The sequence below is a fragment of the Euleptes europaea genome, chromosome 7 (assembly GCF_029931775.1).
Source record: "Euleptes europaea isolate rEulEur1 chromosome 7, rEulEur1.hap1, whole genome shotgun sequence".
NCBI lineage: Eukaryota > Metazoa > Chordata > Lepidosauria > Squamata > Sphaerodactylidae > Euleptes > Euleptes europaea.
This window is the reverse complement of record NC_079318.1, coordinates 20,647,980-20,720,068: the sequence shown is the minus strand read 5'-3', so window position 1 is coordinate 20,720,068 and position 72,089 is coordinate 20,647,980. Positions and strand designations below refer to the sequence as shown.

Genomic DNA, 72,089 nt, shown 5'->3' with positions numbered 1-72,089 from the left:
CGGCGTTTGCCCGAACTCGCCGAATTCGGCGCGTCCTTTTTCTGCCTTTTTTGAGTTCGGTTCCATCCGAACCGGAAACTGCCGAATCGGGGGAAATTCGGCGGTTTTTCAGTTCGGGTCGAACCAAATCGACAGCCCTGATAGAGCACTTTTCAGGAGAGAAATTAGTCACGAAGCACTAATTTTTACCTAGCACCTATTTACTAAACCAAATGACAGTATTTTTCTTTCCAATCTCTTCACGGAGCACTAGATGTTTTCTGGAGCACCAAGTGCTCCATGGAGCACAACTTGGGAACCGCTTGCTCTACAGTAAATTACTATGTGGAAAAAACAGATACACATGAGTTATTTTAATGAATTTTAAGTTGAAAAATAATCAGTTTCTTCTACTTTTTATGAAGTTTCAGTGGTATTATAGCGCAATCCTAAATCGTTATACCCTTCTAAGCCCACTGACTCAAGTATCAAGCCATAATTAACCTCACCCTAATTAAAATGTGATGATGGCCTACCAATCTGAGAGTTACTAGACTGAAAAGTCTCAAGAAGGGTCATCATATAAACACCAAAAGCATTGTGGAAGCCAGTGACCAACATGGTGTGAACAAATGCTGCCATCACCACAACCCAGCCCCAGCCACCATCTGGAGGGGGATATAGAAAAGAAACGTCTGTGCTGATGTCGTCAATAGTGAGCCTCCGCTGCAACCTGCGTTTTGCCAAGCGCAGCATTGTTCGGACTCGTTTTATTTTAAACATGACAAAGAATGGAGACCTGTAAAGAAATGAGCAACTATTAGTCTCTACAACAAAAGAAAAAAGATTTAAAGTATCTATCCCTCAGTTAAAAACTGATAGAAGCAGAAATCACATCCACAAAAAGAAAACTGAAATGATCACATGAATAGTAGGTATCTAAAAATACAGCACACGAACAATTTGGTGGCATCGTTCTTATTTTCTCACAATAAAGAAAGAACAGAGCACAAGTAACCCTATTAAGTGATAAATTTTAATGGATCTTTCAGAAATACAGCAGCAGTACTGCCTCCTAAGGAGGTTTCGGCCCTGCCGAATCCTTCGCCTGGTGCCAAAAATCCCTATGCCGGTTGCACAGGAGATACGCCACTTTTTAGGTGGCGTATCTCAACAAAAAAAAGGTGGGTGTTCCCAAGCTGTAACAGCTTAGGAGGCCGCCTAACGGCAGCCCCACCCCCAGGCCGGCGCTGTGACACCCAGGGAATACCTCCTGGGACGCCACCACAGCCTTTGCCGGCGTCCGAACACCGGCAGAACGCTCTGTCGGTGTCCCAGCCCGGCGCTGCCAGCAACCAGGCCTTCATGCCAGTGTTGGGGCCACAAACGCAGGTGTATGCTGCCTGGACACAGGCTCTGTGGGCCCTTGCGCCGGCGCAGCACCAGCTTTCAGAGGGCTTTCATCCTGGCTCAGGAATGCGCAGTAACTGACCAGCTCTATTTACCCAAAAGGACAATGTCCCTGAATGTAAGGTGATTGCCCTAAAAAAAAGTTATACACAAAAAGATTTTTTGTTCTTACTGTATATAATTGCAAATTGCATGCAAATTTAAGAAAAAAAAACTAGTCTTCCTGTCAGGTAAACAGTCTTCCTTTCAGGTAAACTTCAACCTGTTTGGTGGCCTTTGACATTTTTCTACTACAGTCCTCTGTACTCACTTAGAACAAGCCCCATGGAATTCTGAGACTTGATTTTGACTAAGCATATGTAGGACAGGATGTAAGCCACCAGCCTCTATCATTCCACTCTGCTCAGCGAAGTTAAAAGCCTTCCTCTAGTCTAAGAAGCCTTCTTCCAACTTAAATTAGAGGAAGACTCCTTAGGCTGGAGGGAAGCTTTAAACTTAGTTGAGCAGACTAGAAGGATACAGGTGACCACTAAATTCTAATTGAGCAATCTTCTAATTAAAGCTATTTATTATCCACAATCAAAAGAACGGGAACTATAAAACAACTTTTGTTAAAACAGTGAATATAATTATTAAAGTTATCTAATCCATAGATGCTTTAAAAATTTCCCCAGGATACTCTTCATAGTCTAATCATCATTAGATCTGTACACATAATGGCATGTACAGATGTGATCAAGAGGTTAGATGCAGATATTACGCTAAGATATCAAGCCACTTACCTAGTATAACATGCCTGAAGAAAACTTTTACTCTGGTTATGTAGGCAATAGTGTTAAGTGGAAAGAAACAGATACACGAAATAATTCCATAGAGCTTTTTTTGTGAAATAATAAATTGATTTTTTTTTAACCTGGAAGAGAGTGAAATAACATCAAGATTAACTAGGAAGTAGCATTAGAATCTAGAGTTTTGAAAGTCATTACTTTTCTAGAATCCAGAGTTTTGAAAGTCATTACTTTTCTAGAAAGCCCTATGACTTATACACTACGGTGTAAAGGGTTTGTTGTTTCAAGTTCAGAACAGCATTTTATTGCTTAAAATAACCATTTATCAAGAGCAAGATAAAAAAAAGTTTCACTAAAGGCAAAAAAACCCCTTATTGCTATGTCATAGTCTTCTAAAAGAGTAATTCTAAGCAGTTCTAGTTAGAATAAAAGCCCTGTGGCTCAGAGTGGTAAGCTGCAGTACTACAGTCCAAGCTCTGCTCAAGACCTGAGTTCGATCCCAAGGGAAGTTGGTTTCAGGTAGCCGGCTCAAGGTTGACTCAGCCTTCCATCCTTCCCAGGTCGGTAAAATGAGTACCCAGCTTGCTGGGGGTAAAGGGAAGATGACTGGGGAAGGCACTGGCAAACCACCCCGCAAACAAGGTCTGCCTAGTGAACGTCGGGATGTGACGTCACCCCATGGGTCAGGAATGACCTGGTGCTTGCACAGGGGACCTTTATCTTTACCTAGTCAGAATCTGACTCAGATCTATTCAATGGGGCTTACTTCCAAAATAGTGTTTTTAGGATTGCACAGAGCATCTTCTGAGAGACACTGTCCTTCAGTGTTACTCCTCTGAAGATGCCTGCCACAGCTGCTGGCGAAACGTCAGGAAAGAAAATACCAAGACCATGGTCACACAGCCCGGATAACCTACAAGAACCAATTCTGGAGGAGACTTTTCCTTCTTTCTGCCCTTCCAGACCCATTATAACCCAAAGCTGCCACCTTTGCCCTCTGTGTATCAGATCATGTTTCCCCTTGAAATGTCCCTTTAACTGAAGATCTTTTTTACCATCCACTGTATCTTGACAATGCCTGAAGTGTTATGCACACTTTGAAATAAGATAAACTGAACAAAGTGGTGGAAATAGGCTTGGACTGCATGGCTGTATCCCCCAAAGCTCAACTCCCTTGTTTCTCAATCCTTTTGTTTCTTCATGCACCGTTCTTTCTTATCAAGCATGATATTGTGGTTTATGGTATACAAGCTACATAAAGCATATAAGGATTGTCCATATTGCTTACACTATAATAAATAACAAGACTTTTCCATCTTTTATAAAATATTCAGCCAATCACCCACCGCTTGTACACAGTGATAATTATAGAAAGGCAGTGCAAAGTGAAAAAAAATGAGATCCCCCCATTACAGAGTTACTCCCACCTTTTTGGGGGGGATTATTTAAAATGGGCACATGGAAACCAATAGTATCTTTAAAGCAATGTATTAAACACTAAAGCATAAAGCTATTTGAGGAATTATCAATCTCTTCAATCATAATTCTGTAAGGGTACATAGTCTCCTGACTGAAGAGAAGTCATAGGTTTATTTATTACAGGACTTAGTGAAAACCTCGTATCTCAGCCAACAATCACTCAATGTTGTCTCTGAAGAACTTCAAGAATCACTCTAGTTATTGGTTCTTGTAGGTTATCCGGGCTGTGTAACCGTGGTCTTGGAATTTTCTTTCCTGACGTTTCGCCAGCAACTGTGGCAGGCATCTTCAGAGTAGTAACACTGAAGGACAGTGTCTCTCAGTGTCAAGGGTGTAGGAAGAGTAACATATAGTCAGAAAGGGGTTGGGTTTGAGCTGAGTATTGTCCTGCAAAAGTATTGTCCTGTAAGTATCAAGATAATGTGCTAATGAGGGTATGGTATGTTAATATGGAACCATTGTATCCTGAAGTGATCTGTTAATGTGTGTAATCCAAAACTAATCTGTATGGCTATTGTTGAATGTTGTCTTTGTCTGGAGGTTTTTCAGGGCAGGAAGCCAAGCCTTATTCATTCTTAAACTCTCCTCTTTTCTGTTAAAGTTGTGCTGATGTTTATGAATTTCAATGGCTTCTCTGTGCAATCTGACAAAATAGTTGGTAGAATTGTCCAGTCTTTCAGTGTCTTGGAATAAGACCCTGTGTCCTGTTTGTGTCAGTCCATGTTCAGCCACTGCTGATTTCTCAGGTTGGCCAAGTCTGCAGTATCTTTCATGTTCTTTTATCCTTGTTTGTATGCTGCGTTTTGTGGTCCCGATGTAAACTTCTCCACAGCTGCAAGGTATACGATATACTCCTGCAGAGGTGAGGGGGTCTCTTTTGTCTTTTGCTGATCGTAGCATTTGTTGTATTTTCTTGGTGGGTTTAAACACTGTTTGTAGGTTATGTTTTTTCAAATGTTTCTCCATCCTATCAGTGACTCCTTTAATAAATGGCAAGAATACCTTTCCTATGGGAGACTGTTTTTCTTGAGTTTTCTGATTTTTGTTTGGTACAATGGCCCTTCTGATTTCATTCTTGGAGTAGCCGTTTGCTAGCAGTGCGTGATTTAGATGGTTAGTTTCTTCCTTGAGAAACTGTGGTTCACAGATCCGTCTTGCACGGTCCATTAATGTTTTGATTATTCCTCTTTTCTGTCGGGGGTGGTGGTTGGAGTTTTTGTGTAAGTAGCGATCTGTGTGAGTTGGTTTCCGGTAGACCTTGTGACCTAACTGAAGGTTTGATTTACGGATGACAAGGGTATCAAGAAATGGGAGTTTACCCTCAATTTCCTTTTCCATGGTAAACTGAATGTTTGGATGGATATTATTAAGATGGTTTAGAAAGTCCATCTAAATCACGCACTGCTAGCATACAATGGTTCCATATTAACATACCATACCCTCATTAGCACATTATCTTGATACTTACAGGACAATACTTTTGCAGGACAATACTCAGCTCAAACCCAACCCCTTTCTGACTATATGTTACTCTTCCTACACCCTTGACACTGAGAGACACTGTCCTTCAGTGTTACTACTCTGAAGATGCCTGCCACAGTTGCTGGCGAAACGTCAGGAAAGAAAATTCCAAGACCACGGTTACACAGCCCGGATAACCTACAAGAACCAATGAACTCTGACCGTGAAAGCCTCCGACAACACTCTAGTTATCTTTGAACAAATTAAATAAACAAGAATCACAACTGTACAGAAAACACTAGAATATGTAAATGAGATTATAAATAAAAATATATATGTTGTCCCTTCTCCTACCTAGCCTGTAATGAAAACTGAAATGCAATTTCTAAAATTTTTACCAAGTCTTTTCAAAAAAGATAGGAGTCTCATCACAATCCAGATCTGAGAGGTTCTGTAGTTTAGGGTGTGGCTATCTTACATAGTCATAATTACATGAGCCTCAGATTACTTTATTCAACCATCAAAAACCCTATCTCTAAAGAAGTGAACACCTCTGAGCATCCGAAGAATAACTGTTTAAAACTCTGTTCCATTTGTTCTAGGATTCTGGGCATTAAGCCACTGATTCATGTTATTATTCTCAAGGCTGAAAACTTTAGGTTAGCTAAAACAGGAAAAATGCGTGGTCACACATCTACACAAAAGCCTAAAAGCAAACTCTCACCTCTACTGCGTCAAAACAATGGTTTAAAGTTAAAACCTGCAATACTCCCTGAAATATTTCACTATCTACAATTGGCGAACAAGTATGTGTATATAAAACGAGATGGATGAAGACTGCTTTCAACAACTTAACCATTTTTAACATGTCTGAACAATGAGAATAAAAATAAAAGATGGAAAAGATGGACATGACAGAACTTGTGATCTGAAATGTTTGCTTACATTTGGCTATTGCAAAGCAGTCCCTTTGCAATATTGGCATCATGCAAAATTAGTTACTAGCTCAGCTTACACGGACCTCTAAAACCATAGTTGGGAAATCAAGAATATGCCCCTGCCTCCTCCCTTCCTTAGTTTGCTATAACCATGGTTACCACAAAATCCAAAGTGATCAGAGTATGATTAACAGTTATTAGGAATGCCTTCATATCACTACTTGAAACCATGGTTTGAAGTGGGGTTGCAAAGCATGGTTTAGAGACAATTCCTGGTTAGCAGTAATCATAGTGGGCCTCATTCACTACAAACTATGCTTATAGCAAACCAGGGAAGGAAAGTGGGAATTGATGCACAAAAATAGAGGAGGAAGGAAGAGCCTGTGAATCTCTGAGAAGCACTGCGTCTCCAGACAATGGTTTGGAATCTGCAAACTGAGCCAGTTGAGTAGTTCAGACATATAATTTGTTGCTGGGGACAAGCCTTGTGCTTGTGCACTCCTTTATTACCCTCTCTCAGACAGGGAGTCAAATAAGGACTTCCACTTTAGCACAGTTCATAATCCAGTTTTATATCTAAAACATGGTATGCTCTCCAAATCCAGACTGTAACCCATGAACAACCATTCTTTGCAATTCTGGTTTGGAAGGGAAATACAAAACATAATTTGAACATACGAAGCTGCCTTAAGCTAAGTCTGCTCAGCTCAGCATCATCTACTCAATCAGCAGCTCTCCAAGGTCTCATGTAGAGAAAGATTTTTCCAGACACTTGCTAATAGTAGGAAGTGCAGAGACCATTGTCCCAGCACCGTCAATTCCATCAGTCAGTGACCATCCAAAGTCTTTCTCAGTCTCACCACCAAAAGTCCTTTTAGCTGGAGGTGCTAAGGATTAAATTTAGTCGTTTCTGCATACAACTTATGTGCTATGAACCTGAGCTATGGTCCCTTCCCTAATAATGCAATGTACATTTGGTGTATGGCTTGTCCTAAATTGGAACTGAGGAGTGGAGGGAAGTGTTCAGGGGCAGACTGGGGAGGCCGAAATGGTCCTGGAAAAGAGCCCTGCCCCCTCCCAACGCACCAGATGAAAGTCCAAAGAGAAGGTGGAGGCAAAGGTAGTGCCACTGTGCTCCTCCTCAGCTGGCACAGGGCAAAGCTTGGTGGCATCGTGCCTGTGCTCCTGCCAGTCCAACAGAGAGAGAAAATGGGTAAGAACTGGGTTACTTACATGAGCTATTTGACAGAAGGCTTGTTACTTCCACGGTTTTTTTTGGGGGGGGGGTGATTTTTAATGATACTGTAGGGTTTTTTTTTAACTTTAGTGTATTATGCATAATTATGATCTCCTTTGAACTTCTAATTACTGGTTGAAAGAGTTTGAATGAGAAAGAAGTGCTGGCCAGTAGGCAGAGATACAAGGGTACAGGTGGCAATAGGGAGATGAAACCTGATTTGAGCTACCTCTTATAACCGGTAGTTGCCATGTTGGTCCTCAAGATGACACTCATTTGACCTTGGTACCATTTAGATCAAAAGCACTATATTTCATTATCAAAATTTCACACCAGCCTAAGTCTTGTGTGTGTGTGTATAAAGTGTCGTAAAGTCACAGTTGACTTATGGCAATCCCTTATGAGGTTTTCAAGGCAAGAGACTTAACAGAGGTGGTTTGCCATTGCCATAGCAACCCTGGTATTCCTTAGTGGTCTCCCATTCAAATATTAACTAGGGCTGACCCTGCCTAGCTTCTGAGATCTGACAATATCAGGCTAGCCTGGACCATCCAGGCCAGGGCAGCCTAAGCCTTACTTGCTATTAAAAAGCAATACATTTGAGAACATGGTGATAGGGTTAACTGTTAAAAACAACACAGTAATTATTCAGCTATGGGTGTGCCACAGCATGATTGCGCAACCTGTACTGGGAGTGGCTGTGGTTCAGTGGTAGAGCCACTGCACTGCTTGTCATGCAGAAGGTCCCAGGTTACCGGTATTTAGGGTGGTTAAAACAAAATCGGACTGTGAAGAGCTCCAGAAGGATCTCTGCATACTGGAATGGTCATTAAAATGGCAAATGAGATTCAGTGTGAGTAAGTGTAAAGTGATGCATATTGGAACAAAAAATCCCAACTTCACATATACACTTATGGGATCTGTGCTGGCAGCAACAGACCAAGAAAGGGATCTTGGGGTGGTAGTGGATAGCTCAATGAAGATGTCAACCCAGTGTGCGGCTGCTGTAAAAAAGGCAAATTCCATGCTGGCCATAATTAGACAAGGAATAAAACTCTCTCAAAGGAGAATAAAAGGAGAATAAAACTCTCTCAAAGGAGAATAAAACTGCTGATATCATATTGCCCTTGTACAAATCTATGGTGAGACCACACTTGGAATACTGTGTACAGTTCTGGTCACCACACCTAAAAAAGGATATTACAGAGCTTGAGAAGGTGCAGAAAAGAGCAACCAAAATGATTAGGGGACTAGAGCAACTGTCCTATGGGGAGCGGTTAAGTCGCTTAAGGCTGTTTAGCTTGGAAAGAAGGTGGCTGAGGGGAGACATGATAGAGGTCTATAAAATTATGCACGGTTTGGAGAGTGGACAGGGAGAGGTTTTTCTCCCTATCCCATAATACAAGAACACGGGGTCATCTGCTAAAGCTGGAGGGTGAAAGATTCAAAACAGATAAAAGGAAGTATTTTTTCACACAACGCATAGTTAAATTGTGGAACTCCCTGCCCCAGGATGTGGTGATGGCTGCCAGCTTGGAGGGCTTTAAGAGGGGAGTGGACATATTCATGGAGGAAAGGGGTATTCATGGCTGTTAGTTAGAATGGATACTAGTCATGCTGCATACCTATTCTCTCTAGTATCAGAGGAGCATGCCTATTATTTTGCGTGCAGTGGAGCACAGGCAGGATGGTGCTGCTGCACTCGTTTTGTTAGTGACTTCCTAGAGGCACCAGGTTGGCCACTGTGTGAACAGACTGCTGGACTTGATGGGCCTTGGTCTGATCCAGCAGGGCCTTTCTTATGTTCTTATGTTCAATTCCCGGCATCTCCAGTTAAAGGGACTAGGCAAGTAGATGATGTGAAAGACCTTCGCCTGAGACCCTGGAGAGCTGCTGCCAGTCTGAGTAGACAATACTGACTTTGATGGACTGAGGGTCTGATTCAGTATAAAGCAGCTTACTCTGGACAAGAGGCTACTGTTAGGACAGAATACGGAGAAACAGAATGGTTTCCAATTGGCAAAGGTATTAGACCAGGGGTGTCGAACTCAATTGTTATGAGGGCCGGATATGACATAAATGTCACTTGGTTGGGCTGGGCCATGCCTTGCCAACCCAGAGCCTTGGCTGGCTTGTGGGCCAGATAAGAGCTCTCAAGGGGCCAGATCCGGCACTTGGGCCTTATGTTTGACATCCCTGTATTAGACAATTGTTAGCACTTAACACATACTGGTACATACACACACATAGGCACCAAGTATTTAAAAAGGCATTCACAAAGAAAGCTGTTTGTTTTAAAATACCTTACTTTAAATCAACTGCAGTTATTAATACTGGGCTCACGAGCAGAAAAACCATACTCTACCGCAGTGTAAAGCCCAGCACAAGGCAGCTAGAAGAGCACTGGGTTTGAGTATGTAGAACTCTAGTTCAAATCCCTGCTTAAGCCATAGGGTTATGTAAAAAATACTCACAATACTGATAACAAGAAGCTGGAGAAAAAATCAGTACAACTCACTATATTCAAAAATTCATTAACACTGTGCTAACAATAAGACAACCACAATAAAGTGCAAAGATTACAAAAATTACACACAAAATATATACAAATATAGTTATTTACAGGATAGTTATCACAAGCATAATAGCAATCTCCAATTAACTACGCAACAGTCTACATCCAAGAAAAAAAAAAAAAGAATTCTTCAATTCCAACTGTGGGTGACAACGTCAAATCAAATGGCACAAAGTCCAAAAGAAGTCCAACAAGGAGGAAGCGCTATTCCGGATATTCTGTAGCGCTTTCACCAAAGCACAGCTTCATCCGCCTCAATTGGGTTAGAAGTCTACGAATAGGGAGGTTTATAAGCCTTTTTATACAAAATCAATTCCAGCAAGTAGTTTTTTCTTTATTATTTTAATTTTTTGCCAATTTTTTTCTATTTTTTGCAGAAGTTGTTTTAGGCTCCCATAAAAACTGGCCTGCTAATCTCTCTGTATCATGGGGTTGCCAGGTCCCTCTTTGCCACCAGCAGGTTTGGGGGCGGAGCCTGAGGGGGGCGGGGCTTCGACGCCCCAGAGTCCCATTGCCAAAGCGGCCATTTTCTCCAGCGGGTGGAGATCAGTCGCCATAGCAGATCTCCAGCTCGTGCCTGGAGGTTGGCAACCCTGTCAAGCCACGAGGCCCACCCGGATACCGTTGTCACGAGGGCAAAGCCGCAGTTAGAAGGCCCAACTCCCCCCCCCAGGCGTGTCGTCATAGGAAAAGGGGCGGAACGCATAGAGAACCAACGACATTATATTGGGGGGCTGATCGTGTCAACAATTAAGACTCCCCGTTTGCCCGGAATAAACGGCAGCGGCCCAAAACGAGCTCTCTGTTGCGCCCTAACGGCTTAAGGGACGGTTCCTCAAACGGTTTTCCTCACACGGATCGCAGCCTCCCGCCGGGCGGAGAATCCGACCAACCGCCCCGCCGGCCTTGACCTGACTTGAATTTCGGCGCGGGTGAAGGAGCCGCCCTCTGGGCAAAGCCCCCTCCGGGTCTGCCCGACGCGCTGCCTGCTTTCTGTTCGCTGAACGCGCCGAAGCGCGTTCAGCGAACAGAAAGCAGGCAGCGCGTCGGGCAGACCCGGAGGGGGCCTCGCGCCAGAGGACGGCTCCTGGGTCCAGAACGCTACCGGCCCCTGCTCTCTTTCCTCCCCCCTCCCCTTTTTGGAGCGCGGCAGGCGCCGAGGCAGGGCGCAGGCGCGACGCCGGCTTGTCGAGGGGAGTCAGGCTTCCATGCGCCGAGCGTGGCGCCGAGCGCGAGGCAGTGCGCAGGCGCGACGCCGGCTTGTCGAGGGGAGTCAGGCTTCCATGTGCCGAGCGTGGCGCCGAGCGCGAGGCAGTGCGCAGGCGCGACGCCGGCTTGTCGGGGGGAGTCAGGCTTCCATGCTGGCCACGGCGGAAGAGCGGGTGGGAGGGGTCGCATAAGCAGCTGCCGTTATTATTATTATTATTATTAATATATATTATCATTCTGCTAACAAAATATTTTAACAAAAATATATATATTTATTATTTTCTTCATTTAATATATCAACATATACATCAACATCTAGTGCTAAAAAGTTAATAAAAGTAGTAAAAAGCAAAGAATAATAGTAATTTAAACTTAAAATGACTTCCCCCTCACTCTTTTCCATCTAAAAATAAATTGTATATTCTTCTGCTAACAAAATATTTTAACAAAAATATATTTTTTTATTATTTTCTTCATTTAATATATCAACATATACTTCAACATCTAGTGCTAAAAAGTTAATAAAAGTAGGAAAATGCAAAGAATAATAGTAATTTAAACTTAAAATGACTTCCTCCTCACTCTTTTCCATCTAAAAATAAATTGTATATACTTCTAACAAAATATTGTAACAAAAATATAATTTTTTTATTATTTTCTTCATTTAATATATCAACATATATCAACATCTAGTGCTAAAAAGTGAATAACAATAGTAAAAGCAAAGAATAATAGTAATTTAAACGTAAAATGACTTCCCCCCTCACTCTTTATACAAATAAATTGTATATACTTTTGCTAACAAAATTAATCCACAAATACTTTTGCTAACAAAATTAATCCAAAATTAAAAATAAATTGTATATACTTTTGTTAACAAAATCAATTAATATATACTTATCTTGTTAAAATTTGTTAATTCAGTACCTTGATGTCACCATAATACAAAATATATAAGAGGGATTAAATCAAAGAATATCCTTTAAACGGTCCCATTAAAAATTGATTTTCACAGTAAATTCTCCACGCCTCCCATTCCCCCCAAAATTGTACATTATCATTCTGATTTATCAAAGCTGTATGTTTGCCATCTCTGTCAATTCCAGCATCTTATTTATCCAGTCATTTTTAGTCGGTATCTCGCCAGACTTCCATTTAGCTGCATATATCACACGTGCAGCAGTGGTGGCATATATCAAGAAAGTTCGATGAGTAAAAATAGTATCTGGTATCATACTTAATAGCATCATTTCAGGTGTTTTAGATATATTTTGTTGTAAAATCTTCCTTATCTCATTGTATATCATCTCCCAAAATTTCTCATAAGCAGCTGCCGTTATGAAGACTTAGGCAATTTATGCAGGGTCAGTTTTGATGCTCGCTCAAAGCTTTTTTTTTTTAAATGCGACCTTTAAAATGACTATTCGCCGTCCCGATGCAAAAGGAGAAATTACACACACACACGACTGCGCCTTTGTTCCTTCCATTAGCAACCTCCGTTTGCATCGCTAACGCGCGGGTGTCGTTTTGCATGGTTCCTTCAGGGGGTTCTTCGCGGCGGGGGCGGAGCGAACGCTAAAGGTTGTGTTAAAGGGGCTCTTAAGAAATGCGAAGCAGGTATGGACTTCCTGAATGACGGTTCAGCCTGCAAAAATAAAAAAATAAAAAGCGGCGGGGCACTTCAGCCTGGAACGCGCTGCTAATTACCAAGTTTAAATAGCCTTATAGTCTAATCCCAGGGAGAGTTACTCCAGTGAAGCCCATTCACTTCAATGGGTTTAGACTGGAGTAACAGTCATGCTTGGAAAAGTTGAGGGCAGCACGAAAAGAGGAAGACACAACAAGAGATGGATTGACTCAATAAAGGAAGCCACAGCCCTCAATTTGCAAGATCTGAGCAAGGCTGTCAAAGATAGGACATTTTGGAGGACTTTCATTCATAGGGTCGCCAGGAGTCGGAAGCGACTTGACAGCACTTGAGACACACACACAACTCTCTTTAGGAATGCACTGTTAGTTCTTTAGCAGCACCAGCCAAAAAACCACCAAGTACTCTAACAAATAACGGCTCCTTTGGTAGTAGGGTTTCCAGGTGTAATGCCCAGATATAAGGGCTGGTTTAGAACACTATGTATTCATACGCACACGCATGGAAGCTTTGGGAACGTTGGCATCCACAACTATGCCAACAGATTACATTGCTTGCCTGGTACGGCCTTTCACCAGTAGAGAAAACAGTGTCTTTGAATTACCTTCATCTTTAGGAATGTGGTTTCTAGTTACTAAGATCACAAGACCTAGCACTTGCTTAGACACACCTTCGGGCAATATCTATAGGCTATGCTAATTAGAGTGGAGTAGACACCTAATGTGTGTTGGTGCTTTTGTGTATCAATCTGCATGTCAGCAGCCATGGGCCTGCCCCATGCGAATACATAAATTATACTAAGCTTCCTTTGTTTCTCGGGTGAGTAACTCTGCATCTTATTTGTGGGTTATTTCACCCCAGGTCTGTGTTTAGCTAAATAAAGAACTGTTTTGCTTTTAACCTCCTCCTAGTTGTCTTTATTGGACTCTATGAGACAACCAGGCACTTCACACCTCTTCGCCACTGGTGGGAGGCTTTTGGGGTGGAGCCTGAGGAGGTGGGGTTTGGGGAGGAGAGGGACTTCAATACCATAGAGTCCAATTGCCAAAGCGGCCATTTTCTTCTGGGGAACTGATCTCTATTGGCTGGATATAAGTTGTAATAGCTGGAGATCTCCAGCTAGTACCTGGACGTTGGCAACCCTATTTAGAAGCAAAGACAGAATGGTGGCCTCTTTTAGCAACAGAATGGTTCTAACAGCAAACACAAAGAAATTAGGAACCACTTAACAGTTTGTGATGGATTAGCAGCAATTTTGGAGACTCGGCATAAGTTAAAATAGAGAGCTAAGGCAGGGGTGTATTGGCCATTTAATATACTGGGTAAAATCCCAGTGGACTAGACGGTTGCCTCTGCAAGAGCCTGTCTCTGAGGGGAAGGGTGGTTAAGAGGACCAGATCAGTGCCCAGCTTTGCCCACTTGCCTAGAGCAGCCAGTGAGGAGGGGCAGTGCCCAGGCTGGCAAGGTGAAATGGCACTGCTATCCAGTGCCCTCCTCAACTGGACTGCACCTGGGCTGGCACAGGGCAAAGCTGTGCCAACTTATTTCTCCTTGTCAAAACCCAAGCTGGGCACTTGTGGGCTTGGTGTCTGGACCAGTAGAGGGAAAATCCGGGCATGACACCACCATGCTACTCATCAGCCACTCTGTGCCCAGGCTGGCTGGGCAAAGCGAAATGCCATGCCCAGATGTTATTCCCATCCTCTCCAGCTACCTGTGCTAGTGGGCCCAAGATGGCCCGGTACAGTCAGTTTCTTCTCCTCCCTGGCTGCACTACACCTGGAATAACACAGGGAGGAGTCTGGGCATTTCTGTGCTCTTTCTTGCTTGACTGTAATGTCCTCACGCTGGTGGGCCAAAGCTGAGTGCTGCTGTGTGTGTTGCCCTTGGCGGCACCACACTAGAATAAGCACAGGGTGCAGAGCCTCTGCGCTCACCAGCCACGCTGTGCCCGTACTGTCACTGGATGAAGCCAGGTACCACCATGCCTGGGCTCCTCCTCAGCTGCTGTGCTCTTCCTTGCCAATCACACTGTGCCCAGCCAGGCAAAGCAAAGCTGGCATTAGTGTGTGTGTGTGTTCCTCCTCCCTGGCTGCACCATACCCAGATCAGCCCAGCATGAATCTGGGAATGGTCATGCTCCTCCTGATGGGCCACACCACCCAGCCTGGCAGAGTGAAGCTGGGTTCCACCAGGCCCGTTCTCCCCAGTTGCACTGTGCCTGCACAGGCTGGTGGAACCAAGTCGATTATTGCAGTGTGTGAGCAGGCTACCTGAAACCCCCTTCTGTCAGGATCAAACGTAGGTCATGAGCACAGTTTTGCACTCTGCACCACGGAGCTCTTCTCATTCCTGTTACTACTCTTCTCATTCCCTGTAGTGAAAGACAGATTGCCTCACTCCTTTAAAGAGCACATACCAATCTCACACAGCTCCCTCCTCTCCGTACCTTTTTCCATGCCCTCTTTGACCACCCTGTAATGCCTGCTAAGCAGGGTTACCAACCTTAGAGTGGGTCCCTGAAGTTCTCTCAGACTACTGAGATCAGTTCCCCTGGAGGAAAAGGCAGTTTCGGAAAGTGGACTCTGTGGCATCACATCCCTACAGAGTTCCCTCCCCAAAGTCCATCCTCTCCTGGCATTGCCCCCCCCCCAAATCTCCAGGAATTTCCCAAGCTGAAATTGGCAACCCATTCCTTCTCCTCCCCCACCTCCACAAATTTATCTGTAGCTGAATTCCTGAACATTCCTTTATTACAAGGCATGGAGGCTTTACACCTTGATTTGTGAATGCGCCAAGGTGGGTGAAGTGATAACTAGTATTTACTAATTTATCTTGGGCATACACTGTGAGTATCTGAGCTCTTGGATGTTTTTCATCTGTTGAGGTCTTGATTCCCCCCTCCCCCAGGTTTTAAAACATTTTATTTACATATTTTAAAAATCGTGCATTCCAGTTGAGGTCTTGATTTCGGGAGTAACTTTGTTATGGATGTCGGAACCATTGTGAAGCTGTTGTGTTCTTTAGGATGTCACATCTCTCAGCTTCCTTATTTCTATTCTAGAGTAACATCATCAGAGAACTAGTTTAAACACCCAAGTGTGTACTGAAGCACCACACTATTTGAAACAGCCTTTTATTCTAATTCAGGAAGACATATTTTTAATGCTCTAATGTCATTACATTGCCCTCTTAGTATTAATAAGGTGGCATTTCCCAAAAAGCGCATGCATGCACTTGTATTAGAACAACACCGAGAATGGTCTTTGGAATTTTCATGGTAATTAAGAAGCAACCCAGAGATTTCACTGGTATTTCTCTATAAGAGAGCCAGTGTGGTGTAGTGGTTAAGAGCGGTGGACTCTAATCTGGTGAACCAGGTTGGTTTCCCCACTCCTACACATGAAGCCTGCTGGATGACCTTGGGCTAGTCACAGTTTTCTCAGAACTCTCTCAGCTCCACCTACCTCACAAGGTGTCTGTTGTGGGGAGGGGAGGGCAGGCGACTAAGCCGGTTTGATTCTCCTTAAAAGCTACAGAAAATCGGCGTATAAAAACCAACTTTTTTTTTCTTTTAATACATTCCCATGCAGAGATTGCAGATGATTACTTGCTAATGCTACAATGTTTGATTCTTGGGCCTATTTATTAACTGTTCTAGATAGCTTGCTCTTTTTCCAAAGAGGTTTTACATCTGGTTCCTAGAGTATTCCTCATTCAGTCAGTTGACAAGGCCAGACTTCTTTAGCTTCAGCAATAGATTTGCATCACATGACTTTGGCCCATATTTTGTACGAAAATATATAGCAAAGTCTGTACTAGGAGTACTGAAAACGCAGACAGAAGCCCAGAAACTTGAATTAATATGGTTTTTATTGGAGTTCCCAAAAGAACAACCATTTCCATATATACAAAAATCATCACTTGAAAATAGCACAATCTGCTTGTTCAAGTGAATTTAGAATTAGTCTGGCAGTCGAGAATGTAGGTGGCCAGTTCATGAGGGCTTATGATCTCAGCAGCAGAAGCAGCACATGTACTGGCTTAATTTAAGCAGAAGGTTCTCTAACCCGACTTACCCCATTCACAATGAAAGTTTATAAACATATGAAGCAAAAATCAGAAACAGAGAGGCAGAGTCCGTTCCCCTCACCCTGAAGTAATTATAAGTTGCTCATTATCTCTTGTGCCTTCAGTTTTCTGTTTGCTGCCCCAGCTCTGCAAGAAATATTATGTTTGTGGAACATAACAAAATTACATAAAGGGAAAAACCATAATAGAAGTGATTATAAAATGCCCTTTATAATTGCAAAGTTGCAATATTAAGCTCAGCATTTTTAATTCTGCGCTTCATCTTTCATTCAGCCAAATGCCGTTGTGATCAATCGGAGAAGGTCCGCTGAAGTTGTTTTGCATTATACATTACAGAATTTCATAGAGGGTCAATGGGATGTTATTAGCCTGATGAGGCTAATTACCTCAACGCCATGAAAAGCTTTGGCTGCCCATTTCCACACATTACCCCTATAGTAAAGGGACAGGATATTTTCTTCAGGTCTGTTGGCAACCATAGCTATGTCAATGAGCCTGAGGAATCTTCAGGTTCACACACGTCCTTCCTCTTGCACATGGCCAGCTTCCCCATTCATAGGAACTGTATTTCGCCATTTCTTTAAAACCAGCTACCGTATTTGGTTTGGAGCTTTCCCTGAAACCCAGGATTCCAATCACTGTTTTGTTCCCAGTTTGGAATCCTGATATGCAAGAAAACCATAAACTAGAGTGCTAGTTCGTACATAATTCGACAAAGGAGGAAATAATAAGTTTCTAAATTGATATAAACACATAAGGGAGATGAGGGAATGCGAGCCCAAGGTTCCCTGGAGGGCTCGTTCCCATAGTAGCTAAATGGCGCCATGGAGAGGAATGCAAAGCAGGCTTGAGAACTCCCAATATAATCAGTTGAAGTTGACTTATCATAGGGCATAAATACTTTACTTTAATGTTACTGTTCATATGGCCAATTTGGCCCTGAACAATGTTACACTGGGATCAAAGTAAAGGGGGGGGGGGAGAACTATCTAAATAGATTGGGCATAAATACTGGCACCTGCATTTGTACAACATGATAATCTTTTACGCTTTTGGAACATTAAGGGTGAAAACGCACGGTCGCTTTAGCCTCCTTTATTCTCTGTTCCAACCAGGATTTAGCCAGGATCGAACGCATGTTCGGCGAAACGCATGCATTCGATCCTGGCTGAAACGGAATAAAGGAGGCTAAAGCGACCATGCATCTTCACCCTAAGAGGAGCAATGTCGGTGCAAACATGTGGGGGACACACATCTGGGAGTCTGGTTCCACTGTAATAACAGGGATTTGTGTCTCTTTTTTTTAAGTGTGAAGCATTCTGAAGAGTGATATGCTACTTTCACAATTAACAGGTTTATTGTGGCAGAAGCGTATATAGACAAGTGTATACTAGGTGTATAAGAGTACGGTCCAAATCTCTACTCATAGTATGATAATCTCTGGTTATGTTGAACATACAGTAGCTCTAGTGAATCATTCATAAATTTCACTTGTTTGTCTAGAATAGCCATTATCAGAACTGCCTCTTGAACCATGGGTGGTTCCATGCTTCTTCCCACAGCACGACCTTGTCATTATTTTCAGAAAATAATTTCTAAATTTCACCCCAATAAATGCATAGAGCACAGGGTTCATACAGCAATGCAAGAAGGCCAGAGTTTCGGTTAAATGTTTTGCGTAAACCATTTTCTTTTCGCGTTGACAATCTTTATCCAGATTACTCATTGATGATGCATTCAGAATAAGAACCACATTGTAAGGAAGCTGACATATCAGAAAAACAATCACAATTAAGACCACAACACGTATGGCTTGGTTTCGTTTGGAATTCTGAGTCTTCACTAAGGTTTTAACAATGAAGGTATAGCAAAAAATCATGACTAGAAGAGGGATGAAAAATGCAAATAAAAGCTGGGTATATAGTATAAGCAATTTGAATGCGACTTTGGTCTCTGGGCTGGATTTGTGCTCACAAATGTTTTTTGATGCGTTGGGTGAAAATGTGTAACTTTGACTGAATATGAAAGTGGGACTGGAGATTAAAACTGATGATCCCCACATGGCCAAACAGATCACCTTACTGTATGCTAGAGTCCTCGCCCGAAGCTTAAATGACTTCGTGGCCTGCACAATGGCAATGTATCGGTCCACGCTGATACAGACCAAGAGTAGCATGCCACAGTTGAAATTAATTGCGTATATACCTCTGGTGAGCTTGCATATGAAATCACCAAAGATCCAGCCATCCAGAGCATAGTCCAGCGCCCTGAAAGGGAGAGTGAGAACAAAGAGAATGTCTGCAATGGCAATATTGCAGAGACATATGTCAGTCAAGGATTCAGATCTCTTATATAAAGAAAATGTCATCACCACAAACATATTACCCACAAGGCCCAAGACGCATATCAGCGAGTATGCAAAAGGAAAGAAGAGCTTTGCAAAGTTTCTGACTTCGTTCTTGTCACAGGGTGGCATAATGATATAATCGTCATAGGCATATTCTGTGGTGTTTGGTTCTTCCTGAAAGGGTAATGGAGTCAGTTAACATTTCACATTTCAGCAGGTTTATATAGGGAAACTGTACATGCGGAGCAGACCTTAGATTGGCATTATTACAAAGCCAGTCCTACTGGAAACAACAGGTCTTTGTTTATTTCAGATTATGTGTTTAAAATTGGAAGTTTAAGAATTTTGGCCTTCTCTGTGAAACACTTCCAAATGCAGAGCGCTGTAGTGAAGACAGCTAGGAAGGATATTTCCATTGTAGTTCTGGTTATGAATAACTAGAAGACTCATTTTAAGGAAGTGGCTGAAAAATTAAACAGGCCCTCATTTATGAGGGCCTGCCATAACAAAGACGTCAAATCTCCTGACAAAAACAACTAGAGGCATTTGTATGTGAATGAGTTCTGTTCCTAGAGGAAGAAACAAAATGGGTCCAGCAATTATGGGCAGCTCTACATGATCTACTGCATCGATGTCTGTGCAGATAATATTGCTTCTTCCTCCACTATCTACCAATAAGTAAGTCCAATCATTCAAGAGCCTACCTGACTCATTTTGGTGTTGTGTCTTCCTTCTGATCACAGAACACGATCCCAATGGCAGTGATAAGTTGGAATGGTTTACAGAGAATCTCCCAGGAAAGAAAGTGAGCTGTGATAACAAAATAGGACAAAAGGCAGCCTTTGAGAGAAATTAATCAAAGTCTAATTAATTATAACCCCCATGAACTTCAAAAATAATATTGTTTGCTGTTTTGTTGTCTCTGATTATGTAGACCAGGGATGTCAAACATAAGGCCCGAGGGCCGGATCCGGCCCCTTGAGAGCTCTTATCCGGCCCACGAGCCACCCCCACTCTCAATCTGGGCTGGCGAGGCATGGCCCGGTCCGATCAAGTGACATTTATGTCATATACGGCCCTCATAACAATTGAGTTCAACACCCCTGATGTAGACCGTACATTGGTCTCGTCTCAGAATATCAGTACACACTTCTTTTACTTCTATGTAATAAATGTGGATTACTCAGTATAAAATACAGATACCTACCTCTATTGCACAAAGAATAATTTTAACTCCAACCCAGCAAGACTGATCTGCATGTATGAAATGGCTGGATGTACCTTTTGATGCATATGGGGCACTTTGTCATGTAGAAATAATTGCTCATGACTTGAGTTGGATCACAAAAATAAGAATTTACACAGATTTGATGCCAATACATACAGACGTTAGATTTTTAGTTTACTGATTTTAAAATATTGCACGAACAAAGTACAAATGTATGTTCAAAACGCAGATTGAACTGAAAGAAAATCTAGAATACACCAAAAGATAAAAGTGCAATGTAAAATACTCAGTGGGAAAAGGTTTCTCTTTGTAAAAGATATATAGAAAAGCTAAATAGAGTGACTTTAAAATGGTATTTGAACAATTGAAGTTAAAGCCAAAAAAAATCTGCACGTAATAAATGATATTTAGCTGTGACTAACGCAAAATGGAATACAGAGAAGATTCTTTCTACCGAGCTGTGATTTTGCATAGCTGGCAAATTGGGCAGAAGTAGGTCCCACTAACAGAGGAAGTGAGAGTAACTAAGAAGAATAAGGCAACTATGATGCCCAGCAAGTTATAGGAATCTGTGGCCAGGACCCAAAGAATCAAGCAACTAGCTCCATGTGCTTTTTGAATCCCAGCAGCTACATCTCTCTCAGTACCTGAGAAGTGCCATGGTTTCCATTTAGTGAACAATAAAGAGACACACACACACCCCAAAAAATAGGAAATTATTATTTGGGTTGTAAGGTCCTTGTCTAGTTATGCAAAATTGTAAAGCACAAATGGAAACATTTTTAATTTCAGTTGAAGACAAGGTTGCAGTCAAAGCATAATCAAAGATTCCTAAACAAGGCTGTTTAACAACATGCTTAACCATTCTAATCGCGCCTATTGTTCTACAATTTACCTGGGGCAAAAATTAGGCTGAAAGTCCCTGGATCTTTTTTTTCCAAACAAGTTTACAGTACCCATTCCAAATATCCTAGTAAGGATGCCAATTCAGTAAACATTTCCCGCAGCAAAGGCAGTTGAAATAGACTTTGTGTGCAGTACCATCCTAAACAGGCCTGCTGAAAATTCTACTCAGCTCTATTCCATGGGGCTTACTCAAAGCAAAGAGTTCTTAGGATTTCACTGTTAAGTCTTACCATAATTTTCCAGTGCTCTGCAAGTACTCTGTTTGCATCTCTAGGATCTAGAAACCACACCTTCCTTTGATGTATTTTAAAAAAATTATTCAGAGTTTGTAGAAAGAGCAAGTATTAGTGACAGTTGTTAAATGTGATTATTTGTCATCTGGTGTATAGTAGTGTATCGATTAAATGTTATTCAGTTATATAATTAGAAGAGTTTTAATTTCCACCAAGCCTGTCATAATTAGCCAAACTTACCTGTTCAGTATGATGCCTTGGATCTTAGTTATGAAAATTAAAATCCGCAGAGATATTTTCCAAGTTTTGAAAATACATGTGGTATCTTCTAAAGCCCTACAAAATGTGCAAATTCAGCTTGTGTGTTGTTCTTGTATCTTTAGGAAGGAACATCTACTTAGCTAATGTGGTTAGAGTGGCTTTTCACATCTCACCATGTGTGAGCTCATTGCTACCACAAACCGAAGCAAATTAACACAAAGAGTTAGAAACTGGTGCGCCTCTAGCGAAAAAAATTCTGTGATCTGAAGGAGGCTTTCTAAAATTTCAGCAGTTGCACCCAATCTTTCTTGTTCCCTGCTTTGAATGTGCATCACTAGGGGTGTGCATTTGGATATGCTAAACCGAAAAAGTGGCACCATTTTAATAGAGCCGAACAAGCAAAGCTGAAAAAAAAAAACATTTTTCCCAGATTTGTTTTGGCTTTTTCAGGTCTGTTATTTTTGCAGGTCTCGGGGGGTGGTGGCGGTTTTTTGAGGTGGAGCCACCAAATTTGCAGCATAGCTGCAGGTGACTCTCCTTACCAGAACCCCCAAGTTTGGTGAAGATTGGGTCAGGGGGTCCAATTTTATGAGCCTGCAAAGAGGGTGCCCCATCTATCCTGTATTGGAAACAATGGAGGAAAATTTGGGGCCCCATAAAATTGTACTGACTCAATCTTCACCAAACTCGGGACTCTGGAGCTCTGTCTCCCTGTTTCTCAGCTGGCTTTTGTGCCTCTGGTTGAGAGTCTGTAGCCTTCAAGGCATTTCCCCACAGAGCTGCCTTTAAATGCACAGCCCTCTCATTCCGGGCTTTTGGCACCAGTGATTTACAGGCACTACATGCTCCCGTGTTATGTGCCTCCCCCAAGCAAAACAGGCATGAGGCATGACCATCGTTCTGCACCATCTTCGTACTGCTTTCGGTACATTTTTTAAACAAAGCCATGTTTACCAGACACACCAAAAAAACTTCGACACCTGAGATAAAAAAGCAGGAAAGCTTCAGAAGATGTTCCTCTCCTCCTGGCAGTGAAGAGAGGACTGAGGGATGTGTGGCCTCCCTGCCCACCTCATGGGCCCCTTTGGGCAGGAACCACCAGTGTGAGATGTAGGGGAGGGGGGGCATTCCTTGTTCAATTAATCTTCTAGAAAGCTTTGGAAAGTTCTCCGGGGCAGGCCATGGAAGCTTGCTGAGTGACCTTGGGCCAGTCACACACACTCAGCCCTGACCCTGGTTAGTACTTGGATGGGACACCAAGGAATACCAGGGTCATGATGCAGAGGCAAGCAATGGCGAACCACCTCTGAACGTTTCTCGCCTTGAAAACCCTATAAATCATGTGACTTGATGGCATATATTACTAACTACAAAGCCATGGTTTTCCCGCATACTTAGGGCGTCCACTGAATATATAGAAACTCCTATCTTGTCTATGGGTAACCTAATCTTGCTGCTTTTGTGATTTGCATGAGCCACCCATTTCAATATTTGATAATATTAGGATTGCCAGATTTGGGTGGGGAAACTCCTGGAGATTTTAGGGTAGAGCATGGGGAAGACAGAGAGGAGAGGGACCTCGGTGGGGTATAATGCAATACAGTCCACACTCAAAATCAACCATTTTCTCAAGGGGAACGGGTTGCTGTCATCTGGAGATAAGTTATAATTCAGCGAGATTTCCAGGCCCCAATCCTATTTCATATAGTAGAAGTTGGAGACTTGCAAGAAGTTTTGTACATATCTTATGTGGGGTGGGGGGAGAACAAATGATTGGAAAATTGCCTTCCAAATCAAATCTCTCTTTAGGCAAAATGAGCAGGCAAATTTCCCCTCCTCTCTGTTTCTTTTTACTTCTGCTTTAACTGGTGTCAACATTCTGTGCCTCCATAAAGCCCAGGCACATGTTAACTCCTCTTCTGCAGTGCCATCCTAAGCAGAGTTAAGCCCACTGACTTTTGCATACTGGTGAGTTCCCTTAGTAAAGCAGTACTAGGCACTCTGTCACTAAGTTGATAGCTAGAGGAAAAAAAACAAGGTATGTGGAAACCCACAACAAAATGTTGCAGATTTACACCTTTGAGATACAATAACCGGAGTGCAGCAGCACCTTAAAAAACTAACAAAGCTTCCAACAAGCTTTTGTTTACTAGAGCCCAGTTCTGCCTCTTCATGTCCCAAACCTCAGAAGTGCAGCCCTGTAGAGAAATTTCCCTATACTGCAAATTGGGATTGGATACAAAATGTTGTGGGTTATTTTGAGTTAACCTTTTGGGGACCACTCATCCCAACCTATAGTGACATGTACCCACATGGCTTAAGTTGCCAGTTTCAGGGCTTAAGTTTAAGAGTCAGTACACAGTGATTGGACCCTTTAAACCCCAAAGCGGGGAAATAGTGCAATCCTGTGCATGGTTACTGCAGTAAATCCATTGAGTTCAATGGGCTTAAATGGGAATAACTCTGTGTAAGATTGCACTGGAAGCCTCATTTGAAATTTACCTGTAATTCTGGGAGTGAAGGGGTTCATAAGAAGCTTGCTCTTGTTCCACCCCTCACCTCAGCACTTTATAACAGTTTTCCTGACCTATTAGGAAGTAGACTCCATGGATGGAAGGCAGCAAGCTGCTTACTTCCATTCGGAGGAGAGCAAGTACAAGCATCTTTATTGGCATAATGCACTTTATAAAAGTACAGTAGACTGAGATTAAAAAACAGAAATATAAGTTAAATTTAATTCATTCCTTGATGTTGTGGTCCTTTTTGAGACTGAGTTCCCATTGGTTGACTACCTTCATCAGGAATCTTGCCATGTTTTCTGTAGTCTCTGGATCCCAATCAATTAGTAGTTTGAGAAGCGTTGTCCTGTTAGTTGGAGAAAAATTCAGGACTAGAGGTTTAATAAGATTTTCTCTTGGATTGTTGTGTAGGTAGCAATCTAGGAGTATATGAGACAGGGAGTCAGGACATCCTGCACCACATCTGCAGACCCTTTCTGCGTAGGGTATTTTCAGGAATCTCCCCCGAAGAGTCGCTGAGGGCAATGTGTTCGTCCTGGCTTGCATGAAGACCTTCCTTAGCTTGGGGTTGTCCAAACGTTCCAGATATTTTAAGCAGGGATTTGGTGAAATTCTAAAATATTAGGGTGAGCAGTTAGGAGGAATTAGTGGAAATTTGTTCTGGAATTCATGATCAGATAGTCTTTGTTTTACTAAATTTTGAATATAGCTCTCACTAGATAAGGAGCCCCGTGGCGCAGAGTATTAAGCTGCAGTACTGCAGTCAAAAGCTCTGCTCACGACCTGAGTTCGATCCCGACGGAAGTCGGTTTCAGGTAGCCGGCTCAAGGTTGACTCAGCCTTCCATCCTTCCGAGGTCGGTGAAATGAGTACCCAGCTTGCTGGGGGTAAAGGGAAGATGACTGGGGAAGGCACTGGCAAACCACCCCACAAACAAAGTCTGCCTTGGAAACATCGGGATGTGATGTCACCCCATGGGTCAGGAATGATCCGGTGCTTGCACAGGGGACCTTTACTTACGTTAGATAAGAGTAGGGAATCCAGCTCGATGCCTACCTGGGCAATTTTCTTTTTTATCTTTGTTGTCCATTGGGAGCGATTGAAACTAGGATCTTCTAATAAATGTTTTAAGGGGGTTAATTCTCCTGCATGATAATGAATTCGAAGTCAAAATTTTATGGTAGAGAACCAAGCTCTGGTTTTTACTAGTTTTTGGTTTGTTTCGGTGCATATGGTAAGATAAGAGACACGGAGAGCAAGGAGTTGTTGCCGCCGCTCTCTGTCCGCATGCCGAGTTCCATAGAAACACAAAAGAATGATGCATGGACAAGGTTAAAAAGGTTAAAAACCTTCCAAAACAGCCAGTCCCCATACTGGCTGTTTTGGAAGGTTTTTAACCTTTTCAGAGTTGAACAGGGCAGATCATGTTTGCATGGTTGGGGGGGTTCCCCACCAGGTATTCAGAAATGTTTCCTCTTTTATGTAGGTGGCCTAGTTTTGTTGCTTTGGTGATCAGCCTCAGCTAGTGAGCTTGCTACTATAATGATGATAATAAAAGCCGCTTCTCAAAAGTAGTTTATTTGCCCAGCATCACCAACTTTAAACCTTTGTTTGGGAGGCCGTGCAGTTAGGATTGCCTGCTCTGGGTTGGGTAATACCTGGAGATTTTTTTGGGGGGGGGGAGCCTGGGGAAGAGGGGTTTGGGGAGGGGGGACCTCAGCGTGCTATAATTCCATAGAGTCCACCTTCCAGAATGGCCTTTTTCTCCAGGGGAAATTATCTGTCACCCGGAGATCACTTGTAATCCCAGGAGATCTCCAGCCACCACCTGGAGGTTCTGAAGTGAAGTAGACACAGAATGGCAAAAGTGTGTATGTTACTTACAAATCACTTTACCAAAAAGCAAATTAATATGCTGCATTTAATAAACTATAGACAAAATACTTTCAATGTAATATCAGAGAGTCCATATAATGCTCCAAAAACGGTATCACATAAGAGTCTTTATTTTTCTTGCTTGCTTTAATCTCTTGTAGGAGAGCACGTCACCCTGGAAAACGATGACTGTTTTCAAGAATTCTTAGTTTTGAATTACACACTTCTTCCTCAGTCGAGTTCCTATTTTGCACACAGAGGTGTCGAGTTTCTCTAACTAACCACCTGGAGGTTGGCAGCCCAAAGTGCAGAGTAGCGGTTGTCACACTAAGACCTGGAAGATCCAGCTTTAAATCCCCATACAGCTATGAGTGGCCTGAGGCCAGTCATACTGTCAGCCTCACCTACCTCATAAGGTTGCTGTGAGCATAAAACGGAGATGAGAACTGCTGATGAGAGAGGAACAATTTCACCTCTTTTCCCCATCCTCAGTACAGCTTTGTAAGCTGCGTGACTATTTTTCCACCCACGTTTCATTCCTAAAAATGATCCTTCCAGGGAAGGGGGTCAAAAAAACCTTAGTTGTTTGCTGATGGGGTTTCCTGCTCTTTCCCAGGTTGGTTCTGCCTCGCCAGCCATGCTTTACAGAGAAATGCAACATTATCCCCCCCCCCCGCCGCAAGATGTACAAGTATTTAGCATAGTACTTTGCATTCACACTAAAGTAAGAGGGGCATGAGAAAACCTCACATTGGTCCCTACGCTTGCTTTAGCTTCAAACTAGAGGGGCCTAACTACATGTTAAATCAGAGGGGCCTAACTATATAGTGTCCTGACCTAGATAGCCCAGGCTAACCTGATCTCATCAGATCTCAAAAGCTTAAACAGGGTCAGGCCTGGTTAGTACTTGGAAGAGATCACCAAGGAAGTACAAGGCTGCTGCGCAGAGGCAGGCAATGGCAAACAACCTCTGAACATCTCTTTGCCTTGAAAGCCCTAAGGGGTTACCCTGTCAACTGTAATTTGACGGCAATTTTTTAAAAAAGCTATGTAGCACATGGATTAATGTAAAAAAATTCAAAAGTTGGGTTTTATTTGAATAAAGAACAACTTCAGGAGGAGGAGATAGTGATGAGGAAGGGTGCTTACCCCTTTCCCCAGTGATTACTTTTCTGCTTCAAATTATTTACCAACTCCATCACCTGACCCAAGGGCTTCAGATGCACATTTAGCTCCTAGAGGCAGGGAATGATTCCATCAGAACTGTTACTGGGGGGGGGGGTACTAATATCTCAGCACAGAAGAAGCTACAAGGACACTTAGTTTATTGCTTGCAGCTCTAGAGACTGATACTCATTTCCCTAGTTTGGTTATTGTGGTTGTGAAACCTTGCCAATCATCAGATTTCAGTAGGTTTTTCACAATCTTCTCATCTTGCAGAGATAGTATATCTGATGTGCAAATAACATGGATGAGAAAATAGGTCACATGCTAATCTACAACTCTGAAAGTATTACAGAAAGAACATTTTTTTCCAATAGTCATTAAGACAAAATGGTATATTTGGGGAATCTATTGTTGTTGTTTTTTGTTGTTTTTAGGAAGCCAAAAACCAGTGGGGAGGGCGGATTCAGATTGGTGTTGCACGTCTGAAGGTTTAACACATTCCTTGAATAGCTTCCTGATTTCAATTGCCCCCTGCCAAATGAATGAAATAGCAGCCCTCAGGGAGAGGGAATTGCATAATGGTAAGTGGTTGCGGCGGCGGGGGGGTGGGGGACGGACCTCTTTGATCCAAATTGCCCTCACTTTAAAAAAAAAAGCTGTGGGAGATATAACCACACATCTCTTGGATCACATCTCATTTCACCATAGTGATTATGGTTGTGTATTATATTTTTATGCCACACTTCCTCCAAAGGCAGATACATAGCTCCCTCTCCCACCCCTTTATTTTCACAACCCTGTGACGTATGCTACATGTATTGATGACTACACATTTCACCAGTGAGGCAAACAGCAGCTCCTCGGGGCTGTGTCAGGTTGGGAAAACAGCCCAGAGGGAATGCCCAAGAACCCTCATCTCATGCACCATGGTGCTGACCCAAACTGGTCCTGGAGGCACCAATTGCAGAACACATCTTTCTAACATGTAACTCAGCTCTTCAGAGATGTTGACTAGAGTAATGTCCCCCAGTAAACCATGTGACTGAGCAAGGAGTTGAACTTTAATCTTTCTAGTCTAAGTCCTTGCATCAATACTGCCTCTCTTAACATTAGCTGTGGAACCCTCAGGAGATAATAGCTATTCCACATTAATTCAGCTGGTGTGAAAAAGTGGTGTCTGCCATTATAAGCCACTTTTAAAAGCATCTTATGTCATTTTGTATTAGTGCAGCCCCTCCTAGTTCAACTAAAGTCAATATACTTACTGAAAGCTCTGCTAGCTTTACAGCCACTTTCTGCTTGGTTTCCTGTTCCATGATGTTTATGTAACTGCCTTATATTTGTGACCTAATTTACCTGGCTGCTTTGTTATAATGCAAAGATACAAAACGTTGACTAAGACTATATAGTAGCTTAGGCAGGGAAACTAATAGGAGGGAGAGAGAGCATTGTGTAAGAAGGGAACATTTGGTTTGTTGGCATCTAACTCTTCCAAAACAAGAGAGATCAACCAGTTCCAAAATATCCAGGGAAATTCCATCCCATTTGGTATCAAACTTCTAGGTGGAATGAACATTCCATTCATAGACAGCCTTTGGGCAGCAGGCGGTAGTTTAGGATCCTTTACTGAGTCTTATTTCCTCTTCATCTTACAATGTGTGAGAAAACCTCCTAATTTCAGAATGTAGGGGCTACTGTGGTTTCGTCTTGTAAGACTCCTGCGCTTTTAACAGCTGCATGATAGTCGGAAATCCAAAAAACATTTCCAGTGTGAAAATGCTGTGATAGGGAAAATTTCAGCGGTTAAATTTAAGTGGTTAAATTTCTGCCTGAAATGCACTGTTAAAAAGTGCAGAAGCTCTGCCAGAAGCAAGGCAGCAATCTGCAAGAGGCCTGTGTTGAAAGTTGAATCCCCACTACATGAAATACCAGGTCTGTGTTTAAATACACATTTTAACATATGCTCTGTCTGGTGACATCAGGGCCCTGCAGGACCTTAAAGAGTTCCACAGGGCCTGCAGGACAGAGCTTTTCCACCAGGCCTGCAGTTGAGGGCAGCCGCAGGTATCATCTTTTGCTGGCCTCCCTACTTCCCCCCTCATTTCCGTGCTATTCGTGTTAAGTGGGGGGTAACCTGCCGCCTATTCCGGTCACTATGGGTTGAATTAGGCGCCATCTGGAGTTTTAAGGCTTTTAATAGGGGTTTCACTGTTTAATTGTAGAAATTATTATTAATGTTATTGTTGATATTTTGCTGTATTTTAAATGATGTTACCCACCCTGAGCCTAGCCATGGCCGGGGAGGATGGGCTATAAATCCCAATAAATAAATAAATAAATAAAGCTAGTATTTGTATTAAAAGGTAAAGGTCCCCTGTGTAAGCACCGGGTCATTCCTGACCCATGGGGTGACGTCATATCCCGACGTTTCCAAGGCAGACTTTGTTTACGGGGTGGTTTGCCAGTGCCTTCCCCAGTCATCTTCCCTTCACCCCCAGCAAGCTGGGTACTCATTTCACCGACCTCGGAAGGATGGAAGGCTGAGTCAACCTTGAGCCGGCTACCTGAAACCAACTTCCCTTGGGATCGAACTCAGGTTGTGAGCAGAGCTTGAACTGCAGTACTGCAGCTTACAACTGTACACCACGGGGCTCTTTCAGTATTTGTATTAGAAATATTAAAATACAAAATGTCAAACCGCTATACCATAGTATTTAACGTCAACCTACGCTATCAACCATCATATCTGAAAACATTTACAGGAAACGATTATTCAGTGTCTAGACGCTGAAGTGACTATTCAACTTAGACTACCAACAGGGAGGCCCTCATCTCCTTCCCCAAGCTGTACACAGAGAATTCCTAACTGGTAATGGAGCTTTTTAAATGAGACTCACATGAGAACTATTGTTTTCCCCTTGCAGGTTTTTTAGGCTGTGTGGGAATGGGAGGCTGAAGCCCCTCCTCCCCTCACACCATGGCCCCAATCTCAATTGGGCCCCTGTGGCACTTCAGAAACTCACAACTTGTGTTATTCTGCAAGTCTCTGTGGCAATCTTGTGTTACATAGAACATGTTGCTCAGGCTGCACTCACAGCAGCCCTCTTCCCAAGTTACACTAATGTACATACATCCTGTTCGTAGGAAAGGGCCAATGCTCATTCATGTTACAGTTCTTCTAGAGATGTGCATTTGGATACGCCGAACCGAAAAAGACACCATTTGACTGGAGCCAGGAAAAGCCAGATCTGAAAAACCTGAAAGTTGAAACCTATGGGGAATATTTGCAAGACTCAGGGTGGTGGTTATTGTTTAAGGTAGAGGCACCAAATTTGCAGCATAGCTGCTGGTGAGTCTCCTTAGAAGAACCCCCAAGTTTGGTAAAGATTGGGTCAAGTGGACCAATTTTATTGGCCCCCAAATTGAAGAAAAAAAGGGTCCCGATCTTTACCAAACTTGGGGGTTCTTCTAAGTAGAGTCTCCAGCAACTATGCTGAAAATTTGGTGCCTCTACATTAAAAAATAGCCCACACACCCCCAGAGCCCCATGATTCCCATAGAATATAATGGAGCTTAAAAAAAAACCTGGGGGAAAAACATACTGGTACGGGGATTTGGCTTTTTTCAGAAATGCAAACATCTACTATACCCAAATCTGAAAAATACTGATTTTATTTTTTTTGTGCACACCCCTAGAGTGGCTTCTTTTATTGAGTCAATCCATCACAAGTTGGAGCTTCTTTTCCTGCTGCCTTCAACTTTTCCTAGCATTATTGTCTTTTCCAGTGACTCTTGCCTTCTCATAACATGACCAAAGTATGATAGCCTCAGTTTAGTCATTTTAGCTTCTGGGGCAGTTCAGGCTTTATTTGCTTTAGAATCCACTTCTTTGTCTTTCTGGTAGACCACAGTATCCGTAAAACTGTTCTCCAACACCACATTTCAAATGAATCAACTTTCTTCCTGTCAGCCTTCTCCCTTGTCCAACTTTCACACCCATATACAGTAATGGGGAATACCATGGGTTTGGTAACCATCAGTTATATATCTTTCCTTCCCTCCCCCTTTTTAAACAGGACCCTGTTAGGGTTCTTACCCCAAAATCTGCTTCAAAAGGCACTAAAATTTTGTTTTTGCCATTGATACTGATTTTAATGAGATATCTCTTCAAAACATGAGCAAAAAGACTTAACGAATGCCCCAGAATTATGGAATTCCCTTCCTCCCCTCTATCATTTGCCTTTCATGTGGCATCCCCTCACTGATCCTCGTTCCTGTGTATGTGTTTTAATTCTGTTTGTATAACCCTAAGCAGGGTAAAAATGCAGCACAGAAATGTTTTAAATAGAAATAAATGGCTTAACTTGTACACTTCTTCTTGGCACAGGATACTACAGGCTCTGTGGTCCAACAGGACATAATGGAGACATGTTTAAAAGCAAAATATTTCCCATTACATGGTTCATCATGTATATACTAAAGATACAATATTAATAAAATAAATCTTCCAATATTATTCAGTTCTATTAAAGAAAGTTATTTTCCTTTTGTTTAAAAAATAGTGGAGGTACACTATATACTGCTGATCTGGGTTACTTGTTCAGCACTGAGAAGCACCAGTCAGATGGTGTGGGGTATGTATAGATGCTAATCTCATTCAGTGGAAATGCATACTAAATAAAAGACACTGCTATTCCAAATGCTACTTAATAGAACAAAATAGATACCGTGCTTTAAGAGGTTTTTTGTTGTTGTTGTTGTTGTTGAGCGATTTTCTGCACTTCCTTTTCACTGCCTGGGTTGGAAAGGACTTCTTGGGATGGGGGAAGGAAGCACGAATAAGGTATCTTGGATCCAACCCCATATCTATAGCAAGACTACTTGTAAGAAAGAGCATTGTATCTAAATGCTTTAACACATTCCTAATAAACAAATCAATGATGTCAGGACAATGACATTTTTTTAAGGTAACTGTTACTCCAAGAAACAAATTGCTAAAACAGAAATTACCTTTTTTACTCCATGTATCCAAAATATTTAAAAGTACTTACAGAATTACATTAGAAATTCAAGTTTTTTTTTTTAAAAGGCCATAATTTAAATGTAGTTAGCACCTAAAATATTGCTAAAGGAACACTGACTTCTGCATTACTGACCTTATTTTCACTTAAAGCAAAAAAATCTTTGATTCCCCGTACACTTATAACAAAGTTCTACCACATTTGGGAAGGATTTGTGATGGAACATGCCACCCTGCCTTCTAATCATTTATTCACTATAATTCCTATGTAAGTCCTTTAAAATAAATGGAGATTTTGTATACAAATGCACAGACGACTGACATTTTTATATAGTGTCCTTAAGTGAACTGAGATATTTGGGTGGTAGGGAAGAGATTTAAATTGATGCAGGTACTATAATTCGTAATTTAAAGTAGTCCAAAAGCAGGCCAAAGATCCATGCTTAAACACACACACACACACGCATGCACACAAATAATTCAAGTGAATAACTCTTAGCCCAGAACGTTCCAAAACTTTAAGCAATGCTTCTGGAACAGTTTTATTCTGTATTAAGCCGTGTTTCAAAAAACCCCATGCTAATAACCATTTAGATATTTCATTAAATTAACAAACAGGCACCTAGCTTAGAGTGACAAATATTTAAATATATAAAAATAGGTTTAGAGTTAAGGCTCATATTCCAATTTGCAGAAGTACCTAGTGATCTTGATGCACAAAAGCTAAGCACCCAAGTTGCAACAAGGTGCTAGCTTACCAGAAACTATGGGTATTCACAGTTCAGACACCAAGATCTTCTAACATGCTTCAGGTTGGGCATCTGAACTAGTTAGTTTTGAAAATCTTGGCTGATATTCAGTGGCTGCTGCAATTATTTCAACAGCTATTACAGAAAATTATTATTGAAACTGACAATTATAATAAGGTCAACAAAAGAGCAAGTTGAATTTTCTTCATTTCTTCAGCCAAAAGCCAGATGTTTACTATACCAACATGCCAGAACTGCCATTGTTCTGCTTTGCAGATATTTTCCGTTATGAATTTGTGTAGAAGAAATCATCTTGGTATATCCGCTGCCTGCAACGGGAAATCCATCACCTTCCATGAAATGTTTAACAGAACTAGAGAGCAATCTTTGAAGCTACACTCCAAAACTAAATATTTGTTCACTTCTTGCAAGTTCAAAAGCTCGCCCCCCATCTCCAGCTTCGTTGTTTATTCCTTTGAAACACAAGGCACAATTTGGGAGGGGGATAATACAGCAGAGTGATTGTCTTATATAGTCTACAAAAATTCTCAATCCAACAGATTAAGATCTCTGTCCTCTAATCATGCAACGTCTTCCAGATAATCCGCATCACCACTTAACTGAGAAATGGTAAAGTCTTGTGTGAGGTCTTCAAGCTAGGAGACAAAAAAAATGAGATGATCAATTATTTGATTTCAGAATCTTTTACAGCTAAATTGTTCTTTATATTCCCACCACCTTTTAAAAAGCCTTATTAAGAAGATTTTTGTTGTTTTTGAATATCATAACCCTAAATTTCCATCAAAATAAGAAAAGAGAACAGAGTAAAAAGTATCCTACCACAACCCAGAGGTCTTTCCTCCAGCCTAATCAGCCTTCCTTCAACTTAAGCAGCATTTCCATTGGAAGACCAACTGTGTAAATTGAAGGAAGGCTCCAAAGTTTGCTTAGTGGAGTGGAAGGATACAGGCCACTACACTAACTGCCTATCTCTGACCTTTCAGTGGCCAGGGACGGCATGGCCAAGGCACTGTGGCGGCTTCTCCAAAGCCGTTTCCTGGTCACAGAAAGACTTTAAAAAGTCTTTTGGCGGCTTTTTATTTTTTAAATGGGGCATTTTGACCCATTGAGAACAGCAAGGCTGCGCCTGCAAAAAAGCAGCTGCAGCAACGCCGTTCTCCTTGCCAGCGAGTCGGCCTGAAAGGGGGCAGGAAGCTGCCTACTGGCAGCTCCGCCCCCGGCATGCCCTGGGAACATGCCCTGGGATGCTGGTGCAGGGCTTTGCACCAATGGGATGCTGGCGGAAGGCCCAGCCAGCATCCCTGGGCAGTGCTGCTGTGGCAGCCCCAGAAGACCATTGTCCGGGCCTCCCCGCCGGCATTGGGTGTAAGTGGCATGGGTACCAGCGCAGGGGGCTGCAACACTGGCGCAGCCTCTTTTTGGCCTGCAAAGGACTTTTGTCCTTGGAGGGCAGAACTGGGCTGTAAAACATTATTTAAACCATCATCTTAGAGTCAGATTACTTAACAGATAAATAGTTGGGGACATCTATTAAGAATCCTATGCAATCAAGCATGTCATGCCAGAAGAGTCTCTGGTACATGTATTCTGCACATGCACACCTCTTTACCACATGGGAAAAGCACGGAGTGTGCTTAGTCACGTAAAGGATTTCCCCAAACCCATGAACTCCATATACAACCTTTAAATTAGTGGATGTATTGCGAAGCCAGGGAGCTCACTTCACATTTTACTTTCTCTGCCCAGTTGGGCTCTTATGGGTTGGTATTTCCCCCAGAAAGAAACAAGCAAACTGAAACAGAGATAATATATCCATAAAGAAAACTACATGCCTATTTGCAACATGGGAGTTGCTGTTTTAGCAAATTTGTTACTATTCAAGTTTAAGAAATTATGAAACAGGTTTAATCACTTTTGCTTCTTCTAAGATTTGATTTTTATTGATAGGCTTATTTATTGATATATTTACAAGGCTTACAATATTTAGCCAAAAATCAATTTTTATAAAGAATTACAGACAAATGGAATAATAATTAGAATTGTTTGGATCAATATAGTTTCTTACAATAATTGTATGCTTGCAAGATGTATATAAGAGAATCAAACCAAACAAAACTGTATAACCAAATGGATATATTATTCTGTATATGGATACAATGGAAAGTCTACCCCTGCATAAGTAAATTCATACTTTATCACTAATATTGAACTCTTCTAACTCCACAGAAATATCTTCTATTTCTTCACCAATACTGGCTTCGCTTTTCTCTGACCGTTGGCTGGCACTAAGGGGGCAAGTTAAAATAATGGAAACAATTAACAGTTAATATGCTACAATATTCAAATTACTTCTTGACTGAACCAATTTAATAGGTCCACATAAAACAAAGTTTGTGAAATGGCATCCCAAATTCTAGGCATCTTTATTGGAAGCACCACTGGTGAATCAGAATCAGACTTTATTTGTAGTCACAGACCATCAAATATCCCCACAAAATTGTAATTAAATATATACATAAATAGTTATGAACTGGTAATACAAAAGATCAAGATGAAGTGGAGATTAAAAAACTGAAATAAAGGGATAAAATTCTTCAAAGTATACATAAAATAGTAGAGATTCTGAAGCACCACTGATTACACAGTATATTTCCATAGTAAATTTACTGAGAACAATTAAGCAACAGTAATCAATGATTTTAAAGTAGGCCAGGTAAATAAAAAAACTGTATCAAACTGCAGCCTAGAACTGCAATAGTAAATTTTACATTGACAAGTGTTACTAAGTTGTGTATATAACGACTATCTGAAGCACAGACTGTCAAGAAATTCATAAAAGAACAAGTAAATCTTTCAAGAGTTCCTTCACTTCAGACATAGAAGTTATTCTACCCATAATGTACCGTATATACTCGCGTATAAGCCGAGTTTTTCAGCCCAAAAAAAGGGCTGAAAAAAGCCAACTCGGCTTATACGCGGGTCAATACGGTAGGCGAGGGGAGGGGGGAGGAGGGGGGAGGGATAGAGGGAGGGGGAACTTACCACCGCTGCCGCCGCCATCCCGCAAGCCTTCTCTGCGGCCTGGGAGAAGCCTGCAGGGCCTGCCTGAGTGCAGGCAGGCCCCGCCGCCCCCCCGCGCCTTCTCTGCGGCCTGGGAGAGGCCTGCAGGGCCTGCCTGAGTGCAGGCAGGCCCCGCCCCCCCCCCGCCGCCCCCCCGCGCCTTCTCTGCGGCCTGGGAGAGGCCTGCAGGGCCTGCCTGAGTGCAGGCAGGCCTGAGTGCAGGCAGGCCCCGCCGCCCCCCCCCCCCCCCCGCGCCTTCTCTGCGGCCTGGGAGAGGCCTGCAGGGCCTGCCTGAGTGCAGGCAGGCCCCGCTGCCCCCCCCCCCCCCGCGCCTTCTCTGCGGCCTGGGAGAGGCCTGCAGGGCCTGCCTGAGTGCAGGCAGGCCCCGCCGCCCCCCCGCGCCTTCTCTGCGGCCTGGGAGAGGCCTGCAGGGCCTGCCTGCGCTCAGGCAGGGCCCCGCTGCCGCCTCCAGCCTGCGTGCCTTCCCTGCCGCCACCTCCAGCTGATCAGCGGGCCTCGTCCTCCCGGTGAGTAAGGGGTTCAGGGGCTCTTCTCCCTCCCCCCTAGGGTGGCGCTGGGGTCAGGGTGGGTGTGGAGGGCCCGGGAGGGGGTGGCACTGGGGTCGGGGTGGGTCTGGAGGGCCCGGGAGGCCAGGCAGGAGGGCGACCTGGGGCAGGGGCATTGTGTAAGCCGACCCTCGGCTTATACACGGGTGCCTAATTTTTCCACATTTTTGGGGTAAAATTAGGCACCTCGGCTTATACGCGGGTCGGCTTATACATGAGTATATACGATAAAGCTGATGAATTGCTTGTCTGGAAATACAACATCCCATGAACTCAACATTCTTCTCTCTTACCTGTTGAAGTCATCAGCGTATTCATCTTCATCCCCTGTTAGTAAATAGAGGATCATTTTATTAAAATACAAATATATACATAGATCGGATACAGAGTATGTAATGATTAATATCTGCTAAATAAAATAGATAGTTGGGCTGTTTTCTAAAGAAAAACAGCAAATTCAAGCATAAGGCTAGGGGTTAAACCAACCTGAGCTCACCTGTTTTTGTGATGAAAGATGATGCAGACGTATTTAATACAAGTTAAGTAACAGAGAAACTTGCAGCGTGGTACAAACGGTTGCATTAAAATGTTGAGGTACCTTATAGCACTTGAGGGCCATGTTTCAATTTTGCAAGTAATTAAAATCTTTTACCCACATAATTACAGAACACTTGGGAATCATATGTCAATCCACAATGGAAAAGATCAGCATGCTGTCCTTCTGAAGAGCTACTTGCCTAGTTCAAGTGATCCAAGTTTAGAATTCACCATCTTTACATCTTTCAAAACTGAGTTTGCATCTGTAAATCAGAAATTAAGATAAAAAGTTTGCTTCTTGCACAGCCCTCTGAACATTTAACTAGATGAGAGAATGAACGTTATGCATCCTAAATTATAGCATTAGGCTCTCTAGTTAATATTCTATTTTGAGCAGTTATGCTAATTTACTTTGTATAGTATTGGAGTACATACAGTTACTTTACTGAACAAAATTAACAGTCATAATTGAAAAGTGGCATTTAAAAATATGTAAATAGAAAGACAGGCTTCTATTTTACTATAACAGACAGACTTTTTAAAATTCAATTCATAATCCATTTTGAATCCATTATATGGGGAAAGGCAGGACAGACATTAAATAAAATTAGTCTTCACGAAAGTTTCTGAAAGTAATGCAAATTATATTTATTTCTATCCAACTTTGTTGACCAGTCAGGACCTTAAAGTAGATAAGGTGAATTCCATAAAGTACACTATTAAATGCACAAGTACAAACAATAAAAACCAAACCAGTTACTGCAAGCTCCAAAATCCTTAAAATTTATCAGAGTCCATTTGACACACTACCCCAAGTAGCCATCCCCACTGTCAACCACAAGCCTTGCACTGAGAGCCTGACATCAGCCATAATCACAAGACTCCCTATCCCTTTTACTCTTCACAGGTATCTCACATTTCTTCCAAAACAGGAACTTAAAGTCTACTACGCCTACTGCACAGTTAACATGCTGGACTCCAGATCATGAACATAAAGTATAGTATTCTAACGCAAGGCTTATAATATTTAATTAATGACAGCACAATTTCTTATTCCTGGGTTCCTCTCCAAATTCAAATGGATGTAAACATTATACTTACTGTCAGGCTCCTTTAACGGAGATGCTCTAATCAAGGAATTAAGACCACTGTTTATGGGTGGTGCGTCAGAAAGAGATGCAATATTTCCTTCTTTGCTAGAGTCATTTTTCCTTTAGTTAAAACAAAAAAGCAGTGAGGCAATAATGTTCTAACCATTTATTTTTCACTAATAAGAGCATCTCACAAAACAGCAAGCAGCCTACACGGTCTCCACACCAAGTCAACAAAAGGGGTGCTAGCAACATCCAGCGAATAATAAATGATGGCTCCTACTTCCAGCTATGTTGGTTGAAGCTCTGCACAGGATTCTTACCTCCCCCATGATTTCTGCCTGCCTTCAGTTACAGACAGATGCTTGGCATCTTCCATAGCATCACTATTCATGTCAGAGGGTTTTTATAAATCCAGTAAGTGAGAGAAGCAGCCAAGAGAAAGAGATTCAGATGCAAATATGAAACTGTATTAACCAATGTATAATTTTGAATTCACTTTTTCCCCCCTCAGCTGAACAAGCAAATCTAAGGGAGGACAAGGTCTAGGAAATATATCACTTGAAACTGTAGAAAATGCTCTCCTGCAACAACCATGTGGGTTGTTTTCAGTCTTTCCATTTCCTAAAGTTGAATATTGGGTATGCATGCACACACAGAGTACCCTCTTGGGTCCCTGGGAATAAGAGCTTGCACATGTGCACTGGAGCTTCTCACTCCCCACAGAAGTTTCTCACTTTGAGCTGGAAACAGTTTATGAAGCACACAAGACTATGTTTAGAAAAAGAGGGCATATGAACTGCTGTTTGCATAGAGTTTACTAGCTAGGGCAATGGTATCTGATGCTGGCAGCCTGTAATTTGAAGCCATTAAGACTTTGCTATGATCAAATTATTTGATCATGTATATTTAAATGCAGAGTATATATTTCTGAATCATAGCATTTCTTCTATGTAGAAAACTGTCAATTTTAGTTTTCAGTGGCCTATGCAAGTGAAGGAACACATTAATGGATAATTGCTGGATTACGAATGAATTCCTGCAATGTATTCCTCTATCCTTTCTATGCAATATAGGCAACTCCTAGACCTATACCAATCTTTTATTCTAAGCTATGAAATAACAGCATACTTCAGCTTAAAATTCCTGACAAATCCATTACGTACATTTAACTTACCAGCCATATGTTTGCTCTGGTTTTGGTATGGGATCATCAAAGAAAGGGTCTTCTTCTGCATCATCTTCCTCTTCTGCTAGGCTATTCTTTTCTTTGGTATCCAGGTCTCTGGTTGGTTGAGTAACTAATTTTGCTTCATTAGGTAGGAAATGAATGATGCCTTCACTCTGTGTTTCTCCAGATGAGGAACTTTGACTTTGACTGTTTTCAGTAACCTTAAAGAAAACACACATTCCCTTAAGCAAGTCATAGAGTGTTTCTCTTAAGCAGGTCCCTTGAACTGTAATCCATTTTAAAGTATGGAACCAGAATGAACAATCACAATGCACTTCCAAACAGTTTGTGAAAATTCCAGAATCTTGTGAAGAAAGCAACTTAAGTATTTTTTAAAGCTTCCCATTTATATTTCTCAACTCAAGTTTATATTATTCACACTTGCCCCAAAATCAATTTTACATTTCAAACATGAATACTTGGCAGACTCTATCTATGAATCATCCTTCCACTATGTGAGTATCTGAGTCGATGTACAAATGTTATTTTAAAGTCCCACTATTAAATAGAAGATTACTGTTAATTCAATAGTTTTAATAAAACCTAACAGAATACAACGATCAGTAAAATGCAGAGTATAAATGATGGGTAGAACTATTATTAGTTCTTCTCCTGTTTCATGTAGACAAGGGGATCTTCCTTAGTATCCATTGTTCTACTTCGTACATGTAAAAGAATCTCATTAGAGACAGGAAATAAGTCTTTAAAAGCAGATTTATTTAAACCATTAACATGGGAAGCAATATACTGTTCAATTGCAACATTTTAAAGATGAAAACAACTGTAATGTTCAAAATTGATCTGCTGTTCTTGCAGTTCTTTGTTTCTTCTAATAAAATTGTTTTGTTGTGATTTTCTTCCCCACAGCCCACCTCAATAAAACAACACGCAGAAAAGGATGAATGTTTCTAAACTGAAGCACAGTACACCTTCTCCTTCTAGTACTACAGAATAAACTTACCTGATACAGCACAACCCCCACCCCCCAGCCACTAAAAAGCTGGGCCCAATTAGACATGACAGCAGCAGATCCATGTATCCAAATTGTTGTAGTCACATAGTAAGCTGTTTACTTCCCTGCAACCCCTCTCTAAACAGCTTTTCTTCAAAACAGGCTCAGTTCAACACCAGAGCCCAGATGAAGGAAAGCAGGCAAGGGTGGAAGGAGACTATGAGGAAATAAACTGTATGCAGAGGAGAGGGTTCTGTACTCTTTACTGGCATGTTTCTTTTGCTCTGGAAATGGGACTCTATTATTCCACCCCACTTCCCATGCACTTGTGGCATTAATGGGTTAAACATCCTGATCGGTGGCTCTTATGACTAGTCTGGTCCTAAGATATCTTATACAGAATATAATTCACAGTGGGTAGCCGTGTTAGTCTGTCTGCAGTAGTAGAAAAGGGCAAGAGTCCAGTAGCACCTTAAAGACTAACAAAAATATTTTTTGTAGGATATGAGCTTTCGTGAGCCACAGCTCACTTCAGATACAGCTAGAATGTGAATCCATCTGTCTTTAAGTAGAGGAGAGTGAATTCAGACAAGCATTAGTATGTAAATGTTAACAGTATGTAAATGTGAATAGCAGGCGTGATGGGATTAGGTGTGGTATGCAGAAGAGTCTGTGATGTCCAGGGGAGAGATGGGTGTGGAAAAATCAGCATTGGTAATGAGCCATGAATGCAAGGTCTTTATTCAGCCCAGGTAAATGCATTGATTTTAGTTTGAATATCAACTGTAATTCAGCAGTTTCTCTTTCCAATCTCCCTTTGAAATTCCTTTGTAAGAGAACTGCTACTCTTAAATCTGCAACAGAATGTCCTGGAAGGTTGAAATGTTCTCTTATAAAGCAGTTCTCTTACAAAGGAATTTCGAAGGGAGATTGGAAAGAGAAACTGCTGAATTACAGTCGATATTCAAACTAAAGTCAATGCATTTACCTGGGCTGAATAAAGACCTTGCATTCATGGCTCATTACCAATGCTGATTTCTCCACACCCATCTCTCCCCTGGACATCACAGACTCTTCTGCATACCACACCTAATCCCATCATGCCTGCTATTCACATTTACATACTAATGCTTGTCTGAATTCACTCTCCTCTACTTAAAGACAGATGGATTCACATTCTAGCTGTATCTGAAGAAGTGAGCTGTGGCTCACGAAAGCTCATACCCTACCAGAAAATATTTTTGTTAGTCTCTAAGGTACTACTGGACTCTTGCCCTTTTCTACTTATACAGAATATACAGGCTTAAATTATAGAAAATATCCCAGTGAAAAGAATTCCATATTGTATGTGCTAGCCACACAAATAGTGCAGTCAAAATAACAACCAGGCAAGCTCTGGGTCAGATAAGAGCCTTGGGGTTACACTGACCCCAACGTTACTGCTGGAGAAGCAAGTTAATGCAAATGCAAAAAAAGGCTTTCTCCCAACTCAGCCTAGCCTGTTAAGAGGGCACCTTATCGAGGTACGGCTGAACTGGCAATGACTAGACTAGCATAGTACACTGTACATTGGTCTTCCCTCAAAATCAGTCCAGAAACTCCAGATGGTACAACCACAGCTCAGCTATTATCAGGAGTTAGACGGAATATGCACATTACTCCCATTCTACAGTCATAACCACCAGCTGCCTATCAGTTACCAGGCTTAAAGTATTGGCTATTATATACAGTGTCCTTCATGGCCTTGGACCCATACATTTGCGAGACCACCTCTCCCCTTATGCAGCTCTGCTCACTTGAGCAAGGTCCTCAGCAGGTGTCAATGTGCAAATGGGCAAGATACATAGATAATCTTTATTACGGTCAATGACCAGCACAAGTAACAAATGGGCAAGAACAACTGCCCGTACATGTACCTTCTCCGTTGTGACCTCACCTTATGGAATGTCCCACCTGAGGAGGTCAGGAAGGCTCCCACTCTCCTAGCTTTCCGCAAACTATCCAAATCTGAATTAATCAAGAGGGCTTTTCTATGCAGGTAATAGAGCAGCACTGTACTAAATGATTCACAAAGTTACTTAGATAAGTTATTAGGGCCTATGCTACTGTGTTTATCTTACTGAAACTAGGATCTTACTATGTAATATTTTGTATCATTTAATGTGTCATGCTAAGACTTATGTTTTCTGATTGGCTTTATAACCCTAATCTTATTGTATTGTTTACTGAATACCCCATCCTACTGATTGTACTGACTCACTCTGTGTAATCTGCCTTGGATCCAAGTGAGAAAGGCAGACTATAAATGACGTAGATAAAAGCTTAACAGGGTAACAGCAGTGTACTGGATGTTGGCCATTTCTGAAGCAGATGGGCTTTATAGGTCAAAAACATCACATTGAATTGTGTTCAGCAGACTACACAGAACCTCTATAAATTCTTTCCAGTCACAACGCACTGTGTTCCAAACAATTTTCTTCCAACAAGAAGTCCACCATAGTTTACTCCAGTGCTTCAATGCAGCTATCAAGAACAACCCCATAACAATTTTATACTAATAGTCTCAACGCCTGGATACAAAGACAAATGACGGCTACTAGGTTAGAATTCAAAATAATTAATCTTCGCTTTCTCACCAGAGAGATGAAAAATGTTCTTGACCTATGTTTCACAATCTGAAATAAAAGATGGGGCCCTCAAGTTAGGAGTGCCTGAAGCCCATGCCCTGATTCAACTGGGATGATGCAGAAACATCATAGTAGTGGTGTGGCACAAGCCCTTTTCTCTATCACACAGCCCAATCGTGCAGGGGCTAACTTTGCATAATTTCTTCTCTTATGTAAAGGGTTCACACAAATGCTTACTAAATGGCAGAAACGGGGAGCTTGCTCCATTCCTTCACCTTGCTATTTCAGTAATATCCCAACTGTATTGCGAACTGGGCTGTCATTCTTCATGTTACCTTCCTAATAAGATAACTCAATTATCCACATGTAAGCCCTACTCTGCTTATTTGGGAAATCTGTGCAGGCTCCTTTCCAACAGCACAGAGTATGAAAAGAAACGGCAGCACTTGCCAGAATGGGGTGGTGGTAAAAACCCAAGTGTACAGCCAAATATGTACTGCAAACAAAATCCAAATGCAGGCATAGTTCAAGTTTGCAATCTCTTCAGGATCACAATCACTCCTTACTATCAGTTGTAATTATTCCTCACTGGTGTACTAGGCCTCTCACCCAGTTAAAGAAATCTTACAAAGCAATCCTAAGAGGGGGGCAGAGCCACATAGGAGGTGGTGTGACACCGGCGTTTATGCCATTTGCACCATGCAAAGTGGCATGGATGCTGCAGAGCAGGCCTCGGGCGCCAGTGCTGCCACTTTCCCAGAAGTGACGGCCAGTGCTGGGGTCGGTCCCGGGGTGGACCTGACATTAGTAAGCTCCCAAACCCCTTTGGGCCCAGGAACGCCCCTTCATGCTGCAATGGAGCTATGCCAGCCCTGTGAAACTCTACGGAGGAGTTTCATGGGTATTGTATTTTCAGGTGATTTATTTCTGATTTTACCAGCTGGGAAGCCTCTCAGGAGGCAGTGAGGCTGTGCTGTTCCCGGCACCAAACTCCCCCCTCCACCGCACTGTTATTCATGCCAAGAAGCAAAGAGTAGGCGTTCTCACAATGGAGGAAAGTAAGCACAGGGGTCCCACAAGGATCAGTATTGGGGCTGGTACTATTTAATTTGTTCATAAATGATCTGGAACTAGGGATGAGTAGTGTAGTGGCCAAGTTTGCAGATGACATAAAATTATTCGGGATGGTGAAAACCAAAGATGACTATGAAGAGCTCCAGGAAGATCTCTACAAATTGGGTGAGTGGGTAACAATGTGGCAAATGAAGTTCATTGTCGGTAAGTATAAGGTGATGCACATCTGAATGAAAAATCCCAACTTCAAGTACAAGCTAATGGGGTCTGAACTTGCTGAGATGGGAAAAGATCTTGGGGTCACAGTAAATAGCTCAATGGAAGTCTCAACGGACAATAATATAATGCCTCTGTAGGTCCATTAGCCTCTTAAATATTATAAGTTATACTCTAGGCATTTATTAGATAAATTTGTAATCTGGCTTGAACAAGAAAATCAAATTGCACTAGAGCAAGCAGGTTTTAGAGAGGGAAGATCTACAACAGAGCACTGTCTGACATTACAGATTATGACTGAAAAGTATGCGGCAAAGGGCCCAACTTCTTTATATGCTGCCTCTATTGATTTAAAGGCAGCTTTTAACTCTATCTCAAGGCCTACCCTTTGGCAGAAAATGGAAGCTTCTAATATAGACAGACGACTTTTCTTTTTAATCCAAGCAGTACATGAACAATCATCACTTAGAGATGTAGTCCAAAAGGCCATTTTTCTAAGCCAATAAAAACTTCTAGGGGTGTTAGGCAAGGGTGTCTTCTAGCACCCCTGTTATTCAATTATTACATCAATGACATAATAAAGATTATGAGAGGGGCTAACTTACAGCCACCTAAATTGGCTGACCGACATTTACCAATCCTGTTGTATGCAGATGATGCTGTACTGTTATCTAGAACACCAGTTGGGTTGAGAAGAGCGATGGATAGGTTTGTAACTTTTTGCGAAAATGAACATCTCGTAATTAACTCTGATAAACCCAAAGTAATGATGTTTGGCTCGGACCCAAAAATTAGGAAGTGGGTTATGAAGGGGAGTAGGATAGAGCAAGTTAATAGATATAAATATCTAGGCGTAGTTATCCAGGACACAGGATCAATGTCAGCACATTGCAACTTTTTATCTGAACGTGCCGAAAGGTCAGTACACTCCATTCTAGTTTTTCCATTCTACTGGAGGTTTTTATGTGCCAGCGGCCATGAAGCTGTATCAAATTAAAATCTTGACCCAGTTGCTATATGGTGTCTATCTAAGTTTCTCTATATCTTGTTTAGACTCTCTAGAAAAGATACAGTCTAAATTCCTTTGTGCTATTTTGCAGGTTCTTCCCTGTGTATCTAACACCTTAAGTCGATCGGAAACTGGGGTAATGCAGATTGATGCAAGAGTTCTTCTTCAATCAGCTTATCAGTGGCTTAAGATAAATAAAAATGGAAGAGGACTACTTCAGCTGTTAAGCCAAAAATCTTTTCAGCCTAAATACAGGCAGTTAGAAACCACGTAGGGAGAGTGGCACTTTCTTCAAGTGAGCTTCTGAAGTTAGATTATGAACAAGCAAAAAGCTTAAACAAAGGATTGAGGATGTAGAGCAACAACACGATCTTAACAAGACACCAGGTTTCAGGGCCCCTATGAAATATAAACATATTATGGCCCCAGCCCCTTATCTCTCACAACTTGAAGCCCACAGAATTAGGATAGCCTTTACTCTGGCAAGATGTGAGGCTATGCCCTTGGCATTACTGGATGGCAAATACAAAAAAAAAAAAAAACCCATATCTGGAGAGACTCTGCCCATGTTCCATGGGAGAGGTGGAGACAATGAAGCATGTCTTTTTTCGATGCCCATATTATAGTGGTCTGAGGGTTACGTTTGTCCATCCTATAATAGTTAAATTTGCAGAAAGTCTAGAACAGGTATGGCTGGATAAATTACTAATTGATGAAAACCCCATGATCTCAAAACAAGTGGCAAATGTTTGTGCTGGTGTGATAAAAGCCCAGAGCAAGATAAGGGCTGATGGAAAGGATAAGGAAATTTAATCAGTATAGTAACTCTGCTCCAAGTTTTACACTGCTGACAGTATTTTATCTGTATTTTATTTGTTCTGTTACCAATTTTTTCAATGTAAGGTTTTAGATTTTGGATTTGTAGCATAGCAATCCAATATGATATTTACTGGTCTAGGACTGCAATAAAATTATTATCATTAATGCCGCCGTACAGACCTATGGTGTTTCTTCATCTCTCTACAGCCTTCTTTCTAGCTAGATTAAACGCTAACCCTTCTATGGTTTTGCAAGGTAGAGTTTTGAACCTACCATATTCTAAAAGGACTTGTCCATGCTCTTCAGGTTCCATCGATTCATTAACTCACGTGCTCTTGGAATGTCATTTCTATGAGGATCTTAGATTACAATATATATCTCCTCTTTTAAAAGATAAATCTCCTGGCCAGATGTGTCTCCTAAGGAAATTAAACCGCTCATTGATCGCCTACACACAGACAAAGTCCCAGGTCCTGATCTAATTCCCTACGAACTTTTTAAAGTCAACAGCGAATGGTGGGCCAACATTCTTGCTCCTGTATTTACACAAATTAATGCATCAGGAGCCATTCCAAATCTTGGAGACAGACTATTATCGTCCCAATCTTTAAAAAGGGTCAGCGCTCTGACCCAAGCTATTATCGTCCAATCAGCCTTTTGTCTTGCTTAGGCAAATTGTATTTCTCCTTCTTATTAAAGAGGCTGTTGGACTGGGTTGAGAGTAATGACATCCTTGGCTGGGAACAGATTGGCTTTAGAAGGGGTTGGTCTGTCACGGACCACTGTTTAGTGCTCTCCCATCTAGCCGAGAAATATTCCTCCCCCGGAAATGGCACCCTTTATGCGGGTTTTATGGATCTTAAGGGAGCTTTTGATACCATCCCGAGGGAGAGGCTATGGTTGAAACTATCGAATCCTACTATGGATAGGAGGTTACTATGGCTTATTCAGCAGTTTCATACTGACCTCACAGCTCAGGTTTGCTGTGGCAACCAAGGAGAACTAACCGAGCCTTTTGAACTGGTCAAGGGAGTTAGACAAGGTTACCTCCTTGCTCCTCTCTTGTTTAATCTATACCTGTATAATATGGCAACCAATTTCTCAGAGTTTTGCCACCCCCCAAAGCTTGCAAGTCATCCCACCCCAATTCTACTCTATGCTGATGATGCAGTTCTCCTGTCCTGCACAAGAACTGGTTTGAAAAGGTCTTTGCAAACTTTTTCTGAGTACTGCTCTAGGGAAGGTCTTAAAATAAACCATCATAAATCTAAGATTATGATCTTCACTAAGAGGAGAAAAAGGCCTCTTTTTCGCTGGGTATTAGATGGCTTTGAGGTTGACCAAGTCAAGGAGTTTGTTTACCTTGGCATTCTGTTTTCCCATAACCTAAATTGGAATGCCCATCAAAAAGCAGTGTCCAACAAAATTAAACCTGGGGTTGGGGCTATTGTCAATTTTTTTCACACCAAAGGTGGCAAATATATTCCAGGGGCTATTCAGGTTTTTAACCTGAAAATTACCCCAATTATCCTCTTTGGTGTTGCCATCTGGATAACAATCATCAATGAATCTATAGATCGTCCACTGCTTCAGTTCTTACGAAAACTCCTAAATGCCCCTCGATGTGCTGCTGGCGTTACTCTTCGTTCCGAGTTTGGCTAAATGTCACTTGAAGCTAGGGTGTGCTTGGCCTATTTAGATCTATTGATCTATTTAGAGAAACAAAAGGCTTAGGAAAAACTATAAAGCCATCTAATACAGAATGTATGAAAAGGCCACAAGGGCCAGCTGCACTCTCTCTCTCACATACACACACATAATCTAAGATGGCCATAGCTTTAGTGAGTCTTTCATAATTTTTGTATATTAATTTTTTGATTATCCTGTGGATATTTTAATAGAGGTGCTGTATTATGAAATATCCGTCAATTGTTCACCTGATGCAGTTTAAGTGGAAGTGTTAAATCAATATACCTAATTCTCAACCTGGCCAAATCTGTAGATACTTCAATCCAGCAATTGGAGCCATAAACAGACAAGGCAGGTCTTTCCACAAACCACAAAAATGCCTTAGGTTTGCAGAAAAATCTGAGATCTAAACCCCAAAACAACCTGTAGTAGCACCTGTAGCTTTAAGAAATGTTACTAGGCAACCACAACAGCATTGCCAGCCTTCAAGCCTTGATTTCTGTCAGTAAAAGGCAGGTGGAGGGGGCATGCCTTTTCCAGGGTTGTTTTGGCCTCTGAGGGAGAATTCATTGAGACCAGGACCGCCTGATTCACTTGCTACCACCTGACTTGCATGACTCACCCAGACCCAGCTGCTTGCCACTGTTAAACAGCACACACACACACCCAATGAAAGCCAGCATCGTATCACGGTCAGTTTCAGACTAGGATCTGGGTGATCCAGGTTCGAATCCCTACTTGGCACTGGAAATTCCCTTGGGTGACCTTGGGCCGGTTACACAATCTCAGCCTAACCTACCTCACAGGATTGTTGTGAGGAATGGAGGAGAGGAGAATGATGTAAGCTGCTTTGAGTCCCCACTGTGGAGAAAGGCAGAGTATAAATGAAGTACATACATAAATACAGCTGAAGATAGGGGCAGATAAAAGGTAGATTGGTGGGTGGGTGAGAAAGTGAGAAGGAAGCAGGTAAAGTGAGGATATGCCAAGAGGAGGGAAAGTGAATACTGTGGTGACAGGAATTCAGGGGAAAGTGGTGTGGCCCCCAGAAGTCCTTGCAGATTTGCCACTGCTCAACTGTATTCAGCTCGGCAGCCAGCCCCTCACAACTGAGCCATAATTTTCCCAGGCAGAGGTTGCCAGGGGAGGGAAGGAGGGAAAGCTGAAGACAAAGGGACAGATAAAGGTAGGTTGACTGGTGGGTAGGAGGTGAAGAAGGAAGACATTATAGGGGCTTTCAGGGAAGAGAAGAGAAAATAGTGGGAGAGGGGGAAATGAAATGCCCTCTGCAAGTCCTTGTTTAAGTCTCAACCTGTTTGTCATTACAATACTATTACTAACATTATTCAGTTGACCACTGATGAAGGCTTTGTTGCTGCAAATGTGTCTGTTCCAAGTTTGTGTATTTATTTATTCTATACATAGTCACAGTGTTTGAGATGGTTAAATTTCTGTACATAGATTAAATTATATTTATTTTAACTAGGTTGTTCTGTATATTTGTTTCAGACCAGTTGGCCCTTCTAGACTTTTCATCTCTTTTATATTAGCAAGCTTTATGATTCTTCCTCAACATTTTTTGTTTGGTTACAGGTTTCATTTCCCTTTTTTACAGATTTGAGTTTTTTCAATTAGCCACAGAATTTGAAGAAGTTACATTCTTATTCAAAGCATCCAAATACAAAGACAGTTTGATTACTCTATCACAAAATCTGGGGAAAAGTAGGGCAGGCAAGCAGTGAAACACTCAATAAATATTTGCAAACTTGATTTAATAAGGGTGGGGTTTGGGGGTTTTTTGTTAGTAATGTACACAGAATTGTGAATGTTGTGCCTTGGAATCCATGTTAATTCTATATATGTATGTATGTAATCGGTTTAACAAATTGCATTGAGTCAGTTGCATTGATTTTTAGTGCAAGCTGCTCTTTCTTAAAAGTATAACTAGAAGCACCTGCCAGTTTCTTCTCCTCATGCAGTTTACCTGCTCAGCCGTGTCCAAGCACTGTTTCTTTTTACGATGTCCTTTATACCTTGGTATCTGAGCACAAGAATAAAATAATGGCACAAAAATGAAAACAAATTATACGTGGTTTATATTGCATGAATGTAGACTCTTAAACAAGTTATATAAGGAGACAGTGTAGACATATTGTCGAAGTTTTGACTCTCTCTGCTTGACCAATGGAAGATGTTACAATGTCTTCTTAAATTAAAGGAAATGCCTAGCATTTAAAAGAAATCACTGGCTCAAACATACAGCATATATAAAGAGGTGCTGGAGATATGGAGACAGGTGGACAAAATTTCACAGGAAACCTGATCTACAAAATTCTCTCGCAATTTTTCTGCCATAGGTGTTTGCCACAGCTCGGAATACCAAGAATTATGTTTTTTTCCAACATTTCGTTATTACCCTATGAGCTGCCATCTCTTCAGCTCTTCAGTGCCATTAATGAATTCCTCTCTTATCTGTAATTGCAAAATAAACTGGAAAATGTGTTAAATACTAAGCCCTCTGTCAATAATCTGATTCATCTTTATGTATTTAAAAATGTAATCGAATGTTTAAGCTATAATTAAAGAAAACGCCAGTTGCTCTTTGTGTCAAGTTTATATTCCAATTCCTCACAAGACTGACTGATCCATATCATCAAAAATTATTTCATTTTTGTTCGTAGACTTTTTTTAGAAGTCATGTTCAAACACAATTCATTTTTCACAACAGTACAGTATCTTCTAGCAACTAAATGACGGATTGTGTATCCTTTGTTTTGTAAATCAAACCTCCTTTCAATCTGTCTGCAACAATTTCTTCATAAAATGGTTGTCATTTTATCTTAAAGAAAATATTACTAGCACTTTGGGAAGTTCAATCATTCTTGTGTTCTCAAATGAGTCTCAAGAATAGTAGAAATGACATTTATATTACTAGCCACAAATATTCAGAGCTCTCAAACTAAAACATCAAGGGGGGATTGGGAAACCTTTTATCTGGTCCTTGAACTTTTCAAATGTACTGCCACCTTGCATTCAATATTTTTTCCACAACAAGCAAGTTATTTTTTTTCAAAAAAATTTATGAAGTACTTAAAATCACTAGGTGCTGTTTTTTTGTAATCCTTGCCCTCAGGCTTACAAAGTATTGACAGTATATATTACCAAGATCTTCACGTTCATCTGGATCACATAAGACTGCTCAAGAACAACAAGACCAACTAATTCATAAGTTCCGCTCCTCCACAGATACACAAAGTTTTCAGTGCAATGGTGCTTCAGGTATAATGTACATAATGGAACCACACAATTTTCCTTTCCAAGCTCCCATGACCCACAGGTCCGAAGCAGTTAATAGGGAGGGTTTATTTATTTCTTTAAGGAAAATATGGTGGAGAGATACTTGGCCACCTCCAGTGTTATACTTGGATCTCTATCCACCAGCAAAAAGGGGACGGAACCACACACCATCAATTCCAATAACTGAAATTCACCAAAATAAAATCTAACTGCTATGATTAATATCAGGAGGGTCTCATCAAAAAGTCTTTTGACCATGTCATTCATTTTTAACTTATACACCTTAAAAATGTAATGCATGTACAAACTAAGCATTTTTAACAATGAGTACATGATACAGATCTTTCAGGGAGCTGAGATTAGCCACATCCCCGCAACATACACATGCATGCTGAAAAATGATTGCTACTTGGCAACATATATATATACCGTATTGTCCGGCGTATAAGACGACTGGGCGTATAAGACGACCCCCAACTTTTCCAGTTAAAATATAGAGTTTGGGATATACTCCTCCGCAGCCGAGGCGCGCTCCCCTGCCACCCCCCTTCGCTCGCCTCTTGCACAAGGGCTGGGAGCCGAGCCGGGCCGGGGGGAGGTGGCGCCTGTTCCTGGAAGAGCCCCACCTGGGGAGTTGGTCACATTCTTGGCCGCGCTGCAAGAGCGGAGCCAGATGCACCAACGCGCAGGCGGGGAGGGAGGCGGGGAGGGAGGGAGGCAGGGAGGGCCGAGGAGGAGGAGCGTGCAGCCCGCCCGCCCGCATTCGCTCAGCCCCGAACCACCCTCAGTCTGGGCTGGAGCGCGGTGTGGCTGCAGCCGCGACGCCGGAGCGGGTGGGCAGGAGCCAGGAGGCTGAGAAGGATGCGGGGAGAGTGGCCGCCCCAGCCCCGGCCAGCCAGCCGCCTGCCTGCCTTGCGCCGCCGCCGGAGCGCGGCCGAGCGCTTCCCTCCGTGTGCTCCGGCGCGCCTGGCTCCGACTCCCAGCAGGGCAGTGAGAGCCCTCGCCGGGCTCGCCTCCCCTCCCTCCTCCGGTGGACATGGACAGAGAGGAGGAGGCTCCTCAGGCAGATTCTCCAGTCCGGCTTGGAAGTTTCAGCACCCGCCCTATAAGACGACACCCGGCGTATAAGACGACCCCTGACTTTTGAGAAGATTTTCCTGGGTTAAAAAGTTGTCTTATACGCCGGACAATACGGTAGTCCTTACTTACTTCCAAGAAAGCAGGCATTTCTGTTCCATGCAGCAGGATGTGCTTACATCTTACACGCACAGAGCTCAAACTCTTTGGTGACATAACTGGCAGAAATCTTCTAAGTAGTGCTGTTCCTACATCTAATATCTCCTCTCTTTTCTCTGTCCCATAAATATCTTGTTCCTACTGAAACAAAGGTGCTTTGCTGTCTATCCCTTCTGCAAATAAAAAATAGATTATCTTTTTCCCCCTTCTTTGCCCATATCAGCCTCTTCCCCACCCCACAACAATGCTTCCAAGCATACCTTCCAATGCACGGTAGCTTAGTGTCATGGTCTATAAAATACAGATTCTAGACAAATTGCTAGCATGCTATTCTTACAACATTTCTTCTCAGACTCCCAATGCTCTGGCGATGAAGATTTCTTGCCCAGCAGATCCAAGCAACATGCATCTGGTTGGCCACTGCTGGAACAGAATGCTGGGCTACATAGACCTTCAGTTTGTTCTAGCAGATCCTCCCTTGGTTTCCATTACTTCTACTCTGGGTACTAGCAAAAAAACATACATACCCCAAGCTCTTTGGAATCTAACCCTGTTAGCTAGAACCTTGTATAAACACATAATTTGCTTACTCCATGGAATCAGCATTCTTCAAGTTAGTTTACCTATGACATAAAGTACATTAAAACAACAAAGAATCTGTTAACACACTCTGGCTTGGATCCCATGCTAAATTTCCACTGATGAAAAAGGAGGGCAATTTTTGCCAATTCCTTCCTCGCATTGCAGACTTGCAACTCACCCTTCATGCTGATCCTAGCGACCCCCTGTCCCCTAGGAGGAGCATTTCAGGCTTCAGTACGTAAGGAAGCCCCATTCCAATGGAAATGCCTTCTGCTAGTGGAGATTTATTATGGGATCCAAGCCAACATGTAGCATCCTCACACAGGTCAGCAAAAAGAAAAAAGAAAAAGAAACAAACAAACAAAGGGGTTATAAAAGAAGACACAAAACCACCAAAACATACATACTTATCAACAAATAATTAGTAAAGAAATGCACCCCACCACACACAGTTAAAGAAGAGAGGCATGAGTTGAAATACATCCCTGCAGAAGAGCTTAACAAGTTTTGATTTGGGTAGTAAAACAAGCAAAAATTGTATTTCTCAAAGCCAAATATGACTGTAATCTGATGCTTTGGACAGGCAGGATAAAACCTGTAAATCCGCAAGTCCCACCTCCTACAACATAGAGCTCATTGACCATGTAACTCTCAGTGAAAATGCCAAATTTGCATTAGGCGGAAATGCATAAAACTGAGCACAGCTCATCAAAGGCTTGATACACTAATGAATTTATTTAAAACATTTCTGTACTGCCTTTTCACCCAAACAGGGTCTCCAAAGCAGCCAACATCAAAACATTTCAACATTAAAACAGCATTTAAAACAAACGATATATATTAAACAATTCAATAAAACATATAAATACAAACACATACAACACAACCACGAAAGAGGGTCAACAACACTTGGTGGGGGAACACCAAAACAAAACAGCCTTTACTTGCTGGCAGAAGACAACAACAGATGAATCTCACCACAACCAAGAAGGCCCTTTCTTGGGTTATTGCCTGTCTAGCCTCAGATGGCAGGGTCACCCAGAGCAGGGTCTCCAAAAATGACCGGAGTGAATGGGAAGGTTCAAATTGGAGTAAGTGGTCCTTTAGGTATGCTGGCCCTAAATCATATAGGGCTTCAAAGCTCAATACTAGCATCTTGAATTTGGCCCAGAAGCAAATTGGAAGCCAATGTAAATGGAACAAGACTAGACTGATATGGTCCCTCTGACCCACTCCAGTCAACATTCTGGCCACATCACTCTGTGCCTGCTGTAGCTCCTGGACAGTTTTCAAGGGCAGCCCCACATGCAGCGCACTGCAGCAAACAAACATGTTACCAGGCCTTGCACCAAAATAGTAAGATCTTTCCTCCCCACGAAGGGCCACAGCTGGCTCACCATCTAAAGCTGGTGAAAGGCACTTCTGTTAACTGCTTCCATCTGTTTATCCAACAGGAGGCCCAGGTCCAGCAACACTTCCAAACTATGAATTAGGCTTTGGCTTGGAGGGTCACAAGCACACCCAAAGTAAACAGAAAGTGTAGCTGGTGCATGTTCATTCTTTTGTCTTGGATTTCCAAGTCACCAGACTGCTTTTTGAACACAGAAGTTCAAAGAGCTATGGGGGTTCAGGGGGAACTTCTAAACAAGAAATTATGTAATAATGGATGAAGAAAATATGTCTACACATCCTTCAGGCTGCAGCCTTTGATCTGTAACTTTTAAAAAGTGCTGTACCAGCTAATAGGTCAAACTTTATTACAATAACCCACATACCAGTTAAAATTACCACTCTTGAACCCTGCCCAATATTTACAAGGGTCACAGTTCTTTAAAAAGTGGCACATGAGGAACATGATCATTTTAGCAACCTCCTTAAAGAACTTAATGCTTTTATCTTGAAAGTGTTTTAAAACTGCAATGTCATTCTAATTCAATCCAGCTCACCTGAAATTTCCAATCATGATTTCATTTCATTACTCTATCCCCAAATGCCTTACTTTCCTCTTTAAAAGAGGAACTATGGCCATTCTATGAAATCCTCCTAATTACGCAGCTCAAGATCACCTGTGGAACAAATGCTTTTGTGGATAAAGTTGACACAACATATGTTACAGATTATACCCAGAATGATATGTCACCTGAAATGGCTTTAAAACAACAACACGTTTTTCAAACTCAAATCCACTGTGTGCAAGGGTACACTGAAGCAAGTGTTCAAGTTGCAATAAAAATAGATCAACCTAAGCACACTAAATTCTAACAAAAACTTAGATACAATGCACAGTTCTTCTGACCTCTAGTGTATTGTTTTGTGGCTGCTGCTAAGTCACTAAAGTACATTTTTCCTACAATGTAACAAAACTAAAGCCGCTCTGAGCCCAGCCTTGGCTAGAGAGGGCGGGCTAGAAATTTAATTAATAAATAAATAAAATAAGATCTGACAGTCAAGCACTGAAAGATTCTGATAGTTTCAAACTGGAAAGTTTAAAACAAGTTTTTTTTTTTACAAATTACATTATGTTTATTTTTTCTATAGTTATGACTCACCTTACTTGGCAATGGGGGTAGGTTAAGCCTTCCATCTGATTTTTGAGGGGAGTGTACAGTGCCAGATATTACGGGAACTACCTAAGCCAAAGTTTCAGAAGAAGAAAAGTTTCAGAAAAGAAAAACTGAACTGCTTCATTAGAACACGAAACAATTAGGAGTATATCGCTCCCTTCAAATTTAGAATTAAGCCAATGTTTTACAAATATTATTTAATAAAGTATTTGGCCTTCCAAAGTTTATTTAGGCTTCCAAAGTTTATTTAAAGTACCTACATTAAGATATATAATTTAATTTTAAAAACCTAAATTAAATACTATAAGCAGGGACCCATGGGGTCTCATTCCCCCCTTTGCTTGCTTCCCTGCTACTGCTGGCATTTCTCAAGCATCAGCTGCATCTTGGGATACTGCTCCCACACATGCACTAGCAGCAGCTCCACAGAGACCCATGGAGAAATTCATGTGAGAGAGAAAAACTTATTTGTCCTCCCCTCCACCCACTGCTTGTCCCCAGCCACTCTGTCTGCCTACCTGTTCTCCTCCCCTCCACTCTGCCTTCCACCCACTTCCCTCTGTGCTGCTCTACAGGAAGGGTGGGGGAAAAGTGACCCCCGCTCTTCCATCCCCTCCTCCACCCACCTGAAGTGCCACCTCTGCCTATCTGGTTCATGCAGTGGCAGCTCTCCCTCCCTGTCTTCCACCTATACCAGGCCAACAGAGGAGCATTGTCTGCACTCCTGCAGACAACGTTCATCAGTTTGGGGTGATTAACCCCCACCCCAATTTTTTAACTTTTCAGATTTTCCTGAAAACCTGGGGGCTACCCTAGGGTTGTTGATATAGCTCTACTCTCTACATGGCCTCAATCTGCAGATTTAAATATAACTAATATTTAAATATAGATATATTGGTGCATTTTACAATCCTTACTTCTCCACTATTAGACACTCCTTTCTTCTGCTGACATCTTCTGACTACTTCCAGTAGTAAGGGCCCATCTACTGTACCTTCTGCTTCTATAATTTCTAAATCTCGAGCTAAATTTTCTCGAGCCTCAAGCCCATTTAACTACAAAAAAAGAGAAAGAATTAGAAGCAGCAGCACTCCAAGCCATCACGCGTCACAGACTTCCATTCATTTTTTTTGTAAAAGCTTAGAAACAAATTATCTGCAAAACAATGTGACCAAAGAACACAGGCATGGCATCTCGGAAGTATGAAAAATGTATATTCCCTACCTACATAAATGTAAAATCATGACATATTTCTTCAAATTGCAGTTATTTTAGGCCTTCATATTTTATATTTGGGTCCTTGTCAATGACTACTAAATTATTTTTGAACATTATAAGCACTATTCTAGCAGTTCTCAACCCTTAGCAATTGGCGGAGTCCCATTTTGATTAAATTTTGTTCACAAACCTCCAAGCTCTCCCTTCCCTTATTAGCGCAAATGCACCCTTCCCTCTATGTCCCATAGAGGCCTCTGTCCTCAACACAATACACTAACAACTATATCAGCTACAAAGTGTATTCCATGACTGAATTACGACTCCTCCACAAATATTTAAAGCATTTATTTGGTTTCCACAACAAAAAGTGGTATACAGTACTGCAGTCCTAGAGTCAGAAAAAACTATACTGTATGGTTACTATCTTGCTTTCAAGGGAACTGGACAACAAACATCTGCATAGATGCACTGTGAAAAGCAAAAAGCAGGGTCCCCACTCCTCACACACTTTAAAATTCTCAGTAATAGCTTCCACCACTACAGCACTTGGACATCACAGGTCACTGAAATACTATATATATAAATATACTATGTGTGTGTGTTAAGTGCCGTCAAGTCGCTTCCGACTCATGGCGACCCTATGAATGAAAGTCCTCCAAAATGTCCTAACTTTGACAGCCTTGCTCAGATCCTGCAAATTGAAGGCTGTGGCTTCCTTTATTGAGTCAATCCATCTCTTGTTGGGTCTTCCTCTTTTCCTGCTGCCCTCTACTTTTCCTAGCATGACTGTCTTTTCCAGTGACTCTTGTGGTCTCGTGACGTGACCAAAATATGACAGCCTCAGTTTAGTCATTTTAGCTTCTAGGGTGAGTTCAGGCTTGATTTGATCTATAACCCACTGATTTGTTTTTTTGGCAGTCCACGGAATCCGTAACACTCTCCTCCAACACCACATTTCAAAGGAATCTATTTTCTTCCTATCAGCTTTCTTCACTGTCCAGCTTTCACACCCATACATAGTAATAGGGAATATGATGGCATGAATTAATCTAGTCTTGGTGGCCAGTGACACATCCTTACACTTCAAAATCTTTTCTAGCTCCTTCATGGCTGACCTTCCCAGTCTCAATCTCCTTCTAATTTCTTGGCTGCAGTCTCCCTTTTGGTTGATGGTGGAGCCAAGGAATAGAAAGTCTTGAACAATTTCAATTTCCTCATTGTCAACCTTAAAGTTGTGTAATTCTCCTGTAGTCATTACTTTTGTTTTCTTGATGTTCAGCTGTAGTCCTGCTTTGGCACTTTCTCTTTTAACTTTCAGCAATAGTTGTTTCAAATCCTCACTATAATATACTATATATAATATATACTATATATAAATATACTATATATAATATACTATATAAATATATATATAGTCTTTCTGTGATCTGTGATGTCCAAGTATATATAGCACTGTGTGTATATATATAGCACTGTGGATGTGAATGCAAATGTACCCCAGAGTTTAATTACGCTAAACATATAAGCAAACAGATAGGATAAGCACAAAGCAAATTATTTAGTTGCTACAGGTTCTATTAAACCAATACAACATTTGATTACAATATTCAAAATAAAATGAAGTAGACTTACTGTGCTTGATTCAGGCTGAAAGACAGCCAAGGTAAAATCAAGATTGAAAAACTGAAGGAATTCAGTGACAAGACCAGCCACTAATCGGCCTGAAAAAAAGAATACACAATGTTAAACATCCTTGTATCACATGTTATATACAAAATTTGAATAGCAAAGTTTAGCTAACTAAACAAATTTTCATTAAAAGATCAGTTTATACTACAAGAGAAGACAAAAACAATGTAACAAAATGATAGAGTACCTTTAACTTTCAGGTCCCACAAGTGATATCAAGGCTAATTATATACAGGAGCTTTGTTTCTTTTATATGAAATACATTTTAAGCCTCATTCATGACCTTAATTGAAAATCTACAGATGGGTATATGAAGAAGGGAACTTTGGACTCTTGAAAGTGTATACCTCGAAAATCTTGTTGGTCTCTAAGGTGCTACTGGACTCAAATCTAGCTCTTCTACAGATTGGTGTCAACTACATGCATGTTTAACAGCCAGTGGTTTGAGCAAGCCCCTCTCCCTCAGCCTTTCCCCCCAAACTGCAACCTGGGGATAATAACCAACCATGGAGATTATTGTAAGTATTTCAAGAAAATGTAGTATGTGAGGCATTTTGAACAATCTAAAGTACTATATAAATGTTAAATATCCTTGCTCCTTGGCAAACTTTACCTAACAAAATGACCCTCTACATTAAAGCCTGTAAGATTCAGGGGAAGTAAATAATGTGTTCAGACAGTGGAGTAGAACATTGTAGGAATGGCATACAAGGAATCCAATCCATAAATACACAATTATTTTCCCTGTAGACGGAGGACTCCAAGGGTACCAATGTCACACTTGGAGGCTGGGAAACGGAAAGAAACTGGAATTTAAGTAGAAGAGGCAGGTACAGAAAAACAAGAATGACCTTTACAATGTCCAATGTGTAGTGAAGAGGAATAACTGCCTAGCTTTAAAATATTCCAGATAATGACTGTCCAGGGAAGTGATCCTATAGTGTACTCAGAAATAAGTCCCATTTTAGTTAGCTGAACTTACTCCTAAGGAAGTGTTATTAGGATGGCAGCCAAGGCTGTACAAAATCAAAATAAGGAGGGGAAACTCATAATCTTACTGTCTTCCTTACAACAACCCTGTGAGGTACATTACTACAGTTTTTATTTTACATATGGACAAATCACCCTTTCCCCAAAGAACTCCCTACAGTAAATCTTTGGCAGAGGTGAGACTTGTGCTCTATTTCCCAGGTCCAAGTATAACTTTTTATTCATTAGTTCTCACAAGCTATCAGTCAGTCACACTTCCATAACAATACTATCACAAGTATTTGGGAAACATAACTTCAAAGAACAGGAAAAAGCTTACCATCTTTTGTGTTTAAAAACTTTTTCAAACTTTCATTTACAAGAGGTGTTTTGTTCTGCCAAAAGATAAAAATAATTTAAGATTCCTTTTTGTTGGAAAGCAATACAATTATCTCATATCTAATCCCTGAACAGATTAGCATCTAATTAATATCAATAGTGGTTAACACGTATCTTTGTCCTTAAGCCACCCCTACAACAGACACTACCAGAATGTAGCAAAATTAACAGGAAATTCCAATACTCTTATTTTCTGCCTACTGTACACATCTGCTGTAATAATGGTCCTGAAAGCACATAAAAGCCACACCATCAGTCAATCAAAATCAGTACTGTCTTCTCTGACTGGCAGCAGCTCTCCAGAGTCTCAGGTCTTCCACATCCAGAATTACTTGACCAATTTTTAACTGAATTTGCTGGGGACTGAATCTGGGACCTTCTGTAAACAAAACAGATGCTCTATCACTGAGCCTAGCTCAACTCCTTAGATAGGAAGAAGAGGCCAGCTGTGCAAGTAAAACAAGTTGCTCCATTTTTATCCATAGTACAGTGTTGATGAATGCTCTTCCTACTTTGAGATAATAACAGCTAGGGAAATAATACACTGTTCTTTCTAGAGCTTTTTGCTTTCCTCAGAGCCCTCACATATGCAGAAAAAACAAACTCTTTTCTCCCTTTCAATTTATTTTATCAGCCCCAGACTTGGGATGATACTAAGCACCTCAAGATATGCCATCTACTTTGGGAAGACTTGGACAGTTGGTTAGACCATAGAATAGTCAAACAAATAAGGTCTTGAACTTCTGTTGTAACACACCTGCACCAAGCTCAAAGTAGTAGTTTAATTTAGATTACAAGTGTTAACAGAGGAAGGCAGGAAGCAGCTTCATCATGCCTGGATCCAGCTCCATTTATGAAAAAAATATTTTCTCTTAGCAGCAGTGGAAGGGAGGCGTTGAAGAAGGGAGGAGACTCTGAAACACACCAATTTCTGTGTCTCTCTCTGTGTGCTGGCAATCTGTGGCCTTTTACTGGATTTTGTAAGCTGCTCTGAAGGCAGTGGTAGAAAAGTAGTGTAAAAATATGTGAAATAAAATAACAATGAAAATTTCGTTATTTGAACTTCTTACCTCTACTTTTTCTTGCTCTTCTAATGCTAAAAATACAGCTGCTCGCAATTCCGCCTGTAATTGAGAGACAGTGTTTACACAGGCTTATACTATTCTACAGCAGCAAAAGATACCAAGCAGGAATAGATTGACCATTACGGGCACTGGGAAAAGTCCTGGTGAGCCAATGGCCTAGCTTGTCCAGACCCCCACCCCACCCCGGTCCAGCAAGCCATCAAGGTGAGGCCAGCCTGGCCAAGCGCAAGCTACTGATGGGAAAACAGAGGCAACAGTGCCTGGTTTGGCTATAGCATTGCTGCTGGCCAGGTAGGTAAGATGGCTGTAACTGCCGGGTGAGTCACACAGCAGCTGCCTCACCACATCGTACCACTCCTGCCCAGAACTACAGCTGCCAGTTTGGATGGGTCCACTGTCCATTGGAAGAGCCTCTTCCAGATGGCTTTCCTGTCGGTCACGGATATCAAGGCTAATTATACACAGAAGCTTTCCTTCTTTACCAGTTTGTTCTTTCTGGGGTAGGTTATTGATGTTGTACAGCTATAATTACACAGGGAAGAACCCCAAGTCTGTACTGAGAACCTTACTCTGCCAGCATTATGTTATAACAGACGAGCAGGAGACACTGTTACTAATTTTACATTTTCAATTTTATGTATGTCCATCAAATAATTTATATACCACATCAATGTGGGCAATTCACAGAACATGACTAGGGATAACAAAACTCCTAAAAATTCAGCTGCAGTATAATGGACTATAGGAGCCCTGTGGCGCAGAGTGGTAAGCTGCAGTACTGCAGTCCAAGCTCTGCTCACGACCTGAGTTCGATCCCAGCAGAAGTCGGTTTCAGGTAGCCGGCTCAAGGTTGACTCAGCCTTCCATCCTTCCTAGGTCGGTAAAATGAGTACCCAGCTTGCTGGGAGTAAAGGGAAGATGACTGGGGAAGGCACTGGCAAACCACCCCGTAAACAAAGTCTGCCTAGGAAACGTCTGACGTCACCCCATCGGTCAGGAATGACCCAGTGCTTGCACAGGGGACCTTTACCTTTATCATGGACTATATAGTATCACTTAATGCATCAACTACACTAACAGTGCAATCCTAAGGAAAGTTACTTCAGTCTAAGCCCATTCATTTCAATGTGCTTAAGACTGGAGTAACTCTGCATAGAATTGTGCTGCAAGTAATTTGCTTGCTGTTCAAGCCAGCCTATGGCAAAAATGGTTCCATTTATTTTTGCATTCACCTTCTAGGTTACTCAGACTACAACCTTTTCTAAAAAAGATTTCACTCAATATTCATATTTTCACAGCTGACCAGACAAGTTCCAAAGATGCTAAACTGACCACATGTATGCTCTGTAAGAAGGAACAGTCTGAGAATACATCAGAGCACAGAATTTATACTCCCTTATGCTTGCAAAAAAGAGCCCTGTGGCGCAGAGTGGTAAGCTGCAGTACTACAGTCCAAGCTCTGCTCAAGACCTGAGTTCGTTCCCAACAGAAGTTGGTTTCAGGTAGCCAGCTCAAGATTGACTCAGCCTTCCATCCTTCCCAGGTCGGTAAAATGAGTACCCAGCTTGCTGGGGGTAAAGGGAAGATGACTGGGGAAGGCACTGGCAAACCACCCCGTAAACAAAGTCTGCCTAGTAAACGTTGGGATGTGATGTCGCGCCATGGGTCAGGAATGACCCGGTGCTTGCACAGGGGACCTTTACCTTCATGCTTGCAAAATGGCCAGTTCCGCGCTTTTAGCAATTAAGGCGAAATGCAGATTTGGTCTCCAATGTGAAGCAACGACCCATGAACACCTCTAATGCAGCTCTTGTTGGGCGCTCTGCGTCTGCAATGCCCCCACCCTCACCCAGTTGGCTACGAAAAATGGTGGTCATGCTGTAACGAACTGGCACCGATTCTCCTTCCCAGAGGAGCACCGACTCTCTGACAAGAGCCGTTTATTGCGATGGTTTCGCCCGGCCACAAATCCCAGAGACAAGCGTCTGTAACGAGGCAGCCCTTCCAGAGACGAGGCTCAGGAGATACACTCTAGGGCGAAAATGCAGGGGAGGTTTTGCCTTGGATTTGCCGCTCTCTAGAGGCACATTTCCCCCCATCTGAATTCTCAAAACTCTGCATGGGGGCTGATTTTTTGAGTTTTGAGAATATGGATGGGGGGAAAGTGCATTTAGAGAGCGGGGAATCCAAGGCAAAACCTCTCGTGCGTTTTCGCCCTGGCTAACCTTCTCCAAGAGGCCACAGTTCGAACAGAATATGGAGAAACGGAATGGTTTCCAATTGGCAAAGGTGTCAGACAAGGATGTATTTTATCTCCCTATCTCTTCAATCTATATGCAGAACATATAATTAGGAAAGCTGGATTAGATTTAGATGAAGGTGGAGTGAAAATTGGAGGGAGGAACATTAATAATTTGAGATATGCTTATGACACTACATTATTGGCAGAAAATAGTGAAGACTTGAAACGACTACTGCTGAAAGTTAAAAGAGAAAGTGCCAAAGCAGGACTACAGCTGAACATCAAGAAAACAAAAGTAATGACTACAGGAGAATTACACAACTTTAAGGTTGACAATGAGGAAATTGAAATTGTTCAAGACTTTCTATTCCTTGGCTCCACCATCAACCAAAAGAGAGACTGCAGCCAAGAACTCAGAAGGCGATTGATTGACTGGGAAGGGCAGCCATGAAGGAGCTAAAAAAGATTTTGAAGTGTAAGGATGTGTCACTGGCCACCAAGACTAGATTAATTCATGCCATCGTATTCCCTATTACTATGTATGGGTGTGAAAGTTGGACAGTGAAGAAAGCTGATAGGAAGAAAATAGATTCCTTTGAAATGTGGTGTTGGAGGAGAGTGTTACGGATTCCGTGGACTGCCAAAAAAACAAATTAGCGGGTTATAGATCAAATCAAGCCTGAACTGACCCTGGAAGCTAAAATGATTAAACGGAGGCTGTCGTATTTTGGTCATGTCACGAGACCACAAGAGTCACTGGAAAAGACAGTCATGCTCGGAAAAGTTGAGGGCAGCAGGAAAAGAGGAAGACCCAACAAGAGATGGATTGACTCAATAAAGGAAGCCACAGCCTTCAATTTGCAAGATCTGAGCAAGGCTGTCAAAGATAGGACATTTTGGAGGACTCATTCATAGGGTCGCCTTGAGTCGGAAGCGACTTGACGGCACTTAACACACACACACACACAAGTTCAACCCACACTTCCATAGAGACAAAGTGTATCACAGTGTATCTCCAATAAAGTAAAATGTCAATTTTTATTGAATGATTCAGTACCGGAGATTACTGAGGGTGATGCCAATTTTCTAGTGGATGTGACGAAAGCGCAAAAACTTGCAAGCTCTGATATTTGATTATATTGTTCTTTGTTTTATTTCACGGGTTTTATGTTTTATGATCGCTTTTGGTAACTTCACTTCACACACACACACAAAGTTCAACCCACACTTCCATAGAGACAAAGTGCATCACAGTTTATTTCTAATAAAGTAAAATGAATGATTCAGTACCGGAGATTACGGAGGGTGTTGCCAATTTTCTAGTGGATGTGACTAAAGTGCAAAAACTTGCAAGCTCTGATATTTGATTAGATTGTTCTTTGTTTTATTTCACGGGTTTTATATTTTATGATCCCTTTTGGTAACAATTGTAATTATTTTTATGCCATTAAAGGTTTATGATGATGATGATGATGATGATGACGACGACTTGACGGCACTCAACACACACAACACAACCTTCCCCCCCCCCACCGCGCTCCCCGTCCCAAAGGGTTCCGCGCACGCGCCTTGAGGGGTAGGCAGCGCGCGACGCCGAAGCGCTAAGGGCAGGAATGACAGTTGGGTGGACCGTTAACCGTCGCCTGGTCCTCCCCCGAGGGCCGCTCCACCACGGCCACATGCCCCTGCCGGGGTCATTTGAGCGCACGGCCCGGAGCCTTTGCGAGCCCACCTCCGCGAACACCAATCCCTCCCCGGGACCCCTCCGCACCTTGATTTTATTGAGCACCCCGCTGGACTCCAGCGTCTGCACCAGCAGATCCCGCAGCTCGGTGTCTTCCTCGGTCCCGGCCGCCATCTTGCTTCTCCCTGACAACCGCCTAAACTGAGCCGGCGGCGAGTCGCGCCTCGCAGATTCGCCGCGGCGAAAGAGGGGCAAGGCCTCCGCCCGGGGAAGCTGGAGCGCAGCGGCCGGACGACTCGACGCGCCGCCCAACCTGAAGACAAAAGCCGCCCGGCCCGCCCCAGAGCTCGCGCTCGGGGACGCGCCGAATGTGCGGACGCGGACGGGCGCATGACGATTCGGCTCCGCGATTGGCTGGCGGGGACAAGAGGCGGGAGGTTTAGAAGGAGGCGAGGCGCCGTTCAGCCTCTTCTCCGCTTTAATGGTACCCAACGGGCCTCTCTGTCTTGCGTGCCAGGTGGCTTCTGAGCATCCTTCAGAGAGAAGAGGAACACAAGTATACAAAATTAGAAAAGGGCAAGAGTCCAGTAGCACCTTCAAGACTAACAAGAATATTTTCTGGCAGGGTATGAGCTTTCGGGAGCCACAGCTCACTTCTTCAGTAGTAGAAAAGGGCAAGAGTCCAGTAGCACCTTAAAGATGAACAAAAATATTTCCTGGCAGGATATGAGTTTTCGGGAGCCACAGCTCACTTCTTCAGTAGTAGAAAAGAGCAAGAGTCCAGTAGCACCTTCAAGACTAACAAAAATATTTCCTGGCAGGGTATGAGCTTTCGGGAGCCACAGCTCACTTCTTCAGTAGTAGAAAAGGGCAAGAGTCCAGTAGCACCTTAAAGATGAACAAAAATATTTCCTGGCAGGATATGAGTTTTCGGGAGCCACAGCTCACTTCTTCAGTAGTAGAAAAGGGCAAGAGTCCAGTAGCACCTTAAAGACTAACAAGAATATTTCCTGGCAGGGTATGAGCTTTCGGGAGCCACAGCTCACTTCTTCAGTAGTAGAAAAGGGCAAGAGTCCAGTAGCACCTTAAAGATGAACAAAAATATTTCCTGGCAGGATATGAGTTTTCGGGAGCCACAGCTCACTTCTTCAGTAGTAGAAAAGAGCAAGAGTCCAGTAGCACCTTCAAGACTAACAAGAATATTTCCTGGCAGGGTATGAGCTTTCGGGAGCCACAGCTCACTTCTTCAGTAGTAGAAAAGGGCAAGAGTCCAGTAGCACCTTAAAGATGAACAAAAATATTTCCTGGCAGGATATGAGTTTTCGGGAGCCACAGCTCACTTCTTCAGTAGTAGAAAAGAGCAAGAGTCCAGTAGCACCTTCAAGACTAACAAGAATATTTTCTGGCAGGGCATGAGCTTTCGGGAGCCACAGCTCACTTCTTCAGTAGTAGAAAAGGGCAAGAGTCCAGTAGCACCTTCAAGACTAACAAAAATATTTCCTGGCAGGGCATGAGCTTTCGGGAGCCACAGCTCACTTCTTCAGTAGTAGAAAAGGGCCAGAGTCCAGTAGCGCCTGAAAGACTGACAAGAATATTTCCTGGCAGGGTATGAGCTTTCGGGAGCCACAGCTCACTTCTTCAGTAGTAGAAAAGGGCCAGAGTCCAGTAGCGCCTGAAAGACTGACAAGAATATTTCCTGGCAGGGTATGAGCTTTCGGGAGCCACAGCTCACTTCTTCAGTAGTAGAAAAGGGCAAGAGTCCAGTAGCACCTTAAAGACTAACAAGAATATTTTCTGGCAGGGTATGAGCTTTCGGGAGCCACAGCTCACTTCTTCAGTAGTAGAAATGGGCAAGAGTCCAGTAGCACCTTAAAGACTAACAAGAATATTTCCTGGCAGGGTATGAGCTTTCGGGAGCCACAGCTCACTTCTTCAGTAGTAGAAAAGGGCAAGAGTCCAGTAGCACCTTAAAGACTAACAAGAATATTTCCTGGCAGGGTATGAGCTTTCGGGAGCCACAGCTCACTTCTTCAGTAGTAGAAAAGGGCAAGAGTCCAGTAGCATCTTAAAGACTAACAAGAATATTTTCTGGCAGGGCATGAGCTTTTGGGAGCCACAGCTCACTTCTTCAGTAGTAGAAAAGGGCAAGAGTCCAGTAGCACCTTAAAGACTAACAAGAATATTTTCTGGCAGGGCATGAGCTTTCGGGAGCCACAGCTCACTTCTTCAGTAGTAGAAAAGGGCCAGAGTCCAGTAGCGCCTGAAAGACTGACAAGAATATTTCCTGGCAGGGTATGAGCTTTCGGGAGCCACAGCTCACTTCTTCAGTAGTAGAAAAGGGCCAGAGTCCAGTAGCGCCTGAAAGACTGACAAGAATATTTCCTGGCAGGGTATGAGCTTTCGGGAGCCACAGCTCACTTCTTCAGTAGTAGAAATGGGCAAGAGTCCAGTAGCACCTTAAAGACTAACAAGAATATTTCCTGGCAGGGTATGAGCTTTCGGGAGCCACAGCTCACTTCTTCAGTAGTAGAAAAGGGCAAGAGTCCAGTAGCACCTTAAAGACTAACAAGAATATTTCCTGGCAGGGTATGAGCTTTCGGGAGCCACAGCTCACTTCTTCAGTAGTAGAAAAGGGCAAGAGTCCAGTAGCACCTTAAAGACTAACAAGAATATTTTCTGGCAGGGCATGAGCTTTTGGGAGCCACAGCTCACTTCTTCAGTAGTAGAAAAGGGCAAGAGTCCAGTAGCACCTTAAAGACTAACAAGAATATTTCCTGGCAGGGTATGAGCTTTCGGGAGCCACAGCTCACTTCTTCAGTAGTAGAAAAGGGCAAGAGTCCAGTAGCACCTTAAAGACTAACAAGAATATTTTCTGGCAGGGCATGAGCTTTTGGGAGCCACAGCTCACTTCTTCAGTAGTAGAAAAGGGCAAGAGTCCAGTAGCACCTTAAAGACTAACAAGAATATTTTCTGGCAGGGTATGAGCTTTCGTGAGCCGCAGCTCACTTCTTCAGATACAGCTAGGATGTGAATCCATCTGTCTTGAAGTAGAGGAGAGTGAATTCAGACAAGCATTAGTATGCAAATGTTAACAGTATGTCAATGTGAATAGCAGGCGTGATGGGATGAGGTGTGGTATGCAGAAGAGTCTGTGATGTCCAGGGGAGAGATGGGTGTGGAGAAATCAGCATTGGTAGTGAGCTATGAATGCAAGGTCTTTATTCAGCCCAGGTAAATGCATTTACAAACTGTGGAGTTCTATGAAGTTTCCAAGAAGTGATGCTTAAGCAAAAACTACGCTCTCTCTAGGAAGTTATAGAAAAGGGCAGTAGCACCTCCAAGACGAACAAAAATAATTTCTGGCATGGTGTGAGCTTTCGTGAGCCACAGCTCCCTTCTTCAGATACAGCTAGGAAGTGAATCCATCTGTCTTGAAGTAGAGGAGAGTGAATTCAGACAAGCATTAGTATGCAAATGTTAACAGTATGTCAATGTGAATAGCAGGCGTGATGGGATGAGGTGTGGTATGCAGAAGAGTCTGTGATGTCCAGGGGAGAGATGGGTGTGGAGAAATCAGCATTGGTAATGAGCCATGAATGCAAGGTCTTTATTCAGCCCAGGTAAACGCATTGTCTTTAGTTTGAATATCAACTGTAATTCGGCAGTTTCTCTTTCCAGTCTCCCTTTGAAATTCCTTTGTAAGAGAACTGCTACTCTTAAATCTGCAACAGAATGTCCTGGAAGGTTGAAATGTTCTCCCACTGGTTTTTGAATAGTGTGGTTTCTGATGTCAGACTTATGTCCATTTAATCTTTGTCTAAGAGACTGACCTGTTTGTCCAATGTAGATTGTGGAAGGGCATTGCTGGCATGTGATGGCATAAATCACAAATATACAAAAATATACATCTAAATTGTGAACTTGTATGTGTTTTATTTATATAGTTTTAATGTGTGTGTTTTTTCTTCCCTAGACCCTTTTCAGTCTGGTTTCAGACCAGGCTATGGAATGGAGACGGACAGCTCTGGTGGCTTTAGGTGACAACCGCCATCTAAATGTAGACACAGGTCATGCCTCCTTATTGCTCCTACTGGATTCATCTGCTGCCTTTGATTTTATTTAGCACCCCGCTGGACTTTTATTTAGCACCTCGCTGGACAGCTCTGGTGGCTTTAGGTGATAACCTCCATCTAAATGTAGACACAGGTCATGCCTCCTTGTTGCTCCTACTGGATTCATCTGCTGCCTTTGATTTTATTTAGCACCCCGCTGGACTTTTATTTAGCACCTCGCTGGACAGCTCTGGTGGCTTTAGGTGACAACCTCCATCTAAATGTAGACAAAGGTCATGCCTCCTTGTTGCTCCTACTGGATTCATCTGCTGCCTTTGACACAGTGGACCATGCCATCTTGTTGAGGCACCTGGAGGCATCAGGGGTTGTGCGCGGGACTGGTTCAAATCATTCCTCACGGACCTGACCCAAAGAATTGCCATTGGAGACCAGTTATCATCAGTGGGATCTATTGTGTGGGGTCCCACAGAGCCCAGTCTTTTCGAGCTCTTCAATCTTTATGTAAAGCCAATCTTTATGCAAACCACCTCTTGAAAACCCTACTGGGTTGCCATAAGTTGGTTACAACTTGATGGCGCTTTATACACACACTAGGCCAAATCATTCATAGCTTTGAGGTTAGCTGTCATCAATATGTAGATGATACATAGCTACATATATCATTATCCAAATCTAGTGATGCAGTAGAGGTCCTAAATCACTGCCTGGCGAGAAGGCAAAGGTCTTGAAGGACATTATGCTCCCCACTTGGAGGTTCATCTGACCCTTGCCGACTCAACTAATGCAGTTGGAAAAAAGCAGTTAATGCAATTGCCAAAAATGAATTTTTCCTACTCAGTCTTGCTCAACAAATTCCCCCTTACCTTGATACAGCTGATCTGGCCACCTAGATCCATGCCATGGAGACATCACAACTAGACTACTATAATGCACTGAACATTGGTCTCCCCTCAGAATCAATTTGGAAACTCCAGCTGGTGCAGAATGCTGCAGCTCAGCTACTATCAGGAGCTAGCATGCGTATTACTTCCATTCTCCAGTCACTCCACTGGCTGCCCATTGATTCCCAGGCTCACTCTAAGGAATCAGCTCTTCATGGCCTTGGACTCGTATGTCTACAAGACTGTCTCTTCATGTATGCTCTGCCATGACAGCTTTGCTTATCTGCAGGTACCAACCTGCAAATGGGCAGAATCAACAACTGCCTGTACACGTGCCTTCTCCGTTGTGGCCCTCCATCTTGTGAAATGGTCTGCCTGAGGAGGTCAAGAAGGCTCCTACTCAGCGGACACGTCCCTTAAACATATGTTTTGGGCGTGTCCAGACTTTTTTTTCTGGGGGAAAATTATTACTCATATCAATTTTTTATTAGAATGTTAATTGATTTTTGAGGGTATCTGTGTACTTTTAAACTATTTGCCTGTCTCGTGGCAGCTAACCGATGGTCAACAAAAATGGACTTTCGTGTCCTTACTACAGCTAAAAGACTTATATTACAGCAGTGGTAAGGTAAAAGCCCACCTCTGGGAAATCAATGGATTGAGGACCTTAGAACTCTATCAATATTTGAACTTATGACATATAGGCGTCAATTGGGCACTAATTTGTTTTTATATATTTGGAAACCATTTATAGAAACTGACAGCTAGATCCGCCACTACTTCTATTATATATATTATGTATATTGTTCTTAAGTTTTTCTTTTTTAAAAAATGTTTTTAAAGGAAATTTTAAAAATGTACATAGGATTGGGCTATAAATACACAAAAATGTCCCAGTCCTTGAAACCATTATTTGTAACAGGACTGTTTGGGACATGTAGTTTCTGTAATTATGCAGCAGGTGGCACTAAAAAGCTATGCTTTAATGTACTTTAAAAGCTACGTTATTCACATTAGTTTATCAATGTATATGTCTTTTTTTTTTTAAAGAAAAAACTATATGCCTGCCTTTCTCCCAGGCAATTGGAACCTAAGGTAGGTAACAAAAATAAACCCATATAAATCCACAAAATGCAAAAATATAAAACAACCACCAGACAAATAATATACATTTACAGCCCTTGCCCCCGAAGTCCTAATATACTGTAATGCTATCTAGTGGTCCTAAAGCCCTTCTTTAAAAGTTTTGAATTACAGCTATTATCTCTTCATGGTCTTTTTTAACGAAAACTGAAACCCATTCAGCATAGGGAACAGAATCTCCAAAGCAGATGACCTCCTCCTGACCAGCATCTCTGACTTGCCAGCCAGTTTATTCTCACTTAGCCAGCTGACCAGGGCAGTCAGGCAGTGGCCTAGGACAGAGATAGCAGCATCTGGAGGCTTTTTTGTTATTTCAAGTATTAATGCCTCACGTCCAACTCCAACACCAGCTTTTAAATGCATAGAGGCATCAGCTGTAATTCTAGGAGATCCCCAGGCCTCCCTTGGAATTTAGCAACCCTAGCTAGTAGGCAGCATCAGGAGAAGGTCTATGCCCTGTTATATGACCTTCCAGGGTAACTGGTTGGTGTTGTGTGAAAAAGGATGGTGAACTAGATGGGTTCTTTTTACATACTTATTTTCTTATACTGTTACATTCCTCTACCTGTCCCTTTAATACCAGTTTGATATGCCATGAAATGCTTCAACAGCTCATTTTTCACATGCTAAACTCTATTAAAGGGTCAGGATATCTTTTTTCCTGGCCTGCTGGCAACCTTAAGTTTGATACCGGCATTGCTACTCATGATTTCACATGTATTTCTTTTGTCCCACTTTTGCCTCCCGTCAAACTGCTTTTACGTATTTTTGAAACAATATAGAACCTTTTTACCTAAAGCAAAAGTAGGACAAGTATTGTTCCAACAAGTTTTAGTTCCAGTGTGTGTGTGCGGCGGGGGGGGACGACTATTGTCTGACTCCATCCTGAAGAAGGAAGGAGTTCATGATCTAAGTGAATTGTCTCAGTATATATTAAATACTGGCCTTTTCAACAACAGCCTCTGTAGGCCTAGAAGTTTGAGAACCCAAAATTCCAGTCCATGTGAATAAACC

The 72,089-nt window shown here is 42.2% G+C and overlaps 2 protein-coding genes across 2 annotated transcripts; both read right to left on the bottom strand.

Moving 5' to 3' along the window:
- Positions 1-18,290: 18,290 nt before the first annotated feature.
- CCR6 (C-C motif chemokine receptor 6) lies at positions 18,291-19,876 on the bottom strand. The gene is made up of 2 exons (XM_056853317.1): positions 19,868-19,876; positions 18,291-19,337 (listed from the first exon to the last, which is right to left on the bottom strand). The coding sequence occupies exons 1-2, from the start codon at positions 19,874-19,876 to the stop codon at positions 18,291-18,293; spliced, it is 1,056 nt and encodes a 351-aa protein (XP_056709295.1).
- A 12,991-nt stretch (positions 19,877-32,867) lies between these two features.
- Positions 32,868-65,152, bottom strand: CEP43 (centrosomal protein 43). The gene is made up of 13 exons (XM_056852554.1): positions 65,066-65,152; positions 61,038-61,091; positions 59,909-59,963; positions 58,543-58,631; positions 56,610-56,747; positions 55,678-55,758; positions 49,998-50,054; positions 39,574-39,788; positions 38,407-38,516; positions 37,506-37,568; positions 37,062-37,095; positions 35,334-35,427; positions 32,868-33,777 (listed from the first exon to the last, which is right to left on the bottom strand). Exons 1-13 carry the CDS (start codon positions 65,150-65,152, stop codon positions 33,703-33,705), a joined length of 1,152 nt encoding a protein of 383 aa, XP_056708532.1. The 3' UTR covers positions 32,868-33,702.
- Between the last annotated feature and the right edge of the window lie 6,937 nt (positions 65,153-72,089).

Excerpts from the sequence above, each read along its gene's own strand:
- CEP43 (XM_056852554.1), bottom strand. The coding sequence starts at position 65,152 with ATGGCGGCCGGGACCGAGGAAGACACCGAGCTGCGGGATCTGCTGGTG. Across the intron at positions 58,632-59,908 it reads GTTTTTAAACACAAAAGATG|GCCGATTAGTGGCTGGTCTT; the intron begins GTAAGCTTTTTC and ends TCTTTTTTTCAG. Across the intron at positions 37,096-37,505 it reads ACTTGGATCACTTGAACTAG|GGGATGAAGATGAATACGCT; the intron begins GCAAGTAGCTCT and ends ATTTACTAACAG.